The sequence below is a fragment of the Emys orbicularis genome, chromosome 9, assembly GCF_028017835.1.
Source record: "Emys orbicularis isolate rEmyOrb1 chromosome 9, rEmyOrb1.hap1, whole genome shotgun sequence".
NCBI lineage: Eukaryota > Metazoa > Chordata > Testudines > Emydidae > Emys > Emys orbicularis.
Window position 1 is genome coordinate 88915774 of NC_088691.1, and position 72089 is coordinate 88987862.

A 72089-nucleotide genomic window follows, 5' to 3' on the forward strand; every position below is an offset into this window, starting at 1 on the left:
AGAGAAAACATACTTTCTGATTGGTTGTCTGAGAACCAATGGGCAGCTACTTCATTTGTTACCCAAGCCAGAGGGGATATGTCATCCTTTTATGACATCATTCCCATTGATTCACCGTTTGTGTTGGATTTTTAGTCAGTGATATCTGCTATTAGCAAAACTCATCCTGTAACGGCATGAAATAGGCTTTGGTTACATTTTGAAAATTAGATGCCTTAAATTAGGCACCTAAATAACTTATAAGTGGCCTGATTTGAAGAGGAGCTGAGCACCCACAGCTCCTGTTGATTTCACTAGGAGTTTTGAGTGCTCAGCACCTATGGAAATCAGGTCACTTTTAGTTAGTTGCTTAAAAGTGGGTTGAGGGGCTGAAATTCAGGCATCCTAAAGTTTGAAAATATTGGCCAGTTTCTCTGCAGCCCTTAACTTGGTGATGCTTCCCGTCTCTTAGAGAACCCTCATGGCACCCAAGCCCATGGTAAGGGTTCTTTGCCATTCCAGAAACCCAAGTGTTCACCATTTGTCACTCTCAGGTTTGATTAGCCGCTTCTCTTGTTCGTGAGCTATTTTCTGAGACCGGTTTAAAAACAGCATCTGGAGAGAACCCCTCACATCAGGCCAAATCCATTGTGTGATGTTGCACTCTATATGATGTTATGAAAATATGCTAATGAGTTAAATAGAATGGAACTGGAATATGCTTCATGCAAAAGGTCTCTTGTAAGGTATCATTACAAAGCTTATCATCTACTGAGTGTGGTCATCCTATTTGTATAAATGTACCACTCATGTATCTGAAACTAGAAATATGAAATATAACTCTGAGGGCCTATTGTAATTATGCAAAGTGTGGGCCATTAATGGTGGTTTGGAATCTTGATGACTCCCATTAACCAGGACAATCGTCTGCAGATGGCTCTGTTTTACTTGTCAGTCTCCCTGTATACCTGTGTGCTGGCAAGTGGGTCATGTTTTCCCTTTAAAAAGGTGATCAAAGTTTATGTGAACCCCTCCAGGTAGTTAATAATTTCAGAAAGCCTGATTCTAGTATCACTTATACTGTATACATCTGATATTACTCTAAACGAGTCAATGATTTTATAATGGGGTAACTAAAACAAAAAACAAAACAAAAAGAAAAACCAGGCCCATAGGCCTTCATGTGTAATGGATTAAATTTTTCTGTCATGAGTTTGTTCTTTTTTCTGTTTTCACAAAACATGCAATACACATCAACTTCACTATGGGAAAAATGTTCCTAATCTTCAATCTATTGGGGAAATGCCTGAAAAAAACACAGAAATCACCTCCCAGAATCTACACGATTTAGACATTTATGCTCCAATACGCCTGTTGGTCTATAAGGTGCCACAGGACTCTTTGTCGCTTTTTACAGATCCAGACTAACACGGCTACCCCTCTGATACTTGACACCACTTAGACAGTTTCTGATGTAAATTTCTTAATGAAATGATTGAGTTCTATCTTTCTAGGCTTTTATACCATATTATCAATGCAGCTACCTGACCAACTGAATGATCCCTTAAAATTGTAGGACAGTAAAAGAGGAAATTAATTCACAAAAGAAGACCAGGCATTTTAACTGCTTTTATTAGACCATACTGATGCATTTGAAAAGAGCCTTGCAATCAAGTTAATGTCATTTCTCCCAAATCTGAGGTGGCAGTCTCCCCTTTGCTCTGTTCTCACTTAACAGGGACAGGAGCAGGGGCAATCCTTCTCTTGATGGTTCTCCTGCCATTCCTCTTCTTGGAAGGTAAAACCACAGGCTGATTTAAGTGCAGGACTCCGCCCTGAGAGATGGTGACACCTCCCAGCAGTTTCTTGAGCTCTGAGTCGCTGTGAATGGCCAGCTGCAAGTGCCGTGGGGAAATCCGACGCTTCTTGCTGCGTGCAGCGACTTCCCCAGCAATATCCACAATCTCATGAGTCACTTATTGAAGCACCGCGGCCATCTAGACTGGGGCTCCAGCTCCAATACGGTCTGCAAATTGTCCTTTGCGGAGCAATCTGTCTATGCGACTGACAGAGAACTGCAGCCCAGCCCGGGAAGAACGGGTGATTTTGGCCTTAGGGTCTTTTGCGGTTGAGGTCTCACCAGAGTGCTCAGACTCAGACTCAGTCTCAGACATGTTGCAGACTTCTAGTGTTCCAGCAACACTTGGCTTGACTTTCTTGGCTTTCTTTTGTTTTCTCTGCTTGGTTTACCTGAGTCTTTACTCAGGAATTGGCCTGCCTAGCTTTTTTCTTGACTTGCTTGGCTTCAGTGGATGTTTCCTTGCTTGGCTCCACTTGCCTGTGTCTTTCTTTGCTTGGCTTGCCTGACTCTCTTTCCTTCTGTTCCTGGCTCTGTTCACTTGGTTTTCTCTCTCTTATTTTGCCTTCTTTGATTTCTTCCTGGTCTGGCCTGATTATGACTGGCCTGACAAAGTGTGGCTTGGCTATGCCACCTCTTGAAATCACCACAGTAGTATGCTGACCCTGTCTGAGCCTGCAGCCTTTTATAACCTCAGTGCAGACAGAGAAAACATACTTTCTGATTGGTTGTCTGAGAACCAATGGGCAGCTACTTCATTTGTTACCCAAGCCAGAGGGGATATGTCATCCTTTTATGACATCATTCCCATTGATTCACCGTTTGTGTTGGATTTTTAGTCAGTGATATCTGCTATTAGCAAAACTCATCCTGTAACGGCATGAAATAGGCTTTGGTTACATTTTGAAAATTAGATGCCTTAAATTAGGCACCTAAATAACTTATAAGTGGCCTGATTTGAAGAGGAGCTGAGCACCCACAGCTCCTGTTGATTTCACTAGGAGTTTTGAGTGCTCAGCACCTATGGAAATCAGGTCACTTTTAGTTAGTTGCTTAAAAGTGGGTTGAGGGGCTGAAATTCAGGCATCCTAAAGTTTGAAAATATTGGCCAGTTTCTCTGCAGCCCTTAACTTGGTGATGCTTCCCGTCTCTTAGAGAACCCTCATGGCACCCAAGCCCATGGTAAGGGTTCTTTGCCATTCCAGAAACCCAAGTGTTCACCATTTGTCACTCTCAGGTTTGATTAGCCGCTTCTCTTGTTCGTGAGCTATTTTCTGAGACCGGTTTAAAAACAGCATCTGGAGAGAACCCCTCACATCAGGCCAAATCCATTGTGTGATGTTGCACTCTATATGATGTTATGAAAATATGCTAATGAGTTAAATAGAATGGAACTGGAATATGCTTCATGCAAAAGGTCTCTTGTAAGGTATCATTACAAAGCTTATCATCTACTGAGTGTGGTCATCCTATTTGTATAAATGTACCACTCATGTATCTGAAACTAGAAATATGAAATATAACTCTGAGGGCCTATTGTAATTATGCAAAGTGTGGGCCATTAATGGTGGTTTGGAATCTTGATGACTCCCATTAACCAGGACAATCGTCTGCAGATGGCTCTGTTTTACTTGTCAGTCTCCCTGTATACCTGTGTGCTGGCAAGTGGGTCATGTTTTCCCTTTAAAAAGGTGATCAAAGTTTATGTGAACCCCTCCAGGTAGTTAATAATTTCAGAAAGCCTGATTCTAGTATCACTTATACTGTATACATCTGATATTACTCTAAACGAGTCAATGATTTTATAATGGGGTAACTAAAACAAAAAACAAAACAAAAAGAAAAACCAGGCCCATAGGCCTTCATGTGTAATGGATTAAATTTTTCTGTCATGAGTTTGTTCTTTTTTCTGTTTTCACAAAACATGCAATACACATCAACTTCACTATGGGAAAAATGTTCCTAATCTTCAATCTATTGGGGAAATGCCTGAAAAAAACACAGAAATCACCTCCCAGAATCTACACGATTTAGACATTTATGCTCCAATACGCCTGTTGGTCTATAAGGTGCCACAGGACTCTTTGTCGCTTTTTACAGATCCAGACTAACACGGCTACCCCTCTGATACTTGACACCACTTAGACAGTTTCTGATGTAAATTTCTTAATGAAATGATTGAGTTCTATCTTTCTAGGCTTTTATACCATATTATCAATGCAGCTACCTGACCAACTGAATGATCCCTTAAAATTGTAGGACAGTAAAAGAGGAAATTAATTCACAAAAGAAGACCAGGCATTTTAACTGCTTTTATTAGACCATACTGATGCATTTGAAAAGAGCCTTGCAATCAAGTTAATGTCATTTCTCCCAAATCTGAGGTGGCAGTCTCCCCTTTGCTCTGTTCTCACTTAACAGGGACAGGAGCAGGGGCAATCCTTCTCTTGATGGTTCTCCTGCCATTCCTCTTCTTGGAAGGTAAAACCACAGGCTGATTTAAGTGCAGGACTCCGCCCTGAGAGATGGTGACACCTCCCAGCAGTTTCTTGAGCTCTGAGTCGCTGTGAATGGCCAGCTGCAAGTGCCGTGGGGAAATCCGACGCTTCTTGCTGCGTGCAGCGACTTCCCCAGCAATATCCACAATCTCATGAGTCACTTATTGAAGCACCGCGGCCATCTAGACTGGGGCTCCAGCTCCAATACGGTCTGCAAATTGTCCTTTGCGGAGCAATCTGTCTATGCGACTGACAGAGAACTGCAGCCCAGCCCGGGAAGAACGGGTGATTTTGGCCTTAGGGTCTTTTGCGGTTGAGGTCTCACCAGAGTGCTCAGACTCAGACTCAGTCTCAGACATGTTGCAGACTTCTAGTGTTCCAGCAACACTTGGCTTGACTTTCTTGGCTTTCTTTTGTTTTCTCTGCTTGGTTTACCTGAGTCTTTACTCAGGAATTGGCCTGCCTAGCTTTTTTCTTGACTTGCTTGGCTTCAGTGGATGTTTCCTTGCTTGGCTCCACTTGCCTGTGTCTTTCTTTGCTTGGCTTGCCTGACTCTCTTTCCTTCTGTTCCTGGCTCTGTTCACTTGGTTTTCTCTCTCTTATTTTGCCTTCTTTGATTTCTTCCTGGTCTGGCCTGATTATGACTGGCCTGACAAAGTGTGGCTTGGCTATGCCACCTCTTGAAATCACCACAGTAGTATGCTGACCCTGTCTGAGCCTGCAGCCTTTTATAACCTCAGTGCAGACAGAGAAAACATACTTTCTGATTGGTTGTCTGAGAACCAATGGGCAGCTACTTCATTTGTTACCCAAGCCAGAGGGGATATGTCATCCTTTTATGACATCATTCCCATTGATTCACCGTTTGTGTTGGATTTTTAGTCAGTGATATCTGCTATTAGCAAAACTCATCCTGTAACGGCATGAAATAGGCTTTGGTTACATTTTGAAAATTAGATGCCTTAAATTAGGCACCTAAATAACTTATAAGTGGCCTGATTTGAAGAGGAGCTGAGCACCCACAGCTCCTGTTGATTTCACTAGGAGTTTTGAGTGCTCAGCACCTATGGAAATCAGGTCACTTTTAGTTAGTTGCTTAAAAGTGGGTTGAGGGGCTGAAATTCAGGCATCCTAAAGTTTGAAAATATTGGCCAGTTTCTCTGCAGCCCTTAACTTGGTGATGCTTCCCGTCTCTTAGAGAACCCTCATGGCACCCAAGCCCATGGTAAGGGTTCTTTGCCATTCCAGAAACCCAAGTGTTCACCATTTGTCACTCTCAGGTTTGATTAGCCGCTTCTCTTGTTCGTGAGCTATTTTCTGAGACCGGTTTAAAAACAGCATCTGGAGAGAACCCCTCACATCAGGCCAAATCCATTGTGTGATGTTGCACTCTATATGATGTTATGAAAATATGCTAATGAGTTAAATAGAATGGAACTGGAATATGCTTCATGCAAAAGGTCTCTTGTAAGGTATCATTACAAAGCTTATCATCTACTGAGTGTGGTCATCCTATTTGTATAAATGTACCACTCATGTATCTGAAACTAGAAATATGAAATATAACTCTGAGGGCCTATTGTAATTATGCAAAGTGTGGGCCATTAATGGTGGTTTGGAATCTTGATGACTCCCATTAACCAGGACAATCGTCTGCAGATGGCTCTGTTTTACTTGTCAGTCTCCCTGTATACCTGTGTGCTGGCAAGTGGGTCATGTTTTCCCTTTAAAAAGGTGATCAAAGTTTATGTGAACCCCTCCAGGTAGTTAATAATTTCAGAAAGCCTGATTCTAGTATCACTTATACTGTATACATCTGATATTACTCTAAACGAGTCAATGATTTTATAATGGGGTAACTAAAACAAAAAACAAAACAAAAAGAAAAACCAGGCCCATAGGCCTTCATGTGTAATGGATTAAATTTTTCTGTCATGAGTTTGTTCTTTTTTCTGTTTTCACAAAACATGCAATACACATCAACTTCACTATGGGAAAAATGTTCCTAATCTTCAATCTATTGGGGAAATGCCTGAAAAAAACACAGAAATCACCTCCCAGAATCTACACGATTTAGACATTTATGCTCCAATACGCCTGTTGGTCTATAAGGTGCCACAGGACTCTTTGTCGCTTTTTACAGATCCAGACTAACACGGCTACCCCTCTGATACTTGACACCACTTAGACAGTTTCTGATGTAAATTTCTTAATGAAATGATTGAGTTCTATCTTTCTAGGCTTTTATACCATATTATCAATGCAGCTACCTGACCAACTGAATGATCCCTTAAAATTGTAGGACAGTAAAAGAGGAAATTAATTCACAAAAGAAGACCAGGCATTTTAACTGCTTTTATTAGACCATACTGATGCATTTGAAAAGAGCCTTGCAATCAAGTTAATGTCATTTCTCCCAAATCTGAGGTGGCAGTCTCCCCTTTGCTCTGTTCTCACTTAACAGGGACAGGAGCAGGGGCAATCCTTCTCTTGATGGTTCTCCTGCCATTCCTCTTCTTGGAAGGTAAAACCACAGGCTGATTTAAGTGCAGGACTCCGCCCTGAGAGATGGTGACACCTCCCAGCAGTTTCTTGAGCTCTGAGTCGCTGTGAATGGCCAGCTGCAAGTGCCGTGGGGAAATCCGACGCTTCTTGCTGCGTGCAGCGACTTCCCCAGCAATATCCACAATCTCATGAGTCACTTATTGAAGCACCGCGGCCATCTAGACTGGGGCTCCAGCTCCAATACGGTCTGCAAATTGTCCTTTGCGGAGCAATCTGTCTATGCGACTGACAGAGAACTGCAGCCCAGCCCGGGAAGAACGGGTGATTTTGGCCTTAGGGTCTTTTGCGGTTGAGGTCTCACCAGAGTGCTCAGACTCAGACTCAGTCTCAGACATGTTGCAGACTTCTAGTGTTCCAGCAACACTTGGCTTGACTTTCTTGGCTTTCTTTTGTTTTCTCTGCTTGGTTTACCTGAGTCTTTACTCAGGAATTGGCCTGCCTAGCTTTTTTCTTGACTTGCTTGGCTTCAGTGGATGTTTCCTTGCTTGGCTCCACTTGCCTGTGTCTTTCTTTGCTTGGCTTGCCTGACTCTCTTTCCTTCTGTTCCTGGCTCTGTTCACTTGGTTTTCTCTCTCTTATTTTGCCTTCTTTGATTTCTTCCTGGTCTGGCCTGATTATGACTGGCCTGACAAAGTGTGGCTTGGCTATGCCACCTCTTGAAATCACCACAGTAGTATGCTGACCCTGTCTGAGCCTGCAGCCTTTTATAACCTCAGTGCAGACAGAGAAAACATACTTTCTGATTGGTTGTCTGAGAACCAATGGGCAGCTACTTCATTTGTTACCCAAGCCAGAGGGGATATGTCATCCTTTTATGACATCATTCCCATTGATTCACCGTTTGTGTTGGATTTTTAGTCAGTGATATCTGCTATTAGCAAAACTCATCCTGTAACGGCATGAAATAGGCTTTGGTTACATTTTGAAAATTAGATGCCTTAAATTAGGCACCTAAATAACTTATAAGTGGCCTGATTTGAAGAGGAGCTGAGCACCCACAGCTCCTGTTGATTTCACTAGGAGTTTTGAGTGCTCAGCACCTATGGAAATCAGGTCACTTTTAGTTAGTTGCTTAAAAGTGGGTTGAGGGGCTGAAATTCAGGCATCCTAAAGTTTGAAAATATTGGCCAGTTTCTCTGCAGCCCTTAACTTGGTGATGCTTCCCGTCTCTTAGAGAACCCTCATGGCACCCAAGCCCATGGTAAGGGTTCTTTGCCATTCCAGAAACCCAAGTGTTCACCATTTGTCACTCTCAGGTTTGATTAGCCGCTTCTCTTGTTCGTGAGCTATTTTCTGAGACCGGTTTAAAAACAGCATCTGGAGAGAACCCCTCACATCAGGCCAAATCCATTGTGTGATGTTGCACTCTATATGATGTTATGAAAATATGCTAATGAGTTAAATAGAATGGAACTGGAATATGCTTCATGCAAAAGGTCTCTTGTAAGGTATCATTACAAAGCTTATCATCTACTGAGTGTGGTCATCCTATTTGTATAAATGTACCACTCATGTATCTGAAACTAGAAATATGAAATATAACTCTGAGGGCCTATTGTAATTATGCAAAGTGTGGGCCATTAATGGTGGTTTGGAATCTTGATGACTCCCATTAACCAGGACAATCGTCTGCAGATGGCTCTGTTTTACTTGTCAGTCTCCCTGTATACCTGTGTGCTGGCAAGTGGGTCATGTTTTCCCTTTAAAAAGGTGATCAAAGTTTATGTGAACCCCTCCAGGTAGTTAATAATTTCAGAAAGCCTGATTCTAGTATCACTTATACTGTATACATCTGATATTACTCTAAACGAGTCAATGATTTTATAATGGGGTAACTAAAACAAAAAACAAAACAAAAAGAAAAACCAGGCCCATAGGCCTTCATGTGTAATGGATTAAATTTTTCTGTCATGAGTTTGTTCTTTTTTCTGTTTTCACAAAACATGCAATACACATCAACTTCACTATGGGAAAAATGTTCCTAATCTTCAATCTATTGGGGAAATGCCTGAAAAAAACACAGAAATCACCTCCCAGAATCTACACGATTTAGACATTTATGCTCCAATACGCCTGTTGGTCTATAAGGTGCCACAGGACTCTTTGTCGCTTTTTACAGATCCAGACTAACACGGCTACCCCTCTGATACTTGACACCACTTAGACAGTTTCTGATGTAAATTTCTTAATGAAATGATTGAGTTCTATCTTTCTAGGCTTTTATACCATATTATCAATGCAGCTACCTGACCAACTGAATGATCCCTTAAAATTGTAGGACAGTAAAAGAGGAAATTAATTCACAAAAGAAGACCAGGCATTTTAACTGCTTTTATTAGACCATACTGATGCATTTGAAAAGAGCCTTGCAATCAAGTTAATGTCATTTCTCCCAAATCTGAGGTGGCAGTCTCCCCTTTGCTCTGTTCTCACTTAACAGGGACAGGAGCAGGGGCAATCCTTCTCTTGATGGTTCTCCTGCCATTCCTCTTCTTGGAAGGTAAAACCACAGGCTGATTTAAGTGCAGGACTCCGCCCTGAGAGATGGTGACACCTCCCAGCAGTTTCTTGAGCTCTGAGTCGCTGTGAATGGCCAGCTGCAAGTGCCGTGGGGAAATCCGACGCTTCTTGCTGCGTGCAGCGACTTCCCCAGCAATATCCACAATCTCATGAGTCACTTATTGAAGCACCGCGGCCATCTAGACTGGGGCTCCAGCTCCAATACGGTCTGCAAATTGTCCTTTGCGGAGCAATCTGTCTATGCGACTGACAGAGAACTGCAGCCCAGCCCGGGAAGAACGGGTGATTTTGGCCTTAGGGTCTTTTGCGGTTGAGGTCTCACCAGAGTGCTCAGACTCAGACTCAGTCTCAGACATGTTGCAGACTTCTAGTGTTCCAGCAACACTTGGCTTGACTTTCTTGGCTTTCTTTTGTTTTCTCTGCTTGGTTTACCTGAGTCTTTACTCAGGAATTGGCCTGCCTAGCTTTTTTCTTGACTTGCTTGGCTTCAGTGGATGTTTCCTTGCTTGGCTCCACTTGCCTGTGTCTTTCTTTGCTTGGCTTGCCTGACTCTCTTTCCTTCTGTTCCTGGCTCTGTTCACTTGGTTTTCTCTCTCTTATTTTGCCTTCTTTGATTTCTTCCTGGTCTGGCCTGATTATGACTGGCCTGACAAAGTGTGGCTTGGCTATGCCACCTCTTGAAATCACCACAGTAGTATGCTGACCCTGTCTGAGCCTGCAGCCTTTTATAACCTCAGTGCAGACAGAGAAAACATACTTTCTGATTGGTTGTCTGAGAACCAATGGGCAGCTACTTCATTTGTTACCCAAGCCAGAGGGGATATGTCATCCTTTTATGACATCATTCCCATTGATTCACCGTTTGTGTTGGATTTTTAGTCAGTGATATCTGCTATTAGCAAAACTCATCCTGTAACGGCATGAAATAGGCTTTGGTTACATTTTGAAAATTAGATGCCTTAAATTAGGCACCTAAATAACTTATAAGTGGCCTGATTTGAAGAGGAGCTGAGCACCCACAGCTCCTGTTGATTTCACTAGGAGTTTTGAGTGCTCAGCACCTATGGAAATCAGGTCACTTTTAGTTAGTTGCTTAAAAGTGGGTTGAGGGGCTGAAATTCAGGCATCCTAAAGTTTGAAAATATTGGCCAGTTTCTCTGCAGCCCTTAACTTGGTGATGCTTCCCGTCTCTTAGAGAACCCTCATGGCACCCAAGCCCATGGTAAGGGTTCTTTGCCATTCCAGAAACCCAAGTGTTCACCATTTGTCACTCTCAGGTTTGATTAGCCGCTTCTCTTGTTCGTGAGCTATTTTCTGAGACCGGTTTAAAAACAGCATCTGGAGAGAACCCCTCACATCAGGCCAAATCCATTGTGTGATGTTGCACTCTATATGATGTTATGAAAATATGCTAATGAGTTAAATAGAATGGAACTGGAATATGCTTCATGCAAAAGGTCTCTTGTAAGGTATCATTACAAAGCTTATCATCTACTGAGTGTGGTCATCCTATTTGTATAAATGTACCACTCATGTATCTGAAACTAGAAATATGAAATATAACTCTGAGGGCCTATTGTAATTATGCAAAGTGTGGGCCATTAATAGTGGTTTGGAATCTTGATGACTCCCATTAACCAGGACAATCGTCTGCAGATGGCTCTGTTTTACTTGTCAGTCTCCCTGTATACCTGTGTGCTGGCAAGTGGGTCATGTTTTCCCTTTAAAAAGGTGATCAAAGTTTATGTGAACCCCTCCAGGTAGTTAATAATTTCAGAAAGCCTGATTCTAGTATCACTTATACTGTATACATCTGATATTACTCTAAACGAGTCAATGATTTTATAATGGGGTAACTAAAACAAAAAACAAAACAAAAAGAAAAACCAGGCCCATAGGCCTTCATGTGTAATGGATTAAATTTTTCTGTCATGAGTTTGTTCTTTTTTCTGTTTTCACAAAACATGCAATACACATCAACTTCACTATGGGAAAAATGTTCCTAATCTTCAATCTATTGGGGAAATGCCTGAAAAAAACACAGAAATCACCTCCCAGAATCTACACGATTTAGACATTTATGCTCCAATACGCCTGTTGGTCTATAAGGTGCCACAGGACTCTTTGTCGCTTTTTACAGATCCAGACTAACACGGCTACCCCTCTGATACTTGACACCACTTAGACAATTTCTGATGTAAATTTCTTAATGAAATGATTGAGTTCTATCTTTCTAGGCTTTTATACCATATTATCAATGCAGCTACCTGACCAACTGAATGATCCCTTAAAATTGTAGGACAGTAAAAGAGGAAATTAATTCACAAAAGAAGACCAGGCATTTTAACTGCTTTTATTAGACCATACTGATGCATTTGAAAAGAGCCTTGCAATCAAGTTAATGTCATTTCTCCCAAATCTGAGGTGGCAGTCTCCCCTTTGCTCTGTTCTCACTTAACAGGGACAGGAGCAGGGGCAATCCTTCTCTTGATGGTTCTCCTGCCATTCCTCTTCTTGGAAGGTAAAACCACAGGCTGATTTAAGTGCAGGACTCCGCCCTGAGAGATGGTGACACCTCCCAGCAGTTTCTTGAGCTCTGAGTCGCTGTGAATGGCCAGCTGCAAGTGCCGTGGGGAAATCCGACGCTTCTTGCTGCGTGCAGCGACTTCCCCAGCAATATCCACAATCTCATGAGTCACTTATTGAAGCACCGCGGCCATCTAGACTGGGGCTCCAGCTCCAATACGGTCTGCAAATTGTCCTTTGCGGAGCAATCTGTCTATGCGACTGACAGAGAACTGCAGCCCAGCCCGGGAAGAACGGGTGATTTTGGCCTTAGGGTCTTTTGCGGTTGAGGTCTCACCAGAGTGCTCAGACTCAGACTCAGTCTCAGACATGTTGCAGACTTCTAGTGTTCCAGCAACACTTGGCTTGACTTTCTTGGCTTTCTTTTGTTTTCTCTGCTTGGTTTACCTGAGTCTTTACTCAGGAATTGGCCTGCCTAGCTTTTTTCTTGACTTGCTTGGCTTCAGTGGATGTTTCCTTGCTTGGCTCCACTTGCCTGTGTCTTTCTTTGCTTGGCTTGCCTGACTCTCTTTCCTTCTGTTCCTGGCTCTGTTCACTTGGTTTTCTCTCTCTTATTTTGCCTTCTTTGATTTCTTCCTGGTCTGGCCTGATTATGACTGGCCTGACAAAGTGTGGCTTGGCTATGCCACCTCTTGAAATCACCACAGTAGTATGCTGACCCTGTCTGAGCCTGCAGCCTTTTATAACCTCAGTGCAGACAGAGAAAACATACTTTCTGATTGGTTGTCTGAGAACCAATGGGCAGCTACTTCATTTGTTACCCAAGCCAGAGGGGATATGTCATCCTTTTATGACATCATTCCCATTGATTCACCGTTTGTGTTGGATTTTTAGTCAGTGATATCTGCTATTAGCAAAACTCATCCTGTAACGGCATGAAATAGGCTTTGGTTACATTTTGAAAATTAGATGCCTTAAATTAGGCACCTAAATAACTTATAAGTGGCCTGATTTGAAGAGGAGCTGAGCACCCACAGCTCCTGTTGATTTCACTAGGAGTTTTGAGTGCTCAGCACCTATGGAAATCAGGTCACTTTTAGTTAGTTGCTTAAAAGTGGGTTGAGGGGCTGAAATTCAGGCATCCTAAAGTTTGAAAATATTGGCCAGTTTCTCTGCAGCCCTTAACTTGGTGATGCTTCCCGTCTCTTAGAGAACCCTCATGGCACCCAAGCCCATGGTAAGGGTTCTTTGCCATTCCAGAAACCCAAGTGTTCACCATTTGTCACTCTCAGGTTTGATTAGCCGCTTCTCTTGTTCGTGAGCTATTTTCTGAGACCGGTTTAAAAACAGCATCTGGAGAGAACCCCTCACATCAGGCCAAATCCATTGTGTGATGTTGCACTCTATATGATGTTATGAAAATATGCTAATGAGTTAAATAGAATGGAACTGGAATATGCTTCATGCAAAAGGTCTCTTGTAAGGTATCATTACAAAGCTTATCATCTACTGAGTGTGGTCATCCTATTTGTATAAATGTACCACTCATGTATCTGAAACTAGAAATATGAAATATAACTCTGAGGGCCTATTGTAATTATGCAAAGTGTGGGCCATTAATGGTGGTTTGGAATCTTGATGACTCCCATTAACCAGGACAATCGTCTGCAGATGGCTCTGTTTTACTTGTCAGTCTCCCTGTATACCTGTGTGCTGGCAAGTGGGTCATGTTTTCCCTTTAAAAAGGTGATCAAAGTTTATGTGAACCCCTCCAGGTAGTTAATAATTTCAGAAAGCCTGATTCTAGTATCACTTATACTGTATACATCTGATATTACTCTAAACGAGTCAATGATTTTATAATGGGGTAACTAAAACAAAAAACAAAACAAAAAGAAAAACCAGGCCCATAGGCCTTCATGTGTAATGGATTAAATTTTTCTGTCATGAGTTTGTTCTTTTTTCTGTTTTCACAAAACATGCAATACACATCAACTTCACTATGGGAAAAATGTTCCTAATCTTCAATCTATTGGGGGAAATGCCTGAAAAAAACACAGAAATCACCTCCCAGAATCTACACGATTTAGACATTTATGCTCCAATACGCCTGTTGGTCTATAAGGTGCCACAGGACTCTTTGTCGCTTTTTACAGATCCAGACTAACACGGCTACCCCTCTGATACTTGACACCACTTAGACAATTTCTGATGTAAATTTCTTAATGAAATGATTGAGTTCTATCTTTCTAGGCTTTTATACCATATTATCAATGCAGCTACCTGACCAACTGAATGATCCCTTAAAATTGTAGGACAGTAAAAGAGGAAATTAATTCACAAAAGAAGACCAGGCATTTTAACTGCTTTTATTAGACCATACTGATGCATTTGAAAAGAGCCTTGCAATCAAGTTAATGTCATTTCTCCCAAATCTGAGGTGGCAGTCTCCCCTTTGCTCTGTTCTCACTTAACAGGGACAGGAGCAGGGGCAATCCTTCTCTTGATGGTTCTCCTGCCATTCCTCTTCTTGGAAGGTAAAACCACAGGCTGATTTAAGTGCAGGACTCCGCCCTGAGAGATGGTGACACCTCCCAGCAGTTTCTTGAGCTCTGAGTCGCTGTGAATGGCCAGCTGCAAGTGCCGTGGGGAAATCCGACGCTTCTTGCTGCGTGCAGCGACTTCCCCAGCAATATCCACAATCTCATGAGTCACTTATTGAAGCACCGCGGCCATCTAGACTGGGGCTCCAGCTCCAATACGGTCTGCAAATTGTCCTTTGCGGAGCAATCTGTCTATGCGACTGACAGAGAACTGCAGCCCAGCCCGGGAAGAACGGGTGATTTTGGCCTTAGGGTCTTTTGCGGTTGAGGTCTCACCAGAGTGCTCAGACTCAGACTCAGTCTCAGACATGTTGCAGACTTCTAGTGTTCCAGCAACACTTGGCTTGACTTTCTTGGCTTTCTTTTGTTTTCTCTGCTTGGTTTACCTGAGTCTTTACTCAGGAATTGGCCTGCCTAGCTTTTTTCTTGACTTGCTTGGCTTCAGTGGATGTTTCCTTGCTTGGCTCCACTTGCCTGTGTCTTTCTTTGCTTGGCTTGCCTGACTCTCTTTCCTTCTGTTCCTGGCTCTGTTCACTTGGTTTTCTCTCTCTTATTTTGCCTTCTTTGATTTCTTCCTGGTCTGGCCTGATTATGACTGGCCTGACAAAGTGTGGCTTGGCTATGCCACCTCTTGAAATCACCACAGTAGTATGCTGACCCTGTCTGAGCCTGCAGCCTTTTATAACCTCAGTGCAGACAGAGAAAACATACTTTCTGATTGGTTGTCTGAGAACCAATGGGCAGCTACTTCATTTGTTACCCAAGCCAGAGGGGATATGTCATCCTTTTATGACATCATTCCCATTGATTCACCGTTTGTGTTGGATTTTTAGTCAGTGATATCTGCTATTAGCAAAACTCATCCTGTAACGGCATGAAATAGGCTTTGGTTACATTTTGAAAATTAGATGCCTTAAATTAGGCACCTAAATAACTTATAAGTGGCCTGATTTGAAGAGGAGCTGAGCACCCACAGCTCCTGTTGATTTCACTAGGAGTTTTGAGTGCTCAGCACCTATGGAAATCAGGTCACTTTTAGTTAGTTGCTTAAAAGTGGGTTGAGGGGCTGAAATTCAGGCATCCTAAAGTTTGAAAATATTGGCCAGTTTCTCTGCAGCCCTTAACTTGGTGATGCTTCCCGTCTCTTAGAGAACCCTCATGGCACCCAAGCCCATGGTAAGGGTTCTTTGCCATTCCAGAAACCCAAGTGTTCACCATTTGTCACTCTCAGGTTTGATTAGCCGCTTCTCTTGTTCGTGAGCTATTTTCTGAGACCGGTTTAAAAACAGCATCTGGAGAGAACCCCTCACATCAGGCCAAATCCATTGTGTGATGTTGCACTCTATATGATGTTATGAAAATATGCTAATGAGTTAAATAGAATGGAACTGGAATATGCTTCATGCAAAAGGTCTCTTGTAAGGTATCATTACAAAGCTTATCATCTACTGAGTGTGGTCATCCTATTTGTATAAATGTACCACTCATGTATCTGAAACTAGAAATATGAAATATAACTCTGAGGGCCTATTGTAATTATGCAAAGTGTGGGCCATTAATGGTGGTTTGGAATCTTGATGACTCCCATTAACCAGGACAATCGTCTGCAGATGGCTCTGTTTTACTTGTCAGTCTCCCTGTATACCTGTGTGCTGGCAAGTGGGTCATGTTTTCCCTTTAAAAAGGTGATCAAAGTTTATGTGAACCCCTCCAGGTAGTTAATAATTTCAGAAAGCCTGATTCTAGTATCACTTATACTGTATACATCTGATATTACTCTAAACGAGTCAATGATTTTATAATGGGGTAACTAAAACAAAAAACAAAACAAAAAGAAAAACCAGGCCCATAGGCCTTCATGTGTAATGGATTAAATTTTTCTGTCATGAGTTTGTTCTTTTTTCTGTTTTCACAAAACATGCAATACACATCAACTTCACTATGGGAAAAATGTTCCTAATCTTCAATCTATTGGGGAAATGCCTGAAAAAAACACAGAAATCACCTCCCAGAATCTACACGATTTAGACATTTATGCTCCAATACGCCTGTTGGTCTATAAGGTGCCACAGGACTCTTTGTCGCTTTTTACAGATCCAGACTAACACGGCTACCCCTCTGATACTTGACACCACTTAGACAGTTTCTGATGTAAATTTCTTAATGAAATGATTGAGTTCTATCTTTCTAGGCTTTTATACCATATTATCAATGCAGCTACCTGACCAACTGAATGATCCCTTAAAATTGTAGGACAGTAAAAGAGGAAATTAATTCACAAAAGAAGACCAGGCATTTTAACTGCTTTTATTAGACCATACTGATGCATTTGAAAAGAGCCTTGCAATCAAGTTAATGTCATTTCTCCCAAATCTGAGGTGGCAGTCTCCCCTTTGCTCTGTTCTCACTTAACAGGGACAGGAGCAGGGGCAATCCTTCTCTTGATGGTTCTCCTGCCATTCCTCTTCTTGGAAGGTAAAACCACAGGCTGATTTAAGTGCAGGACTCCGCCCTGAGAGATGGTGACACCTCCCAGCAGTTTCTTGAGCTCTGAGTCGCTGTGAATGGCCAGCTGCAAGTGCCGTGGGGAAATCCGACGCTTCTTGCTGCGTGCAGCGACTTCCCCAGCAATATCCACAATCTCATGAGTCACTTATTGAAGCACCGCGGCCATCTAGACTGGGGCTCCAGCTCCAATACGGTCTGCAAATTGTCCTTTGCGGAGCAATCTGTCTATGCGACTGACAGAGAACTGCAGCCCAGCCCGGGAAGAACGGGTGATTTTGGCCTTAGGGTCTTTTGCGGTTGAGGTCTCACCAGAGTGCTCAGACTCAGACTCAGTCTCAGACATGTTGCAGACTTCTAGTGTTCCAGCAACACTTGGCTTGACTTTCTTGGCTTTCTTTTGTTTTCTCTGCTTGGTTTACCTGAGTCTTTACTCAGGAATTGGCCTGCCTAGCTTTTTTCTTGACTTGCTTGGCTTCAGTGGATGTTTCCTTGCTTGGCTCCACTTGCCTGTGTCTTTCTTTGCTTGGCTTGCCTGACTCTCTTTCCTTCTGTTCCTGGCTCTGTTCACTTGGTTTTCTCTCTCTTATTTTGCCTTCTTTGATTTCTTCCTGGTCTGGCCTGATTATGACTGGCCTGACAAAGTGTGGCTTGGCTATGCCACCTCTTGAAATCACCACAGTAGTATGCTGACCCTGTCTGAGCCTGCAGCCTTTTATAACCTCAGTGCAGACAGAGAAAACATACTTTCTGATTGGTTGTCTGAGAACCAATGGGCAGCTACTTCATTTGTTACCCAAGCCAGAGGGGATATGTCATCCTTTTATGACATCATTCCCATTGATTCACCGTTTGTGTTGGATTTTTAGTCAGTGATATCTGCTATTAGCAAAACTCATCCTGTAACGGCATGAAATAGGCTTTGGTTACATTTTGAAAATTAGATGCCTTAAATTAGGCACCTAAATAACTTATAAGTGGCCTGATTTGAAGAGGAGCTGAGCACCCACAGCTCCTGTTGATTTCACTAGGAGTTTTGAGTGCTCAGCACCTATGGAAATCAGGTCACTTTTAGTTAGTTGCTTAAAAGTGGGTTGAGGGGCTGAAATTCAGGCATCCTAAAGTTTGAAAATATTGGCCAGTTTCTCTGCAGCCCTTAACTTGGTGATGCTTCCCGTCTCTTAGAGAACCCTCATGGCACCCAAGCCCATGGTAAGGGTTCTTTGCCATTCCAGAAACCCAAGTGTTCACCATTTGTCACTCTCAGGTTTGATTAGCCGCTTCTCTTGTTCGTGAGCTATTTTCTGAGACCGGTTTAAAAACAGCATCTGGAGAGAACCCCTCACATCAGGCCAAATCCATTGTGTGATGTTGCACTCTATATGATGTTATGAAAATATGCTAATGAGTTAAATAGAATGGAACTGGAATATGCTTCATGCAAAAGGTCTCTTGTAAGGTATCATTACAAAGCTTATCATCTACTGAGTGTGGTCATCCTATTTGTATAAATGTACCACTCATGTATCTGAAACTAGAAATATGAAATATAACTCTGAGGGCCTATTGTAATTATGCAAAGTGTGGGCCATTAATGGTGGTTTGGAATCTTGATGACTCCCATTAACCAGGACAATCGTCTGCAGATGGCTCTGTTTTACTTGTCAGTCTCCCTGTATACCTGTGTGCTGGCAAGTGGGTCATGTTTTCCCTTTAAAAAGGTGATCAAAGTTTATGTGAACCCCTCCAGGTAGTTAATAATTTCAGAAAGCCTGATTCTAGTATCACTTATACTGTATACATCTGATATTACTCTAAACGAGTCAATGATTTTATAATGGGGTAACTAAAACAAAAAACAAAACAAAAAGAAAAACCAGGCCCATAGGCCTTCATGTGTAATGGATTAAATTTTTCTGTCATGAGTTTGTTCTTTTTTCTGTTTTCACAAAACATGCAATACACATCAACTTCACTATGGGAAAAATGTTCCTAATCTTCAATCTATTGGGGGAAATGCCTGAAAAAAACACAGAAATCACCTCCCAGAATCTACACGATTTAGACATTTATGCTCCAATACGCCTGTTGGTCTATAAGGTGCCACAGGACTCTTTGTCGCTTTTTACAGATCCAGACTAACACGGCTACCCCTCTGATACTTGACACCACTTAGACAATTTCTGATGTAAATTTCTTAATGAAATGATTGAGTTCTATCTTTCTAGGCTTTTATACCATATTATCAATGCAGCTACCTGACCAACTGAATGATCCCTTAAAATTGTAGGACAGTAAAAGAGGAAATTAATTCACAAAAGAAGACCAGGCATTTTAACTGCTTTTATTAGACCATACTGATGCATTTGAAAAGAGCCTTGCAATCAAGTTAATGTCATTTCTCCCAAATCTGAGGTGGCAGTCTCCCCTTTGCTCTGTTCTCACTTAACAGGGACAGGAGCAGGGGCAATCCTTCTCTTGATGGTTCTCCTGCCATTCCTCTTCTTGGAAGGTAAAACCACAGGCTGATTTAAGTGCAGGACTCCGCCCTGAGAGATGGTGACACCTCCCAGCAGTTTCTTGAGCTCTGAGTCGCTGTGAATGGCCAGCTGCAAGTGCCGTGGGGAAATCCGACGCTTCTTGCTGCGTGCAGCGACTTCCCCAGCAATATCCACAATCTCATGAGTCACTTATTGAAGCACCGCGGCCATCTAGACTGGGGCTCCAGCTCCAATACGGTCTGCAAATTGTCCTTTGCGGAGCAATCTGTCTATGCGACTGACAGAGAACTGCAGCCCAGCCCGGGAAGAACGGGTGATTTTGGCCTTAGGGTCTTTTGCGGTTGAGGTCTCACCAGAGTGCTCAGACTCAGACTCAGTCTCAGACATGTTGCAGACTTCTAGTGTTCCAGCAACACTTGGCTTGACTTTCTTGGCTTTCTTTTGTTTTCTCTGCTTGGTTTACCTGAGTCTTTACTCAGGAATTGGCCTGCCTAGCTTTTTTCTTGACTTGCTTGGCTTCAGTGGATGTTTCCTTGCTTGGCTCCACTTGCCTGTGTCTTTCTTTGCTTGGCTTGCCTGACTCTCTTTCCTTCTGTTCCTGGCTCTGTTCACTTGGTTTTCTCTCTCTTATTTTGCCTTCTTTGATTTCTTCCTGGTCTGGCCTGATTATGACTGGCCTGACAAAGTGTGGCTTGGCTATGCCACCTCTTGAAATCACCACAGTAGTATGCTGACCCTGTCTGAGCCTGCAGCCTTTTATAACCTCAGTGCAGACAGAGAAAACATACTTTCTGATTGGTTGTCTGAGAACCAATGGGCAGCTACTTCATTTGTTACCCAAGCCAGAGGGGATATGTCATCCTTTTATGACATCATTCCCATTGATTCACCGTTTGTGTTGGATTTTTAGTCAGTGATATCTGCTATTAGCAAAACTCATCCTGTAACGGCATGAAATAGGCTTTGGTTACATTTTGAAAATTAGATGCCTTAAATTAGGCACCTAAATAACTTATAAGTGGCCTGATTTGAAGAGGAGCTGAGCACCCACAGCTCCTGTTGATTTCACTAGGAGTTTTGAGTGCTCAGCACCTATGGAAATCAGGTCACTTTTAGTTAGTTGCTTAAAAGTGGGTTGAGGGGCTGAAATTCAGGCATCCTAAAGTTTGAAAATATTGGCCAGTTTCTCTGCAGCCCTTAACTTGGTGATGCTTCCCGTCTCTTAGAGAACCCTCATGGCACCCAAGCCCATGGTAAGGGTTCTTTGCCATTCCAGAAACCCAAGTGTTCACCATTTGTCACTCTCAGGTTTGATTAGCCGCTTCTCTTGTTCGTGAGCTATTTTCTGAGACCGGTTTAAAAACAGCATCTGGAGAGAACCCCTCACATCAGGCCAAATCCATTGTGTGATGTTGCACTCTATATGATGTTATGAAAATATGCTAATGAGTTAAATAGAATGGAACTGGAATATGCTTCATGCAAAAGGTCTCTTGTAAGGTATCATTACAAAGCTTATCATCTACTGAGTGTGGTCATCCTATTTGTATAAATGTACCACTCATGTATCTGAAACTAGAAATATGAAATATAACTCTGAGGGCCTATTGTAATTATGCAAAGTGTGGGCCATTAATGGTGGTTTGGAATCTTGATGACTCCCATTAACCAGGACAATCGTCTGCAGATGGCTCTGTTTTACTTGTCAGTCTCCCTGTATACCTGTGTGCTGGCAAGTGGGTCATGTTTTCCCTTTAAAAAGGTGATCAAAGTTTATGTGAACCCCTCCAGGTAGTTAATAATTTCAGAAAGCCTGATTCTAGTATCACTTATACTGTATACATCTGATATTACTCTAAACGAGTCAATGATTTTATAATGGGGTAACTAAAACAAAAAACAAAACAAAAAGAAAAACCAGGCCCATAGGCCTTCATGTGTAATGGATTAAATTTTTCTGTCATGAGTTTGTTCTTTTTTCTGTTTTCACAAAACATGCAATACACATCAACTTCACTATGGGAAAAATGTTCCTAATCTTCAATCTATTGGGGAAATGCCTGAAAAAAACACAGAAATCACCTCCCAGAATCTACACGATTTAGACATTTATGCTCCAATACGCCTGTTGGTCTATAAGGTGCCACAGGACTCTTTGTCGCTTTTTACAGATCCAGACTAACACGGCTACCCCTCTGATACTTGACACCACTTAGACAGTTTCTGATGTAAATTTCTTAATGAAATGATTGAGTTCTATCTTTCTAGGCTTTTATACCATATTATCAATGCAGCTACCTGACCAACTGAATGATCCCTTAAAATTGTAGGACAGTAAAAGAGGAAATTAATTCACAAAAGAAGACCAGGCATTTTAACTGCTTTTATTAGACCATACTGATGCATTTGAAAAGAGCCTTGCAATCAAGTTAATGTCATTTCTCCCAAATCTGAGGTGGCAGTCTCCCCTTTGCTCTGTTCTCACTTAACAGGGACAGGAGCAGGGGCAATCCTTCTCTTGATGGTTCTCCTGCCATTCCTCTTCTTGGAAGGTAAAACCACAGGCTGATTTAAGTGCAGGACTCCGCCCTGAGAGATGGTGACACCTCCCAGCAGTTTCTTGAGCTCTGAGTCGCTGTGAATGGCCAGCTGCAAGTGCCGTGGGGAAATCCGACGCTTCTTGCTGCGTGCAGCGACTTCCCCAGCAATATCCACAATCTCATGAGTCACTTATTGAAGCACCGCGGCCATCTAGACTGGGGCTCCAGCTCCAATACGGTCTGCAAATTGTCCTTTGCGGAGCAATCTGTCTATGCGACTGACAGAGAACTGCAGCCCAGCCCGGGAAGAACGGGTGATTTTGGCCTTAGGGTCTTTTGCGGTTGAGGTCTCACCAGAGTGCTCAGACTCAGACTCAGTCTCAGACATGTTGCAGACTTCTAGTGTTCCAGCAACACTTGGCTTGACTTTCTTGGCTTTCTTTTGTTTTCTCTGCTTGGTTTACCTGAGTCTTTACTCAGGAATTGGCCTGCCTAGCTTTTTTCTTGACTTGCTTGGCTTCAGTGGATGTTTCCTTGCTTGGCTCCACTTGCCTGTGTCTTTCTTTGCTTGGCTTGCCTGACTCTCTTTCCTTCTGTTCCTGGCTCTGTTCACTTGGTTTTCTCTCTCTTATTTTGCCTTCTTTGATTTCTTCCTGGTCTGGCCTGATTATGACTGGCCTGACAAAGTGTGGCTTGGCTATGCCACCTCTTGAAATCACCACAGTAGTATGCTGACCCTGTCTGAGCCTGCAGCCTTTTATAACCTCAGTGCAGACAGAGAAAACATACTTTCTGATTGGTTGTCTGAGAACCAATGGGCAGCTACTTCATTTGTTACCCAAGCCAGAGGGGATATGTCATCCTTTTATGACATCATTCCCATTGATTCACCGTTTGTGTTGGATTTTTAGTCAGTGATATCTGCTATTAGCAAAACTCATCCTGTAACGGCATGAAATAGGCTTTGGTTACATTTTGAAAATTAGATGCCTTAAATTAGGCACCTAAATAACTTATAAGTGGCCTGATTTGAAGAGGAGCTGAGCACCCACAGCTCCTGTTGATTTCACTAGGAGTTTTGAGTGCTCAGCACCTATGGAAATCAGGTCACTTTTAGTTAGTTGCTTAAAAGTGGGTTGAGGGGCTGAAATTCAGGCATCCTAAAGTTTGAAAATATTGGCCAGTTTCTCTGCAGCCCTTAACTTGGTGATGCTTCCCGTCTCTTAGAGAACCCTCATGGCACCCAAGCCCATGGTAAGGGTTCTTTGCCATTCCAGAAACCCAAGTGTTCACCATTTGTCACTCTCAGGTTTGATTAGCCGCTTCTCTTGTTCGTGAGCTATTTTCTGAGACCGGTTTAAAAACAGCATCTGGAGAGAACCCCTCACATCAGGCCAAATCCATTGTGTGATGTTGCACTCTATATGATGTTATGAAAATATGCTAATGAGTTAAATAGAATGGAACTGGAATATGCTTCATGCAAAAGGTCTCTTGTAAGGTATCATTACAAAGCTTATCATCTACTGAGTGTGGTCATCCTATTTGTATAAATGTACCACTCATGTATCTGAAACTAGAAATATGAAATATAACTCTGAGGGCCTATTGTAATTATGCAAAGTGTGGGCCATTAATGGTGGTTTGGAATCTTGATGACTCCCATTAACCAGGACAATCGTCTGCAGATGGCTCTGTTTTACTTGTCAGTCTCCCTGTATACCTGTGTGCTGGCAAGTGGGTCATGTTTTCCCTTTAAAAAGGTGATCAAAGTTTATGTGAACCCCTCCAGGTAGTTAATAATTTCAGAAAGCCTGATTCTAGTATCACTTATACTGTATACATCTGATATTACTCTAAACGAGTCAATGATTTTATAATGGGGTAACTAAAACAAAAAACAAAACAAAAAGAAAAACCAGGCCCATAGGCCTTCATGTGTAATGGATTAAATTTTTCTGTCATGAGTTTGTTCTTTTTTCTGTTTTCACAAAACATGCAATACACATCAACTTCACTATGGGAAAAATGTTCCTAATCTTCAATCTATTGGGGAAATGCCTGAAAAAAACACAGAAATCACCTCCCAGAATCTACACGATTTAGACATTTATGCTCCAATACGCCTGTTGGTCTATAAGGTGCCACAGGACTCTTTGTCGCTTTTTACAGATCCAGACTAACACGGCTACCCCTCTGATACTTGACACCACTTAGACAGTTTCTGATGTAAATTTCTTAATGAAATGATTGAGTTCTATCTTTCTAGGCTTTTATACCATATTATCAATGCAGCTACCTGACCAACTGAATGATCCCTTAAAATTGTAGGACAGTAAAAGAGGAAATTAATTCACAAAAGAAGACCAGGCATTTTAACTGCTTTTATTAGACCATACTGATGCATTTGAAAAGAGCCTTGCAATCAAGTTAATGTCATTTCTCCCAAATCTGAGGTGGCAGTCTCCCCTTTGCTCTGTTCTCACTTAACAGGGACAGGAGCAGGGGCAATCCTTCTCTTGATGGTTCTCCTGCCATTCCTCTTCTTGGAAGGTAAAACCACAGGCTGATTTAAGTGCAGGACTCCGCCCTGAGAGATGGTGACACCTCCCAGCAGTTTCTTGAGCTCTGAGTCGCTGTGAATGGCCAGCTGCAAGTGCCGTGGGGAAATCCGACGCTTCTTGCTGCGTGCAGCGACTTCCCCAGCAATATCCACAATCTCATGAGTCACTTATTGAAGCACCGCGGCCATCTAGACTGGGGCTCCAGCTCCAATACGGTCTGCAAATTGTCCTTTGCGGAGCAATCTGTCTATGCGACTGACAGAGAACTGCAGCCCAGCCCGGGAAGAACGGGTGATTTTGGCCTTAGGGTCTTTTGCGGTTGAGGTCTCACCAGAGTGCTCAGACTCAGACTCAGTCTCAGACATGTTGCAGACTTCTAGTGTTCCAGCAACACTTGGCTTGACTTTCTTGGCTTTCTTTTGTTTTCTCTGCTTGGTTTACCTGAGTCTTTACTCAGGAATTGGCCTGCCTAGCTTTTTTCTTGACTTGCTTGGCTTCAGTGGATGTTTCCTTGCTTGGCTCCACTTGCCTGTGTCTTTCTTTGCTTGGCTTGCCTGACTCTCTTTCCTTCTGTTCCTGGCTCTGTTCACTTGGTTTTCTCTCTCTTATTTTGCCTTCTTTGATTTCTTCCTGGTCTGGCCTGATTATGACTGGCCTGACAAAGTGTGGCTTGGCTATGCCACCTCTTGAAATCACCACAGTAGTATGCTGACCCTGTCTGAGCCTGCAGCCTTTTATAACCTCAGTGCAGACAGAGAAAACATACTTTCTGATTGGTTGTCTGAGAACCAATGGGCAGCTACTTCATTTGTTACCCAAGCCAGAGGGGATATGTCATCCTTTTATGACATCATTCCCATTGATTCACCGTTTGTGTTGGATTTTTAGTCAGTGATATCTGCTATTAGCAAAACTCATCCTGTAACGGCATGAAATAGGCTTTGGTTACATTTTGAAAATTAGATGCCTTAAATTAGGCACCTAAATAACTTATAAGTGGCCTGATTTGAAGAGGAGCTGAGCACCCACAGCTCCTGTTGATTTCACTAGGAGTTTTGAGTGCTCAGCACCTATGGAAATCAGGTCACTTTTAGTTAGTTGCTTAAAAGTGGGTTGAGGGGCTGAAATTCAGGCATCCTAAAGTTTGAAAATATTGGCCAGTTTCTCTGCAGCCCTTAACTTGGTGATGCTTCCCGTCTCTTAGAGAACCCTCATGGCACCCAAGCCCATGGTAAGGGTTCTTTGCCATTCCAGAAACCCAAGTGTTCACCATTTGTCACTCTCAGGTTTGATTAGCCGCTTCTCTTGTTCGTGAGCTATTTTCTGAGACCGGTTTAAAAACAGCATCTGGAGAGAACCCCTCACATCAGGCCAAATCCATTGTGTGATGTTGCACTCTATATGATGTTATGAAAATATGCTAATGAGTTAAATAGAATGGAACTGGAATATGCTTCATGCAAAAGGTCTCTTGTAAGGTATCATTACAAAGCTTATCATCTACTGAGTGTGGTCATCCTATTTGTATAAATGTACCACTCATGTATCTGAAACTAGAAATATGAAATATAACTCTGAGGGCCTATTGTAATTATGCAAAGTGTGGGCCATTAATGGTGGTTTGGAATCTTGATGACTCCCATTAACCAGGACAATCGTCTGCAGATGGCTCTGTTTTACTTGTCAGTCTCCCTGTATACCTGTGTGCTGGCAAGTGGGTCATGTTTTCCCTTTAAAAAGGTGATCAAAGTTTATGTGAACCCCTCCAGGTAGTTAATAATTTCAGAAAGCCTGATTCTAGTATCACTTATACTGTATACATCTGATATTACTCTAAACGAGTCAATGATTTTATAATGGGGTAACTAAAACAAAAAACAAAACAAAAAGAAAAACCAGGCCCATAGGCCTTCATGTGTAATGGATTAAATTTTTCTGTCATGAGTTTGTTCTTTTTTCTGTTTTCACAAAACATGCAATACACATCAACTTCACTATGGGAAAAATGTTCCTAATCTTCAATCTATTGGGGAAATGCCTGAAAAAAACACAGAAATCACCTCCCAGAATCTACACGATTTAGACATTTATGCTCCAATACGCCTGTTGGTCTATAAGGTGCCACAGGACTCTTTGTCGCTTTTTACAGATCCAGACTAACACGGCTACCCCTCTGATACTTGACACCACTTAGACAGTTTCTGATGTAAATTTCTTAATGAAATGATTGAGTTCTATCTTTCTAGGCTTTTATACCATATTATCAATGCAGCTACCTGACCAACTGAATGATCCCTTAAAATTGTAGGACAGTAAAAGAGGAAATTAATTCACAAAAGAAGACCAGGCATTTTAACTGCTTTTATTAGACCATACTGATGCATTTGAAAAGAGCCTTGCAATCAAGTTAATGTCATTTCTCCCAAATCTGAGGTGGCAGTCTCCCCTTTGCTCTGTTCTCACTTAACAGGGACAGGAGCAGGGGCAATCCTTCTCTTGATGGTTCTCCTGCCATTCCTCTTCTTGGAAGGTAAAACCACAGGCTGATTTAAGTGCAGGACTCCGCCCTGAGAGATGGTGACACCTCCCAGCAGTTTCTTGAGCTCTGAGTCGCTGTGAATGGCCAGCTGCAAGTGCCGTGGGGAAATCCGACGCTTCTTGCTGCGTGCAGCGACTTCCCCAGCAATATCCACAATCTCATGAGTCACTTATTGAAGCACCGCGGCCATCTAGACTGGGGCTCCAGCTCCAATACGGTCTGCAAATTGTCCTTTGCGGAGCAATCTGTCTATGCGACTGACAGAGAACTGCAGCCCAGCCCGGGAAGAACGGGTGATTTTGGCCTTAGGGTCTTTTGCGGTTGAGGTCTCACCAGAGTGCTCAGACTCAGACTCAGTCTCAGACATGTTGCAGACTTCTAGTGTTCCAGCAACACTTGGCTTGACTTTCTTGGCTTTCTTTTGTTTTCTCTGCTTGGTTTACCTGAGTCTTTACTCAGGAATTGGCCTGCCTAGCTTTTTTCTTGACTTGCTTGGCTTCAGTGGATGTTTCCTTGCTTGGCTCCACTTGCCTGTGTCTTTCTTTGCTTGGCTTGCCTGACTCTCTTTCCTTCTGTTCCTGGCTCTGTTCACTTGGTTTTCTCTCTCTTATTTTGCCTTCTTTGATTTCTTCCTGGTCTGGCCTGATTATGACTGGCCTGACAAAGTGTGGCTTGGCTATGCCACCTCTTGAAATCACCACAGTAGTATGCTGACCCTGTCTGAGCCTGCAGCCTTTTATAACCTCAGTGCAGACAGAGAAAACATACTTTCTGATTGGTTGTCTGAGAACCAATGGGCAGCTACTTCATTTGTTACCCAAGCCAGAGGGGATATGTCATCCTTTTATGACATCATTCCCATTGATTCACCGTTTGTGTTGGATTTTTAGTCAGTGATATCTGCTATTAGCAAAACTCATCCTGTAACGGCATGAAATAGGCTTTGGTTACATTTTGAAAATTAGATGCCTTAAATTAGGCACCTAAATAACTTATAAGTGGCCTGATTTGAAGAGGAGCTGAGCACCCACAGCTCCTGTTGATTTCACTAGGAGTTTTGAGTGCTCAGCACCTATGGAAATCAGGTCACTTTTAGTTAGTTGCTTAAAAGTGGGTTGAGGGGCTGAAATTCAGGCATCCTAAAGTTTGAAAATATTGGCCAGTTTCTCTGCAGCCCTTAACTTGGTGATGCTTCCCGTCTCTTAGAGAACCCTCATGGCACCCAAGCCCATGGTAAGGGTTCTTTGCCATTCCAGAAACCCAAGTGTTCACCATTTGTCACTCTCAGGTTTGATTAGCCGCTTCTCTTGTTCGTGAGCTATTTTCTGAGACCGGTTTAAAAACAGCATCTGGAGAGAACCCCTCACATCAGGCCAAATCCATTGTGTGATGTTGCACTCTATATGATGTTATGAAAATATGCTAATGAGTTAAATAGAATGGAACTGGAATATGCTTCATGCAAAAGGTCTCTTGTAAGGTATCATTACAAAGCTTATCATCTACTGAGTGTGGTCATCCTATTTGTATAAATGTACCACTCATGTATCTGAAACTAGAAATATGAAATATAACTCTGAGGGCCTATTGTAATTATGCAAAGTGTGGGCCATTAATGGTGGTTTGGAATCTTGATGACTCCCATTAACCAGGACAATCGTCTGCAGATGGCTCTGTTTTACTTGTCAGTCTCCCTGTATACCTGTGTGCTGGCAAGTGGGTCATGTTTTCCCTTTAAAAAGGTGATCAAAGTTTATGTGAACCCCTCCAGGTAGTTAATAATTTCAGAAAGCCTGATTCTAGTATCACTTATACTGTATACATCTGATATTACTCTAAACGAGTCAATGATTTTATAATGGGGTAACTAAAACAAAAAACAAAACAAAAAGAAAAACCAGGCCCATAGGCCTTCATGTGTAATGGATTAAATTTTTCTGTCATGAGTTTGTTCTTTTTTCTGTTTTCACAAAACATGCAATACACATCAACTTCACTATGGGAAAAATGTTCCTAATCTTCAATCTATTGGGGAAATGCCTGAAAAAAACACAGAAATCACCTCCCAGAATCTACACGATTTAGACATTTATGCTCCAATACGCCTGTTGGTCTATAAGGTGCCACAGGACTCTTTGTCGCTTTTTACAGATCCAGACTAACACGGCTACCCCTCTGATACTTGACACCACTTAGACAGTTTCTGATGTAAATTTCTTAATGAAATGATTGAGTTCTATCTTTCTAGGCTTTTATACCATATTATCAATGCAGCTACCTGACCAACTGAATGATCCCTTAAAATTGTAGGACAGTAAAAGAGGAAATTAATTCACAAAAGAAGACCAGGCATTTTAACTGCTTTTATTAGACCATACTGATGCATTTGAAAAGAGCCTTGCAATCAAGTTAATGTCATTTCTCCCAAATCTGAGGTGGCAGTCTCCCCTTTGCTCTGTTCTCACTTAACAGGGACAGGAGCAGGGGCAATCCTTCTCTTGATGGTTCTCCTGCCATTCCTCTTCTTGGAAGGTAAAACCACAGGCTGATTTAAGTGCAGGACTCCGCCCTGAGAGATGGTGACACCTCCCAGCAGTTTCTTGAGCTCTGAGTCGCTGTGAATGGCCAGCTGCAAGTGCCGTGGGGAAATCCGACGCTTCTTGCTGCGTGCAGCGACTTCCCCAGCAATATCCACAATCTCATGAGTCACTTATTGAAGCACCGCGGCCATCTAGACTGGGGCTCCAGCTCCAATACGGTCTGCAAATTGTCCTTTGCAGAGCAATCTGTCTATGCGACTGACAGAGAACTGCAGCCCAGCCCGGGAAGAACGGGTGATTTTGGCCTTAGGGTCTTTTGCGGTTGAGGTCTCACCAGAGTGCTCAGACTCAGACTCAGTCTCAGACATGTTGCAGACTTCTAGTGTTCCAGCAACACTTGGCTTGACTTTCTTGGCTTTCTTTTGTTTTCTCTGCTTGGTTTACCTGAGTCTTTACTCAGGAATTGGCCTGCCTAGCTTTTTTCTTGACTTGCTTGGCTTCAGTGGATGTTTCCTTGCTTGGCTCCACTTGCCTGTGTCTTTCTTTGCTTGGCTTGCCTGACTCTCTTTCCTTCTGTTCCTGGCTCTGTTCACTTGGTTTTCTCTCTCTTATTTTGCCTTCTTTGATTTCTTCCTGGTCTGGCCTGATTATGACTGGCCTGACAAAGTGTGGCTTGGCTATGCCACCTCTTGAAATCACCACAGTAGTATGCTGACCCTGTCTGAGCCTGCAGCCTTTTATAACCTCAGTGCAGACAGAGAAAACATACTTTCTGATTGGTTGTCTGAGAACCAATGGGCAGCTACTTCATTTGTTACCCAAGCCAGAGGGGATATGTCATCCTTTTATGACATCATTCCCATTGATTCACCGTTTGTGTTGGATTTTTAGTCAGTGATATCTGCTATTAGCAAAACTCATCCTGTAACGGCATGAAATAGGCTTTGGTTACATTTTGAAAATTAGATGCCTTAAATTAGGCACCTAAATAACTTATAAGTGGCCTGATTTGAAGAGGAGCTGAGCACCCACAGCTCCTGTTGATTTCACTAGGAGTTTTGAGTGCTCAGCACCTATGGAAATCAGGTCACTTTTAGTTAGTTGCTTAAAAGTGGGTTGAGGGGCTGAAATTCAGGCATCCTAAAGTTTGAAAATATTGGCCAGTTTCTCTGCAGCCCTTAACTTGGTGATGCTTCCCGTCTCTTAGAGAACCCTCATGGCACCCAAGCCCATGGTAAGGGTTCTTTGCCATTCCAGAAACCCAAGTGTTCACCATTTGTCACTCTCAGGTTTGATTAGCCGCTTCTCTTGTTCGTGAGCTATTTTCTGAGACCGGTTTAAAAACAGCATCTGGAGAGAACCCCTCACATCAGGCCAAATCCATTGTGTGATGTTGCACTCTATATGATGTTATGAAAATATGCTAATGAGTTAAATAGAATGGAACTGGAATATGCTTCATGCAAAAGGTCTCTTGTAAGGTATCATTACAAAGCTTATCATCTACTGAGTGTGGTCATCCTATTTGTATAAATGTACCACTCATGTATCTGAAACTAGAAATATGAAATATAACTCTGAGGGCCTATTGTAATTATGCAAAGTGTGGGCCATTAATGGTGGTTTGGAATCTTGATGACTCCCATTAACCAGGACAATCGTCTGCAGATGGCTCTGTTTTACTTGTCAGTCTCCCTGTATACCTGTGTGCTGGCAAGTGGGTCATGTTTTCCCTTTAAAAAGGTGATCAAAGTTTATGTGAACCCCTCCAGGTAGTTAATAATTTCAGAAAGCCTGATTCTAGTATCACTTATACTGTATACATCTGATATTACTCTAAACGAGTCAATGATTTTATAATGGGGTAACTAAAACAAAAAACAAAACAAAAAGAAAAACCAGGCCCATAGGCCTTCATGTGTAATGGATTAAATTTTTCTGTCATGAGTTTGTTCTTTTTTCTGTTTTCACAAAACATGCAATACACATCAACTTCACTATGGGAAAAATGTTCCTAATCTTCAATCTATTGGGGAAATGCCTGAAAAAAACACAGAAATCACCTCCCAGAATCTACACGATTTAGACATTTATGCTCCAATACGCCTGTTGGTCTATAAGGTGCCACAGGACTCTTTGTCGCTTTTTACAGATCCAGACTAACACGGCTACCCCTCTGATACTTGACACCACTTAGACAGTTTCTGATGTAAATTTCTTAATGAAATGATTGAGTTCTATCTTTCTAGGCTTTTATACCATATTATCAATGCAGCTACCTGACCAACTGAATGATCCCTTAAAATTGTAGGACAGTAAAAGAGGAAATTAATTCACAAAAGAAGACCAGGCATTTTAACTGCTTTTATTAGACCATACTGATGCATTTGAAAAGAGCCTTGCAATCAAGTTAATGTCATTTCTCCCAAATCTGAGGTGGCAGTCTCCCCTTTGCTCTGTTCTCACTTAACAGGGACAGGAGCAGGGGCAATCCTTCTCTTGATGGTTCTCCTGCCATTCCTCTTCTTGGAAGGTAAAACCACAGGCTGATTTAAGTGCAGGACTCCGCCCTGAGAGATGGTGACACCTCCCAGCAGTTTCTTGAGCTCTGAGTCGCTGTGAATGGCCAGCTGCAAGTGCCGTGGGGAAATCCGACGCTTCTTGCTGCGTGCAGCGACTTCCCCAGCAATATCCACAATCTCATGAGTCACTTATTGAAGCACCGCGGCCATCTAGACTGGGGCTCCAGCTCCAATACGGTCTGCAAATTGTCCTTTGCGGAGCAATCTGTCTATGCGACTGACAGAGAACTGCAGCCCAGCCCGGGAAGAACGGGTGATTTTGGCCTTAGGGTCTTTTGCGGTTGAGGTCTCACCAGAGTGCTCAGACTCAGACTCAGTCTCAGACATGTTGCAGACTTCTAGTGTTCCAGCAACACTTGGCTTGACTTTCTTGGCTTTCTTTTGTTTTCTCTGCTTGGTTTACCTGAGTCTTTACTCAGGAATTGGCCTGCCTAGCTTTTTTCTTGACTTGCTTGGCTTCAGTGGATGTTTCCTTGCTTGGCTCCACTTGCCTGTGTCTTTCTTTGCTTGGCTTGCCTGACTCTCTTTCCTTCTGTTCCTGGCTCTGTTCACTTGGTTTTCTCTCTCTTATTTTGCCTTCTTTGATTTCTTCCTGGTCTGGCCTGATTATGACTGGCCTGACAAAGTGTGGCTTGGCTATGCCACCTCTTGAAATCACCACAGTAGTATGCTGACCCTGTCTGAGCCTGCAGCCTTTTATAACCTCAGTGCAGACAGAGAAAACATACTTTCTGATTGGTTGTCTGAGAACCAATGGGCAGCTACTTCATTTGTTACCCAAGCCAGAGGGGATATGTCATCCTTTTATGACATCATTCCCATTGATTCACCGTTTGTGTTGGATTTTTAGTCAGTGATATCTGCTATTAGCAAAACTCATCCTGTAACGGCATGAAATAGGCTTTGGTTACATTTTGAAAATTAGATGCCTTAAATTAGGCACCTAAATAACTTATAAGTGGCCTGATTTGAAGAGGAGCTGAGCACCCACAGCTCCTGTTGATTTCACTAGGAGTTTTGAGTGCTCAGCACCTATGGAAATCAGGTCACTTTTAGTTAGTTGCTTAAAAGTGGGTTGAGGGGCTGAAATTCAGGCATCCTAAAGTTTGAAAATATTGGCCAGTTTCTCTGCAGCCCTTAACTTGGTGATGCTTCCCGTCTCTTAGAGAACCCTCATGGCACCCAAGCCCATGGTAAGGGTTCTTTGCCATTCCAGAAACCCAAGTGTTCACCATTTGTCACTCTCAGGTTTGATTAGCCGCTTCTCTTGTTCGTGAGCTATTTTCTGAGACCGGTTTAAAAACAGCATCTGGAGAGAACCCCTCACATCAGGCCAAATCCATTGTGTGATGTTGCACTCTATATGATGTTATGAAAATATGCTAATGAGTTAAATAGAATGGAACTGGAATATGCTTCATGCAAAAGGTCTCTTGTAAGGTATCATTACAAAGCTTATCATCTACTGAGTGTGGTCATCCTATTTGTATAAATGTACCACTCATGTATCTGAAACTAGAAATATGAAATATAACTCTGAGGGCCTATTGTAATTATGCAAAGTGTGGGCCATTAATGGTGGTTTGGAATCTTGATGACTCCCATTAACCAGGACAATCGTCTGCAGATGGCTCTGTTTTACTTGTCAGTCTCCCTGTATACCTGTGTGCTGGCAAGTGGGTCATGTTTTCCCTTTAAAAAGGTGATCAAAGTTTATGTGAACCCCTCCAGGTAGTTAATAATTTCAGAAAGCCTGATTCTAGTATCACTTATACTGTATACATCTGATATTACTCTAAACGAGTCAATGATTTTATAATGGGGTAACTAAAACAAAAAACAAAACAAAAAGAAAAACCAGGCCCATAGGCCTTCATGTGTAATGGATTAAATTTTTCTGTCATGAGTTTGTTCTTTTTTCTGTTTTCACAAAACATGCAATACACATCAACTTCACTATGGGAAAAATGTTCCTAATCTTCAATCTATTGGGGAAATGCCTGAAAAAAACACAGAAATCACCTCCCCACACGGTTCACTCTACTTCCCTGTAAACCAACCACCCCACCCTCTCCTCCCCCCTTTGAGCACCGCTTGCAGAGGCAATAAAGTCATTGTTACTTCACATTCATGCATTCTTTATTAATTCATCACACAACTAGGGGGATAATTGCCAAGGTAGCCCGGGATGGGTGGGGGAGGAGGGAAGGAAAAGGACACACTGCAGTTTAAAACTTTAACTCTTATTGAAGGCCAGCCTTCTGATGCTCGGGCAATCATCTGGGGTGGAGTGACTGGGTGGCCGGAGGCCCCCCCACCGTGTTCTTGGGCGTCTAGGTGAGGAGGCTATGGAACTTGGGCGTCTAGGGAGGAGGGCTGTTGGTTACACAGGGGCTGTAGCAGCGGTCTCTGCTCCTGCTGCCTTTCCTGCAGCTCAACCATACGCTGGAGCATATCAGTTTGATGCTCCAGCAGCCGGAACATATCAGTTTGATGCTCCAGCAGCCGGAGCATCGACCCTTGCCTTCTGTCTGCAAGCTGACGCCACCTATCATCTTTAGCCCGCCACTTGCTCTGTTCATCCCGCAATTCAGCCCGCCACCTCTCCTCTCGTTCATCCTGTGCTTTTCTGTAGTCTGACATTGACTGCCTCCACACATTCTGTTGTGCTCTTTCAGCATGGGAGGACATCTGGAGCTCCGTGAACATATCATCCCAAGTCCGCTGTTTTCTCCTTCTAAGCTTCACTAGCCTCTGTGAAGGAGAAACATTTGCAGCTGGTGGTGGAGAAGGGAGAGGTGGTTAAAAAAGACACATTTTAGAGAACAATGGGTACACTCTTTCACGTTAAATTTTGCTGTTCACATTACACAGCACATGTGCTTTCATTACAAGGTCGCATTTTTCCTCTTATATTGAGGGCCTGCCGGTTTGGTGTGAGAGATCACTCACGCAGTGCCAGGCAACAGATTTCGGCTTGCAAGCAGCCATGGTAAGCCACAGTCTTTTGGCTTTTTTAACCTTCTTAACATGTGGGAATGGTTTCAAACAGTAGCGCCCTCATTTCCCATACCAAGCACCCGTTGGGTTGGCCATTTAAAATGGGTTTGCAATGTAAAAGGAGGGGCTGTGGTTTCCGGGTTAACATGCAGCACAAACCCAACTAACCCCCCTTCCCCCCACACCCAATTATCGGGGATGATCACTTCACCCCTCCCCCCCCCCACTGCGTGGCTAACAGCGGGGAACATTTCTGTTCAGCAGAGCAGGAAGGGGCACCTCTGAATGTCCCCTTAATAAAATCGCCCCATTTCAACCAGGTGACCGTGAATGATATCACTCTCCTGAGGATAACAAAGAGCGATAAGGAATGGATGTTGTCTGCATGCCAGCAAACACTGGGACCATACGCTGCCATGCTTTGTTATGCAATGATTCCAGACTACGTGCTACTGGCCTGGCGTGGTAAAGTGTCCTACCATGGCGGACGGGATAAGGCAGCCCTCCCCAGAAACCTTTTGCAAAGGCTTTGGGAGTACATGAAGGAGAGCTTTCTGGAGATGTCCTTGGAGGATTTCCGCTCCATCTCCATACACGTTAACAGACTTTTCCAGTAGCTGTACTGGCCGCGATTGCCAGGGCAAATTAATCATTAAACACGCTTGCTTTTAAACCATGTGTAATATTTACAAAGGTACACTCACCAGAGGTCCCCTGTGTGTCCTCAGGGTCTGGGAGCACGCCTTGGGTTGAGTTCGGGGGTTACTGGTTCCAGGTCCAGGGTGATAAACATATCCTGGCTATTGGGGAAACCGGTTTCTCCGCTTCCTTGCTGCTGTGAGCTATCTACATTATCTTCATCCTCATCTTCCTCGTACCCCGGACCCGCTTCCCTGTGTGTTTCTCCAGTGAGGGAGTCATAGCACACGGTTGGGGCAGTGGTGGCTGCACCCCCTAGCATGGCATGCAGCTCCGCGTAGAAGCGGCATGTTTGCGGCTCTGCCCCGGACCTTCCGTTTGCCTCTCTGGCTTTGTGGTAGGCTTGCCTTAGCTCCTTAATTTTCACGCGGCACTGCTGTGCGTCCCTGTTATGGCCTCTGTCCTTCATGGCCTTGGAGACCTTTTCTAATATTTTGCCATTTCGTTTACTGCTACGGAGTTCAGCTAGCACTGATTCATCTCCCCATATGGCGATCAGATCCCGTACCTCCCGTTCGGTCCATGATGGAGCTCTTTTGCGATCCTGGGACTCCATCACGGTTACCTGTGCTGATGAGCTCTGCGTGGTCACCTGTGCTCTCCACGCTGAGCAAACAGGAAATTAAATTCAAACGTTCGCGGGGTTTTTCCTGTCTACCTGGTCAGTGCATCTGAGTTGAGAGTGCTGTCCAGAGCGGTCACAATGAAGCACTGTGGGATAGCTCCTGGAGGCCAATAACGTCGAATTCCGTCCACACTACCCCAATTCCGACCCGCTAAGGCCGATTTTATCGCTAATCCCCTCGTCGGAGGTGGAGTAAAGAAACCGGTTTAAAGGGCCCTTTAAGTCGAAAGAAAGGGCTTCGTCGTGTGAACGTGTCCAGGCTTAATTCGATTTAACGCTGCTAAAGTCGACCTAAACTCATAGTGTAGACCAGGCCTAATACATGCCAGAAGGATCCACTATGATCTCCAGGCCCGTTTCTGCAGTACTCCTTCCTAGGCAGTCATTTCCCATTGTGTATGTGTGCAACTGACTGTTCCTTCCTAAGTGGAGTACTTTGCATTTGTCCTTACTGAATTTCATCCTGTTTACTTCGGACCATTTCTCCAGTTTGTTCAAATAATATTGAATTTTAATCCTATCCTCCAAAGCACTTGCAACCCCACCCAGCTTGCTATCATCCGCAAACTTTATAAGTGTACTCTGTATGCCATCATCTAAATCATTGGTGAAGACATTGAACATAATAGTATCCAGAACTGATCCCTGCGGGACCCCACTTGATATGCCCTTCCATCTTGGCTATGAACCACTGATTCCTCTCTGGGAATGTTTTTTTCCCCACCAATTATACACCCACCTTATAGTAGCTCCATCTAGATTGTATTTCCTTAGTTTGTTTATGAGAAGGTCATGCAAGACAGTAACAAAAGCCTTACTAAAGCCAATATATACCACATCTACTGCTTCTATGGGCTGCATTATATGACTCAAGATAGTGCCTGGGAACAGTGGGAAGTCACAACCCTTAAAGTAGTCTTTCTAGATCTGGTTTTACTTATTTGGACCAACTACACTTATACCCTAGCACGAGGAATGATTTCTCTCCTCAAAGCTCTGGGTAAATTGGTAAATGCAATCTCACAGTTTTGAAACAGATTAGAGGAATCAGACTCAACATCTGGAGAACCTGAAGCCCTAAATTTCGAGCACTGAATCAGAGTTCATTGTTCACTTCAGGCTTGGAGTATTACCTGGTCCTCTTCCAAAAGAGGAGGTCAGAAACGTCTTAGAGAGTGGAATATTGCCCATAATAATGCAACAGAAGAAACTCTAGAGTCATAAATGTTAGCACCAGCCCTACAGGCAAGTTTGCTAATACCATCCATCCATCATTTCCATGTGGCATTAGTAAGCTGAGCAATGCAGATGTTAAGTTAACAGAAAACTTCAGTAACAATCAGTGGTTAATATAAGCAAAGCTGCTCTGCCACCTGGTGAATATTTGTGTATGCAAGAGTCTTTTTTGCTGTATTTATCAATATACAAGAATAATTCAAGTACTCTCAGCAGCTTTTCTAGATGCTTATACTTAGATATTTGAATAGTTGCAATCAGTTATGAGTGACTCCTTTTCTAGCACTAAAGGGAACTAGTTTTGGGGTTTTTTTTGTCAATAGATAAGTAATGTACTCACTTTTTTTAGCAGTACATGTTTTAATTTCTGAGGAAGAGTGATGAAATATTTGTGGGGCTGGGCAAATAATTTAACATGGGTAATGTATTTGATTAATTTCACCTCATTTTCAATTCATGAATTGAAGTTATGATTGTTTCAATTTACTCATTTAAAAAAAAAACACCAAACAAGTAATGCTTGGTCCATAACTTGTTTTAGAACAATCTATTGCAAGTATTTTATATTCAAAATTTGAAATTCAAGCTATTTTGATTGGACACACAAGTCATAGGATATGTTACTGTCCCCTGACTGAATGAACATAATCCCTTAAGATCAGCATGAATACTTTCAATTATAAATCTGAAATTTCCTTTCTGCAAATATTCTGCAATAAAAGCTTAAGTGGTTGTTCTGGCACAAATTCCTGCCAGTAAAACTTGGTCATTGGCATATTCATGACAGTTGAACATAAAAGGTCCCAAATCCAATCCAAGAAAATTAGTTTAAAAATTGAAGTGAATATTCCTGGGAAAAAATGTTTGCCATGTTTGCTTAATACTGAATATGCATCTGTCCATTCCATATTGAAACAGGTTACTCCCCCCGCCCTCCTATCCTCCTAATGCGAAGGAATCAAGAACTAAATTAACCAAATGATAGGTTTCAGAGGTACCATAGCTCTTCTCTGGCCTAGATATAAAAATTACATAAGAAATTATTGTTCACAGTGGTGTTGTAGCTGTGTTTATCCCAGGAAAATAGAGAGACAAGGTGGGAGAGGTAATATCTTTTATTGGACCACCTTCTGTTGAAAGAGACAAGCTTTCAAACTACACTGAGTTCTTCAAGTCTGGGAAAGGTACTCAGTGTTACAGCTAAATACAAGGTGGAACAGATTGTTTAGCATAAATAGTTACTACATATTCCAACCACCAGATAGCAATCAAGCCAGCTGACAAGGTGGGTGCCATCTGTGACGTTCCCCTCTGGTGTTGTCTGGACCAGTGATCTGCTAGGTCACTCCAGTCCTTGACTCTAGGGGCCAGCCTTACCCTGCTCTGCTGTGAGAACCCCCACTCCTGGGCGGTTCACGAGCAGCCTCTGCATGTAATCTGCTCTTTAGATTGTGCAACCGAATGACACTAGCCAACATCTCTGGTCCCAGACACCACCCTAGGAACCTCCATCTTGCAGTGCTCAGTTATGCCCGCTGGACACTGCAAACTTATATGAGTTCGTCAATTTAACAAAGGAATTGATATATACAAGGCTTCTTATCCCAACGGGAGTCTCTGACATACTTCAAACCAAACGTACTACTTCAGGTAGAATAAACAAACAGATTTATTAACTACAAAGATAAATGTTAAGTGATTATAAGTCAAAGCATAACAAGTCAGATTTGGTCAAATGTAATAAAAGCAAAACACATTCTAAGCTGATCTTAACACTTTCAATGCCCTTACAAACTTAGATGCTTCTCACCAGAGGCTGGCTGCTCTTCAGCCAGCTCTCCCCTTTGATCAGTGCTTCAGTCGCTTGGTGTGGTGTCTGTAGATGTAGGTGGAAGAGAGAGGAAGAGCATGGCAAATGTCTCTCCCTTTTATCATGTCCTTTCTTCCCTCTTGGCTTTGCCCCCACACCTCTTCAGAGTCAGGTGAGCATTACCACATCACAGTTCCAAACTGACCAGAGAAGGGGGGTGGCTCCCTCCAGAGTCTAAAAGATTCTTTTGCTGCTGCCTAGGCCAGTGTCCTTTGTTCCTGTGAGGCTGGGCTGGGTTTGTCCCATACCTGCCCTGATGAGGTGTGAACTGCCTCTCTGCTCTTGGGGAGTTTTTGCTTGGGCTTATTTTAAGCCATGAGAATACAATTTCAGCCTCATAACTAAAAACATGGAATTATAACCTATAACATTACTGTAACAACAATGATCAGTGCATCATGAGCCTTCAGAAGACACCCAACATGACAAACTTTGCACTGGATACCACACAATCATTTTACAAGGATGAACATGGGGGTGTTGGGTGTTTCCCCGACGTACAGAGCGTCACACCATCATAGTTCTCAACTATGATGATTACGTCAATGAGGTCAATCAAATCTTCACACCACCTATTATAAAGAACTCAAAGGCTACCACACACCACTATTTACCCAGGAATTCAAGGATCTCATCAAAGCCTTCCCCAAACAACAGCCCCAAGAGAAACTCTACACCCTCATCTCCCATGAACGCACCCCAGGGACCTTCTCCATGCTTCCCAAGACACACAAACAAGAGAACTGAGTCAGACACAGCATATCTGGCCATGGCACTCTTACTGAAAGAATATCAGGACTCACAGAAACCATCCTCAAACCACTCACCACAAAGGGCCAGCTTCCTCCACAAACTCCACAACATTACAGCCTCCATCAGAACACCATCCTTGCCACCATAGATATCACCTCCCTGTACATCAACATCCCTCACAATGACATCACCACCTCCTGACTGAAATAGGGACATCAGAGATGCACCCCAAACACCTGGGCCAAACTCATCCATAACAAAAATGATTAGGGTATGGAACAGCTTCCGCATGAGGAGAGATTAATAAGATTGGGACTTTTTAGCTTGGAAAAGAGATCACTAACGGGGGATATGATAGAAGTCCATACAATCCTGGCTGGTGTGGAGAAAGTAAATAATGAAGTGTTATTTACTCCTTCTCATAACACAAGAACTAGGGGTCACCAAAGGAAATTAATAGGCAGCAGGTTTAAAACAAACAAAAGGAAGTATTTATTCACATAATGCACAGTCAACCTGTGGAACTCCTTACCAGAGGATGTTGTGAAGGCCAAGGCTATAACAGGGTTCAAAAAAGAACTGGATAAATTCATGGAGGATAGGTCCATCAATGGCTATTAGCCAGGATGGGCAGGGATGGTGTCCCTAGCCTCTGTTTGCCAGAAGCTGGGAATGGGTGACAGGGGATGGGTCACTTGATGATATCCTGTTCTGTTCATTCCCTCTGGGGCATCTGGCATTGGCCATTGTCAGAAGACAAGATACTGGGCTAGATGGACCTTTGGTCTGACCCAGTATGGCTGTTCTTATGTTCAAACCATAGGAACAGCCATGGGTACTAGGATGGCTCCCCAGTATGCAAACTTCTTCATGAGCCACCTTGAGGAAGCATTTCTGGACAAATGCACCACAAAACCAATGATATACCGAAGATACAACAATGATATTTTCATCCTCTGGACAGAGAGACAACCTAAACTCCCTCTAAGATTTCCACAACATCTTCAACTACCACCACCTATCCATCAAGCTCTGTCTAGAGCACTCCCACCCCAGCATCAACTTCCTAGACACAACAATCAGTTTCAACAATGGAACCCTACAGATACCTATCTACAAGAAGCCCATGGTTCACCACACTTACCTTCACAGATCCAGCAGCCAATCGAAACACAGCAAGAAATCTTATTTACAGCCTGCCATTCAGATATCACAGACTATGCTCCAAGGAGAAAGTCCGGTATACATACCTTAACACACTTAAAAACACCTTCACCAGTCAATGACACTCCACCAGAGAAGTAGATGACATCGTGGAATGAGACACCCAAATTCCCTGAGAAAACCTGTTTCAATACAGGAAAAAACTCTGACTACACACCCCTACTTGTCACCTACCACCCAACACTGGAACCCAGATGGGGTATCATTAAATAATTACAAATGATATTTGATGGGCACCTCATCCTGAAAGCAATCTTTCTCAAACCCCCTCTTCTGGTCTCCAAACACCACCCCCAACTTGGCTTCAAATGATGAGCTTCGCAAACTACCCACAGACCGGGACCCACCAATTCAAAGGAGCACTAAATCCTATTATAACAGATGCAAAACCTGCAAACATAGCTCAGCTGCTATGAAGATCAACACACCTTTCAAGAGTCCTGGGTCCTACACTTGCCTATCACAACATGTGGTGTTTCTCATCCAGCACACTAAATAACCCAACTCCTCTGTGGATGTAACTAGACAGACTATATCTCCTCTGATGCAGAGTGACATACCCCTAGTCCTTTTGGGGCCTGATCCAAAGGCCACTGAGTCAGTGAGAGTCTGTTAACATGGATGGGCACTGAATCAATCCCCTGGCAGTAGCAGAGTGTATTTTTATTAGGCTAGAATACTAATCTGAAAGGACATCTTCCCCATTGAGTTTATGAATAAGTGTTTAAAGTGGTAAGATATAAAAATGAAAAGCACTACCTGGTTGGCACCTCTGCAACTGGTATCAGAGCTCAGCTCTGATACCATAAATTCTGTGAGAACATTATGCTTATTTGTAGTTTAGAATCATTATGGTCAACTAGTATCCATCATGGGGAGATTACTCCTACAAAAACAATTGCAATTTATGGAAATCCATATCACAAATCAATCATGAGAGCATCGGGAACTGTGATTTACACACAGAACAGAGTGTGTTCACACAGCAAATGTATTGCACAGCAGTTAAACAGATGCACTGTATACTTATTTCAAAAGGGTACTTACCGACATCCAAAGTGTGCAAAACTATCAAAATCAGCGATGATTCCTTTTTAGTGCTTTTCCAACATTAGATATCAAAATACTTCAGTTTTTAATTTATTTATCCTCAAATTCCTGTGAGCTAGAGAATTATCATCCCCATTTTACAGATGGGGCGCTGAGGCACAGAGAGGCTAAATGACTTGTTTAAGGTCGCATAGGATGTCTGTGGAGGATCAGGGAATTGAAACATTTCTTTTGCAAAATGGTAAAGACAAAGTGTTAAAGACACGAATGCAATCAAATATACTGTGCACCAGGGAAAGCACCTCACCTTTATCACAAACACACTCTGAATAGAGAGACACTTGGTCATTTCCCTGCAAACAAATCTGTGCATCTGGAAAAAAATATGCCATCAGACAGATGCAGAGGAGGTCTGTGCAACAACTATGGTTGATGATTCCCTTTCATAACAAGACGACATGTTCATTACAGATAGATCATTATCGTAGTAGAAAGCTGAATCCTCCAAAGATGTAAAGTACTGTTAATTATGTCTTACGGTTGCTTACAGAAAGTTCTTCAGCTTATACCAGTTCCACATCACACACCATCTGATGAATCTACTGTTCTAAACTATAAGATTATGCATGCTCTTTTACCAGGAAGGTATCCAGTCACCTTTATTATATCAGAAACAGAAAATGCAAATGAATGTTGTATACTCTTTTAGTATCAATTACATCTTTTATATACTAGTGAATGGTGAATCTCAAGTTCTGTCACAGTAATGAATTGTTTTGTGATTGAAAATGTGAAATCCTTGGGAGCCCATTTGAAAATCTGATATTGATGGAGATTTGCCAAGTTCTAAAGCACAGTAATTCAGACAGCTGCAAACTATTTTAAGATGTTCACCATCTGGGCACAGTTCTGCAGCCTTACTCTCACTGGGGTGAAATTCATCTCTGAAAAGGGGTCCGGTGCAAGACCTATGCACCACTTATTTTGAGGTCTTAGAGAAAAATAAGTGACTCATAGGCCTCGTGCTGGCCCTCTGCACAAGGATGAATTTCACCCCAGATAAGTACAAGATTTAGAATCATGCTTTTAGTTAGTGTTGATATTAGAGACTAGCCTAAAAGTATCTGAATGATGAATATGACAGTTGAAGTATAATAGGCACAAAACCCTTGTTTGCATAACATTTGGGATTTGTACAAAGAATTCCTCATGTGCCATGCTGAAAATTCTCTCTTGCATTCTGGCACATAGATTTACATGCCCAAGTTCCAGATTGTATTTTTATTTAGATACAAGTGCAACTGGCATTAAGTGTGGGGAATAAATGAAAGTGCCAGTTAAATATTACATTTGTTTAATTGTATGGTGTAATTTTTGTTTTTTAAACATGAAAATCTTTATCCAGGAGTGGTATGTGCCTAATGTAAAGAGATAGTTGAAAATTTTCTGACAGAACAATTTTCCTTCAGAAAATGCTGATTTGACAGAATAGTACTGTTCTGTGGCAACATGTTGAATCCTCTGAAACTTTTGATGGAAACCAGACAATCTGAGGTTAGCTTGCCAGCTGTCTGGAGTTTAACAAAAATCAATTTCAATTCTTCCAATACAATTTTTTGAATTTCCTTTTTGCATAAAACAGGAATTTCTGTTTTAGGATTAGCTGTATTAATGAACATGTATATGGGGCTACGTTTTCAAAAGTGACCATCTCCTATAATTGAGGCCAGATTTTCAATTTTGAGCACCTAAATGAAGTGGCTAGATTTTGAACCGAGCTCAGCATCTAGCAGCTGCTACACCGTAAGTATCATTACAGCCAGGATGTTTATAACTAATAATAAATAAAATGTTGCATTTCTATAGGCCCTTCCACCTGAGGATCTAGAATGCTCTGTAAATATTAATGCTAAGCTCCATTTACAATTTCATCCAGAAATTCTGTTGCTGAGACAGGAATAAGCAATTCCAGGAGTTTGTTAGCAGACTCAGTTCCTCAGAGAAGCGTTATCAGCACACCCATAATGTATTCCATGATTTTGCAGCCATGGACTTTGCTGCTGAATCCTCCCTTTGCTATATAATTGTGTTCCAGAATCTGAAGTGCGAGCAACTGCCTTATTTATACAGAACACATTCTCCCGCCAGCCATTGCTCCTCCTCATGCTGAGGGGGAGGGGCAACTTCCCCCTCACAGCTTATTCCCGTGGTGAGTTTGCATGTGAGTTCACAGGGCAAAATGCTCAGTCAATCTTTCTCACCACAGCTCACCTGCTTTTCTCCGAGATTGCAGTGTCAGTGTGGTATATACAAGCTATATATAGCTGCTGCGGTTTTATTTTCAATGCACTGAAGTTTTAAATATCTATGAATCTGCCATCTACAAAGCTAGAAGCCATTTTTGGACACAATGGGCATGCTACAGAAGAGACACTGTATTCTTTCTTTTGAAAGAAAACAATACATTACCAATCTGAAATAAAGGTCATTCAGATGCTTTCTGGAGGGAAAACTCACCAAAAACCCAGTGACAAACATGAGATTGTAAATCCAACAAAGAGCACAGAGTAAAGAACTCACTGTATTTGCCTCTTAGGGTTTTGGTAGAAAATTGCATGGAGGACAAATTTTCAGGAAGAAATCAAGATCCAGTGACATTCCTGGTACAAGTAAAAGGAAAATAATGAATGTGATGTCCAGAGTTACATGAAAAAGGTTCAGAAATAGAAAAGGGCATCAACATTGAAGCTGATGACTATGTAATTACTGTACAGAAGAAAATATGCTTGAATTTTTCACCTGCCTGAGAAAGTTTTCTACTGTCTGCAATTTTGGTGACTTTGTCAGAGACCTTTAGAGGTGGTTTTTGTTCTGAGAATTAAGCCCGAATTAAGAAAATCTGCTGAATGCTGTTTGTATAAAGAAACTGACGTCCTGGAAGGAGCTGTGAATAGAGTGTTAGTGTTTGAGTCTGCACAGAAATTCAGACTACTTGCTTTATGCCTCATCTGCTGTAAATAAGGCAACTTGATTCATCACACAAAAATCTTGCCTCCTGCAAACTGTGTTTGCACAGAATGCATGAATCCTCCTCTTGGACCAGCAACCACCTTCCAATTCCTTCCCACCCCTTTTCTTCTTATTCATTCCCTTTCCTGCTCCATTTCTACATTTTTTTGCATTGCCACTACCATCTTCCTTATACTAATCCTACCAATAAGTTCAAAGATGACAACTACACTAACTGCTACCCAATTTCATTTTATTTAGAAACGTTTTGCTGATAGGCTCAAAATTCATTTTCCTTGAATAATATGCCAGTCTCACAAATGTTAGCAAAAGGCAAACATGAAAGTGGGGCCACGTGGCATCGGAGTTCAGTTTCTGAGTCACCAAAATGTCTGAGTAGTTTTTCCTGCTAGCTGAGCTCATAAATTTGAAGAGATTTGCTCACTGGAATTCACAACACTTCAACGTAACTCACACCAACCCTCCTTCCGTCAGCAATGACATATGGATCCACTAGATGTGTTTACAACCCCATTACCAAACTTTTAGTTCAACTTTGATGTGACCTGCATCTTACTGCTATACGGAGGGCTTTTTACCCTGAAGAGAGAGTTTATATATTTCATTTAGAAATGAACAAAATACACTCAAAAACTGACTCCGTCCCCCACCCCTGATAGCTAAAGGGATTTCTGACAGGATTGCTACCAGTGACAAAGGTGGTATATTAACATTTCAGACCATGCTTTGATTTATATTTACTTTAATCCACCTTATTTTGATCTATGTTTGAAGAGAGAAATGGGATCCAAATTTTTTCAAAAAAGGTAGAATTTATTTACCATCTCCTAACTCAGACTTCTTTTTGAAGATTTACCAGTATGCCATTAAGAACCATCCTTTTTATTTGCTCTGAGAAACAGACATGGCTTACTTTAGGGGAATTATAATTGCTCAAAAAGTAGCCAAAGGGGAAACAATATATATTCAGGTGGAGTCAGTGCTTGAATAAAATTAATGCAAACAGTAGAGGTAATTTTGGTACTGATTCTGAATAAAACTGAATGAAATGAAATCTTCTTGTCACTTTAACCTACATGAGATCAATATTAATTTGAATATTGCTCACTTTTCCACTTCACAGTGAATAATATTCAAATTAAAAGTAAAAACCAGAAAGATTTCTTTTGAGTGTTTCACTCAGAGTTACATAGAACTTGTGTTCCCTTTTATCAGAAATTGTGCAAGATAGTAGTGATCCTCAAAATATTCCAGAAATATTGAGATAAATGTTCAACATGGCTCACAATTTAAAATACAACTGAAAAAGGGAGAACACATCAGCAAAAGGAAAGTTACATGCCCCTGTGAGGTTGATGACTTAGGGCCTGATCCTGTTCCTATTGAAGACAATAGAAAGATTCACATTGATTTCAATGGGAATGAAGTCAAGTCTTTAGAGCCAAATCCTGCAGTACTTACCCAGAATTTCAACTCATGAGAGTTTTGTCTAAGTATGTATTATTATAGTGTAACCTAAGTACCCTATTGTGCTAGGCATTTTATAAATCGCATAGTAAGAGAAAATCCCTGCCCCTAAGAATTTTACCTTCTCCATGGTGGTATGAAATGACTTGCCCAAGTTCACAGAAGGCTAGAAGTCAGGTCTCCTGAGTCTTAGTCCATTGAGTGATCCATTAGACGACATTGCTTTCAATAAAGGCTATAGGTTATGGACATTAAAACTAGGAGGAAAAAAGACTCAGGCTTGCCAAATTATTATATCTAGAAGGTACTGAGAAGGACTTTTGGGGAGTTTGTGCCTTTACATTAATTGAAATTAGAATATATTGCTTGGCTTTATCACTGTGACATGCTACAGAGTTCAGTCTCAAGGGCAGCAACATTTGCATATAGTTTTATTTTCACTTTATTTACTTATTGTCACTTAGGCAGTAACAACAACTTCCTCAACATGATAACTTGCCTGGATTTCTGTTGCTCTTTGGGGACTTTACTTTTTACCATACAAATACTATTAGCACTGTTTATTTTTGATAATTAAATATCAAATTTGTATTCTGTTCTCTTATGAGTTAGGTGTCAGGTACAGTAATTGCTAGCCATTTTAATAACCTTTCCATAGGTTGCACTAGGGTGTCTTCCCCTCCTCCCTCCCCCATGCTATTTTGTGTTTTACAAAGTATTTGGCTTTAAAGGATTAATCTCCACAAGAGTCTCTCACCAGCCTTTCCTTATCTTTTTGGTCTAAAGCATCAAGGCACCATTGCTCTCTCATTTCTAATATCTTCTGCTCATCTTTCCCTAAAGACATCTTGGATTATATAACCTCACAGAGGCTTCTCCTTTGATTCTCCATTGAAGCATGTACTTTTTTGTGTGTCTGTCATTTTCACAAGATGAAGCCCTTACAGTCCAGTCCTTTGCAAAGAAACGCTGGTTCTTTCCGACTTTCCTAAAACTTACTAGGTTTTATCTTTTCTTCTACAATGATTATATAATTCAAAAAGAGTTATATAAAGAGCTGTTTCTCATTAGGGAAGTATGAGCTTATTCAGATCAAATCCCTGATTTTCAAGGATGCCAAGGCCCCTTGATACCACTCCAGCAGCATAAAGATACTATTTAAATGAGTTTAAATATTTTACACTAAATATAGGTTTAGGCACCCAGGTTTTAAATTTTTGGCATAAGATTCTATGAGGTCAGAGATTTAAAAAAAATTTAAGGAAAAAGGAAATCTGTTTTCCATCTATGAGCATGGAGACAATTGGGTGAAGTAATATCTTACATTGGATCAACTTCTGTTGGTGAAAGAGAGGAGTTTTTGAGCTTACACTGAACAGCATCTCTGTGTAAGCTCAAAAGTTCATCTCTCTCACCAACATAAGTTGGTCCAATAAAAGTTATTACTTCACCCACTTTATCTTTCTAGTATACCGGGACCAACACAGCTGCAGCAACACTAAATATGAGCATAAACAGAGAATTTTATACTATTGTTTAGGGAGAGTATCGTGTTTTTAGTGTAGCCAGTCCACTATAATTTTTTCTTTCGGGCAAAGGAGAAGCAATTTGTTGGATGTAGGTGCAAAGGGTAATTCTGATCCCTTGGGCAAGCAAAGGCAATATATTTAGGCTGCACAGCTTCCTAAGATATATACAGTACTAAGGAGTTTATACTTCATAACAGAAATGCTGCTATCCAGCGTGAGAGTTAGGGCGAAAACTTTCTGAATTTTGCAATAAAATTGGACACATTCACTGAATATATTTGTGAGGAAGAATGATTACTGAAGTGTTGTTCCCTGTATGGAATCAATTTTAGATTTCAGAATGGATTAAACCAGGAGTTTTCTATAGGAAGTAAGATGAGGCTTTATAGAAATTACTCTGAGACTTAATTAATAGAAAACTATCCTATTTATCAAAGTTTTAAACTATCCTCTAGAATTATAATAGAGGATTGGATCCCTGCTATAGAATTCTAAAGGTTAGTATACACATTTTATGGGAAGGTTACTATTTTATTATTTATTCCTTGAGGGTAAATTTCTCACTTTTAAATGACATTGGTGAATCTAGATGACATTTCATAGAATCATTTATGTAATTAAAAGTTATAAAGTGGAAGTTTGCCAATTTTTGTCACTGATAAGGCAGACCAGATTGATCCATAGAGTTAGTATCAGTGTTTATGGATACAGAATGAAAGAAAAATGAGTTTAAAAAGGGCCACTTTAGAGGTCAAGGACAGATTGCCTGCTAAATTATCCTCTTCGTAGACATTTTACCCCAAAAGAGTTTGTGATGTTTAAAAACAGCACAAGAGCAATTAAAAAGGTGCCTTAAGATTCTTACCTTTGGACATATTCAGTGGTCAGGGCTAAGGCACACAGAGTGACATTGGGCTTAAATCAGGATGTTATTCTACAGGCAGCCAGACTAGATGATCACAATGGTCCCTTCAGGCCTTAAAAATCTATTCAGCAAATCCATGAAAAGTCAGGATGTAAGAAAGACAGGACAGACTCTGCTGTGTACTGTGGCCAATTTGCATTGCACCTTAGGTGTAGTCTGGCCTCAAAGTGGCGGTAACCAGAACAAGGAGCAACACTTCACTGTAAGGGCAATCTGCAGTTGGCATAGAGCCAATGTAGGGGCTTTCTGTATTGCTAGTGAGAAAGGCGTGTCACTAAAAAGAGAGGGCTATTTTGGCACCAGAATACACCCCAACATGGTCTCTGTGCAAGTCAAATGCACTGCATGATCCAAAGTACAGTAACTATCAACACTCGTTGCAATTTAGCATCATATCCATAGTGGATCACACTCTCCATACCACAATGGACAATATCATTAGATACCTCTGAGGGACTGTGAATATTTCTACACAGGGAATGTAAGAGTATGAGGGCTGTAATTTTTTTTTTTTAAGTTAGACTTGAGTGTGATGCCTGGCTCTTGCTAAACACCTTTTCTTTAAGACCCATAGTCTCCATAGATGACATTATCATTTCTCTCTAAACAGAAATAAATGCTGCTGGCACAACTTGCATCACTTCATTAGTAAGCCAGAGAAGGGGACAGTAGGCTCAGATTAAGGCACATTAATGGTCATGTAAATAAGCAGTTCTTTTTATGTATATACATAAGGAAGAGTGCTTTCTTCCTAGATTCATATAAACATAGGCTACAGGAACAAGGGCCAGATGGTAATGACTTTCAGTCACTATCAGTTTTACCCGGATTCAAAAGAGTGGTCTAGATGTGCAAGATTCATCTTCCTCATTCCCAGTCCCCTGTAGCTGCTTTTGAACTTTCAACGAGAACTGCATGCCTTCCACTTAAAGTCTGATGTTTGGCCTCAGCGGTTTTTTGTTCTCTAGTAAGCAACAAGACAAGAGTCCTAATTACCGTATTAAATGATGGCCTGGAAGAGGGTCTACAGCGATATTTCAGAATGAATATTTTGATGGTGTTGTGTGATTCATGGCTTAAGTATTTTCTTTTAAGGGGGAGATATACAGAAAAGAGAAATGGGAAAGGTGGAGTGAATATCATGAGAGAGGTGAATAGCATGGAAAATAGCCCCCCCTGAATCTCCTCCCATGGTACTGCACTTACTCTGCTACTGAGAGTAATAAAAGTGATAAAGCAGAAAGTGTTCAGGTTAATCCATTGTTTCCTATGGGTGATTTATCAGATAATCTATAGACAAAGAATAAATATGCATTAATGAAGCCTCATAAAGATATTATATAAAAGGTTTAATAAAGGCCTGAGGGGTGTATTCTCATTTCTACCCTTGAACAGAATGGTTTTTGTTCTCTATATCCAGATTCAGGAAGTTATGACATCACCAAAAGAACCTACTTTCCTTCACACTTTAGCACATTTTCTTACCCAAATCTTGGGGTATGTCTACACTATGAAATTAGGTCGAATGTATAGAAGTCGATTTTTTAGGAAGCGATTTTATACAGTTGATTGTGTGTGTCCCCTCTAAGCGCATTAAGTTGGCAGAGTGCATCCACAGTACCATGGCTAGCGTAGACTTCCGGAGCGTTGCACTGTGGGTAGCTATCCCACAATTCCCGCAGTCTCCGCCAGCGATTGGAATTCTGGGTTGAGGTCGCACTGCCTGATGGGGCAAAAACATTGTCGCGGGTGGTTTTGGGTACATGTCGTCAGTCACCCTTCCCTCCGTGAAAGCAACAGCAGACAATCGTTTCACGCCTTTTTTCCATGCGGGCACCATATTGCTTTCAGCAGACGGTGCAGTAAGACTGCTAACCGTCGTCATCGAATGACCGCTTCCACTGCCACTCTGCTCTCCTGCTCTGGCTGCAGATGGAGCAATAAGTTGGAAAAACTGGCATTCCAACCACCGCTTCTGCTGCCACTCTGCTCTCCTGTCTCGATCGATAGTGAATTTCTTCATGTTGGCTGTCATGGGCTCCCGCTTCCGCTGCAACTCTGCTCTCCTGCTCTCATGAATACACCTCGCAGGCCCTCTTGTTGTTCTCTATAAATATCTATTCTCATGGCATCTCTCTATAAATATCTATTCCGTCATCCACCGCTTCCGCTGCAACTCTGCTCTCCTGCAGATGCCATACCACGGCAAGCATGGAGCCTGTTCAGATCACCGTGGCAGTTATCACCCTGGTAAACACCTCGCGCATGATCCTGCAGTATATGCAGAACCAGAACCTGCAGAAGCAGGCGAGGAGGTGACGGCAGCGCGGTGAGGAGAGTGATGAGGACATGGACACAGACTTCTCTCAAAGCACGGGCCCTGGCAATGTGGACATCATGGTGATAATGGGGCAGGTTCATGCCGGGGAACGCCGATTCTGGGCCCGGGAAATAAGCACAGACTGGTGAGACTGCATAGTGTTGCAGGTCTGGGATGATTCCCAGTGGCTGCAAAACTTTTACATGCGTAAGGGCACTTTCATGGAACTTTGTGACTTGCTTTCCCTGCCCTGAAGCGCAAGAATACCAAGATGAAAGCAGCCCTCACAGTTCACAAGCGAGTGGCGATAGCCCTCTGGAAGCTTGCAATGCCAGACAGCAACTGGCCAGTCAGGAATCAATTTGGAGTGGGCAAATCTACTGTGGAGGCTGCTGTGATCCAAGTAGCCAATGCAATCACTGAGCTGCTGCTATCAGGGGTAGTGACTCTGGGAAATGCGCAGGTCATAGTGGATGGCTTTGCTGCAATGGGATTCCCTAACTGTGGTGGGGCGATAGACGAAACGCATATCCCTATCTTGGGACCGGAGCACCAAGGGAGCCAGTACATAAACCAAAAGGGGTACTTTTCACTGGTGCTGCAAGCACTGGTGGATCACAAGGGACATTTCACCAACATCAACGTAGGATGGCCGGGAAAGGTACATGACGCTCACATCTTCAGGAACTCTGGTCTGTCTGAATGGCTGCAGCAAGGGACTTACTTTCCAGACCAGAAAATAACCGTCGGGGATGTTGAAATGCCTATAGTTATCCTTAGGGACCCAGCCTATCCCTTAATGCCATGGCTCATGAAGCCATACACAGGCACCCTGGACAGTAGTCAGGGGCTGTTCAACTATAGGCTGAGCAAGTGCAGAATGGTGGTAGAATGTGCATTTGGACGTTTAAAAGCGTGCTGGCACAGTTTACTGACTCGGGAATATAGGTTTCGCTACGGTCTAACCATCATTTTTACTGCTTGCTGTGTGTTCCACAATATCTGTGAGAGTAAGGGGGAGATGTTTATGGCGGGGTGGGAGGTTGAGGCAAATTGCCTGGCCACTGATTACACGCAGCCAGACACCAGAGTGGTTAGAAGAGCACAGCAGGGCGCAGTGCGCATCAGAGAAGCTTTGAAAACTAGTTTCATGACTGGCCAGGCTACGTTGTGAAAGTTCTGTTTGTTTCTCCTTGATGAAAACCCACCCCCTTGGTTCACTCTACTTCCCTGTAAAACAACCGCCCTCTCCTCCCCCCTTCGATCACCGCTTGCAGAGGCAATAAAGTCATTATTGTTTCAAATTCATGAATTCTTTATTAATTCGTCACACAAATAGGGGGATAACTGCCAAGCTAGCCCAGGAGGGGTGGGAGAGGAGGGAAGTACCGGGTGGGGCGGGGGAGAAGGGAAGGACAAGGCCACACTACACTTCACAACTTATTGAATGCCAGCCTTCTGTTGCTTGGGCACTCCTCTGGGGTGGAGTGGTTGGGTGCCCGGAGCTCCCCTCCCCATGTTCTTGGGCATCTGGGTGAGGAGGCTTTGGAACTTGGGGAGGAGGGTGGTTGGTTACACAGGGGCTGAAGCGGTGGTCTGTGCTCCTTCTCCTGCTGCTGGAGCATATCAGTTTGATCCTCCAGTAGCCTCAGCATTGCCTCCTCTCATCACGCTGCCGCCACCTCTCCTCTCGCTCCAGCCATCTGTCCTCGTGTTCATTTTGTGCTTTTCTGGACTCTGACATTGTCTGCCTCCACGCATTTTGCTGGGCTCTTTCAGTGCGGGAGGACTGCATGAGTTCAGAGAACATTTCATCGCGAGTGCGTTTTTTTCACCTTCTTATCTGCGCTAGCCTCTGGGACGGAGATGATGGGGGAGAGTTGAAACATTTGCAGCTGCGGTAGGAAAAAAAAGGGAGAGTAGTATTTAAAAAGACACATTTTAGAGTACAAGGTTGCATTTTGCCTCTTATATTGAGGGCCTGCCGGTTTGGTGTGAGAGATCACACACGCAGGGCCGGGCAACAGAATTTGGTTTGCAGACAGCCATGGTAAGCCACAGTCTTTTGGCTTCTTTAAGTCTTCAGGGCAAATTAATCATTAAACACGTTTGCTCTTAAACCATGTATTATATTTACAAAGGTACACTCACCAGAGGTCCCTTCTCCGCATTCAAGATCCGGGAGCCCGCCTTGGGAGGGTTGGGAGGGTATTGGCTCCAGGGTGATAAACAGTTCCTGGCTGTTGGGAAGAACGGTTTCTCCGCTTGCTTGCTGTGCACTATCTTCAACCTCCTCCTCCTCATCATCATCCTCATCCCCAAAATCCTCATCCCTGTTGCGTGAGACTCCCCCCTTGCAGGAGTCCACGAACAGGGGTGGGGTAGTGGTGGGGGCACCCCCTAGAATTACATGCAGCTCATCATAGAAGTGGCATGTCTGGGGATCTGACATAGAGTGGCCGTTTGCCTCTTTGGTAGGCTTACCTCAGCTCCTTAAGTTTCACATGGCACTGCTGTGGGTCCCTGTTATAGCCTCTGTCCTTCATGCCCTTGGAGATTTTTTCAAATATTTTGGCATTTCGTCTTTTGGAACGGAGTTTGGATAGCACGGATTCATCTCCCCATACAGCGATCAGATCCATTACCTCCCGTTCGGTCCATGCAGGAGCTCTTTTGTGATTCTGGGACTCTATGGTCACCTCTGCTGATGAGATCTGCATGGTCACCTGTGCTGATCAGCTTGCCACGCTGACCAAACAGGAAATGAAATTCAAAAGTTCCCGGGGCTTTTCCTGTGTACCTGGCCAGTGCATCTGAGTATAAAGTGCTGTCCAGAGCGGTCACAATGGAGCACTCTGGAATAGCTCCTGGAGGCCAATACCATCAAATTGTGTCCACATTATGCCAAATTCGACCTGGCAAAGTCAATTTCAGCGCTAATCCCCTCGTCGGGGAGGAGTACAGAAATCGCTTTTAAGCACCCTTTAAGTTGACAAAATGGCTTCGTCGTGTGGACGGGTGTAGGGTTAAATCGATCTCAGGCTGCTAAATTTGACCTAAACTCGTAGTGTATACCAGGGCTTGGAAAGCAGAAACCAAACTATAGGGTTAGTCTACAGAAAAGGTTCCAATAACACTTGGTTCCTCAAAACTAAGATGTTGAGTCTCCCAAGAAATAAACAGAAAGCTCTGCTTGAAAGCCAGTGATATGATATGTCCCCATGTTAATACTTATTGATATTGCAATTTAAAGTGTTTATTTGGTAGAATATTTATTTGCCCTAATTCTTTTGGCATTTAAAAATAATTGCTATTGAAATAGGAAAAAAAAAGGTCACAATAGGGTTGTACCTTTTCATCCCCACCCCCAGCCCCAAGGAAAAGTTCAGGCTGCCTTTACGAAGTTTGGCCAGCTCCTATTTATGTAAAGACATTAGGGAGATTTATACCATGCTATATACACTACTGACATAAAATAAAACTATTATTTATTAGCAAGGACAGTGTACAATACCATTACATTAAAACAACTTTTAGGCACACAAATCATGTGAAATGTATTTGTGAAATCCAATTGAAAATTAGTCATTGACTAATATACATTTCTTTTACAGATGTTAGTCAGTATTCCTATATACTGCAAACCCCAATTTTTCCATTCATAAACTCTGTTTTTAGTGGTAGCAATATCTGTGGTCTCATCAGTACCAGCACCAACACTTGCATTTTTGAAGGACACTGGTATGATTTATCATATAATGCATTTCCTAAAAAAGAATACAGAAATAAGTTAGGCTACCCAAGCCATCTGTATCATCTAAGGTCCACATTTATCCTTACTCAAGGCCAAGTTTGGCTTTTATTCACAAAAAAAGACAATGATAAACATAGGCAATTATGGGCTGTATAATAAGTAGCTAAACTTATACAGAATACACTTCACAATTCATTTTTCTTCTAGGAAACTGTAAAGGATAAGATGTGTTTAATGTAAGGAGGTGAACAAAATACAGTCCTGGCTTTCATTGAACTCAAAGGGAATTGTACCTGCGTACACCTGATTTGAGAATGGCTCATTGTCTTTATGTAGTGAAAAGTTATTAAAGCTCTTTACCCCAGGCTGGTTTACATAAAATGGAAATTGAAATTGCAGGATAGCATGATCTCGCATGTAGCTTCTATTTCAAGTCCCACAGGCAGGTGGTGTTCTCTGCTGACCGTTGAGTGTGCCGTAGTTATGTTGTATACTGTAGGAGTGAAAGAAGTTTGTGTCCAGCTATTAATTCATACTCCAGTTCGGTAGTTCTCTTACCTTTTCACATTCCACTAATAAAATAACAGTCACTCTGTTCTGTGTTTCCTCCCCATTTTGTGAAATACAGTAATGGAAAGTTAGCCAGTTCGTAACCAAAATGCTGCTCATTTACATTATGTAAATATTTATGCTATATACTCATAAAAGAAAGGAAACATGTAACACTTTACCTACTCTCAACACCACAAAGTGATAATTACTAGCACATATGCACTGTAGCACTTCACAGGCCAGTTCCTCAACTGGTACAAGACAACAATTTACACCAGTGATGATCTGACCCTGCAACTTTAAAATGCTGTACAAGCATTAAGGGGCAGATTTTGTACCCCAATACAGGGCAAAGGGGACATAAAATCTACTCTAATCAGGCAGCTGAAGGCTTCCCAGATTCTGACAAAATTCCTGGACAGCATAAAGTGGGTGTGTTGGGGCATATGCTGCATTCAGGCAATTCCTAGCTGGTGTAAAGACTTGTAAGGTGCTATTATTGGCTGTGCAAGTTAGAAGAGACACTGACTGTGTGTGTGTGTATTATATATCTAAGATGGCATACAGTTAGGTTTGTCCCCTCTCCCAAATACAAGTCATGGGCTGAGCACAGCTTGGCCAAACTCAAGGATCAGGGCCTAAGTAATTTTCATGCTATCTAATGAGGAAGTTAATACATGATATTAGTCTAAATGAAGTGATATGCCCAAGGCCATAAAGCAAGTCAATGGTAGTGCTCATATGTTCTTGACCAGTTCTCATAACACTAGACATGCTGTCTCTGAACACACTTTTTACCTATATCTATATGACTTTTTGGCAGTGCATTTAGACATATGAACACATCATGGATTAAAGCCAGGCTTCTCTGTGTTTACAAACACACATTTTGGAAGGTTTCTCCTGATCTTTACATTGCTTCTGTGCACTCTTAAAATTATGTCACTGCAATATTTATTGAAGTCCTTCCCTTAAAATGTGCCAAATGTAATTACAGACAAATACAAATATAGATAAGTAAAAATCTACAGATGTACATTTTAGAGTGAATCATAATGGCTTTCTGGACTGAGTGGTGCACGAGTTAAACTAGAAACACACATTGCTAACATTATTGACTGCACTAGCTCATCCTCGGTTTACATTACAGAAGATACAAAGTGAGTCCTCCCCAGTATGTGTACATAGAGCTGTCAGAATACCTATATCCAAAAGTCACACTGAGCATCCTGAAGCACTTGTATCTTCACCAAAATTACGGTAGTCAAAATATAGCAACACATTACATCGAAAACTGTGAACACGATGAAAGCACTAAAGCAGTGAACTACAGCGTGCGGTTTATGAACCAAATTCTGACTGAAACTGGGAGAACAATGTGCAAAGATTATACAAATTAATCTTAGAAGGTGGGTCATACTGTAGTTTCCTCTATCTTGCACTGCCCTTGAACACTATTTGTAGATTTCAGCTAGTACAAAATACTGGAACATAACAGTCCAAGGAATTTGGCCTATCAGTCAGTGCACCTTCTATTCTGCCTACATGTTACTCAGCAAGCATGATCCAGGATCTTATTTTGGTATGTAAAGAATACATTAGTATTGGATCCGTCTACATAAGGGATCATTTTTTCCTTGACTCCCATCACTAAAATTGATGGGATTAGATCTGTTGACCATCAGCCATTCCCATCTCAAAATGATGGGAGGTGCAATCTTTTGCACTGATAGCATGTGACTCTGAAATGTTTTCTTAGCACTATGGCAGGTTCCAACTCTCCTTGAAGACACCGGGAGTCTTTCCTTTGGTGTAAAGGGCTTAATCCCTCTCTGACCAAAGCTAAAGTTTACCAATTCTGACCAAGGTTCAGGATATTATTGTTCCCTTTTTAGCTGATAACTTGGAGATTAGGTACTATTGTGGAGTAGAGTGCATTACGAATTGCAAGTCTTCCCCCCACCCACTACAAATCTTCTAGACAATTCAGATGCTTTATTTACAGCTAGGACCTGTTTGCCAATCAAAATGACTGGTTTTAGATTATTTCTGTCTAGCATACAACTTAATATTAATTCATTACTGTTACTATTTCTAATTATGGCTCAAACAGTGGCTCACAGTGTACCCAGAATGTCTGCTCATGCCTCCCCCGGCATAAAAGTTTGAATAAGTCTAAGGCAGTGTTTCTATTCAATTAAAAAAAAAAAAGTTAAATGTAAAACATTTTTAAAATAACTCCAACATTGTGGCAATATCCTAGTTAATGAAACCCGAATGTGAAACTGACCATTCTTTTTTCAGCATTGTAGCTATGTTGGTCTCAGGACATAAACAAGATAGGAAAAGTTATTTCTTTCATTGTCCCTTCCACAAACAGAAGTTGGTCCAGTAAGAGGTATTACCTCACTTACCTTGTTTCTCTCATTCTATTTACATTGATCAAACTGAAAGAAATGCAAAAAATAGATTGTAAAAAAGAAGCATACTAATATAAATTGTGAAGATATGAGATTTAAAAGACTTTCAATTTTAATAATCTAAAAATCACTTATGCTAGAAATGGTATCAAATATATTTTAACATGACAATGTGTCTTTAAAGTAGAAAGCTTATAAATAGTGAAGTTTGAGAAAGCAGAAGTGACAGATTTGGGACTAGATGGAGTCTTTAGATTGCTATGCTCCATTTTAATCTGGTTTTAGATCTGGATATAGTACAGATGCTACATTTGCCTCATTTATCAAGGTTCTTCTCTGTGGAATGGACAGGACCCATGACTGCACATACACAAAGGTGAGTGTAGTGTGACGCAGTCAAAATGTGCACAATTTAGGTACTGTCCCATGCAAATAGCCATTTAGACATCCAAATACTAATTTGTAAAGGGAATTTCTGCAGTTATATACTCAATCACCGGTACAGCATATACATGATTTGGAGTACTCATTCATGAAAAATCTTTGCCCAGGTGGCCCTATAGATTGTAAACATAAAACTTGGGTGCCAAAACTTAAGCAATTAAATCTATACCAAGCCATCTCAATAAGTGGCCTGATTTTCAGAGGTGCTGAACAATACTACTCCTACTGAAGTCAAGGTAAACCGTAGATGCAGCTATTGGTGTCCAAATTGTTAAAAAAAGTTTGAAATACAACAGTGTTTTGATATAATTGTGAGCTGGTCTTTTGGCTGTTAACATTAATACAGGTTATTTCAACGTATATTTATGGATGCACAGAATGGAGGAATACAGAGTATTAATACAATAATCTTTTACTTCTGCAAACCTTCATTCCAGTGTCATGTATATTGCGGAAGAGCAGTTGTAAAATAATGTAGTAATTTCAGCACAGTCTTCTCAGGTCAAGATTGTAGTATATTAGCACAATTATAGAAGGGGACCTGGCAGTGTTCTGTAGTACCTTCTTTTAGCCCTGAAAGTACGGTAGTACTTTTCTCATGTGGATACTGCACAAATACTGAGGGTCACAAATGTAGTCTTCCAAGAATATTGGTACTAGAAATTAGTTTGAACCAAAGAGGTTGGTCTGGTTCTGGATCTAATTTTATCCAAGATGTGGGGTGTTTAGATCAGAGGGTCTAGCCTAGCCCACCTACAGAAAAAGCAGAGTCACCAAGTTCATCTGGATCAGCCTCCAGATCCCCAATTTCAATTGTTTTGATCCAGGAGTTTAGTTTTACTTTTGGACTCATCCCAAACTGCTTCATTTGTAGTGCTCATATGCTGGAGGTGGGTGGCTCCAAGCAGCAGTGTCCAGCCAGCCCCTGGGATTCAGGTGACATTACAATAATGACATTGTATTACTGAATTTACCCCCTAGGAAGATTTTTTTAATATGAATTTAGCAGAGTTTTGAAGAGAAAAGTGTGTCAGAATAAAGTGAATTCATGCCTAGGAGGCACAAAATGTGCTATTTGTTGCTATACTCCATCACAGCTTAATCATGTGTATTTATAACAATCTGAAAGTGATATTTAGACTTTTATTTGTACATGTTGTTTAGAGATTTGTTAGTTTTTTCCCTCCGTAGTAAGATATACCAACAAATACAGCAACATTTTTTAAAGCACTTGTAACAAGTGGGATTGTATTTTGAACCTGTGGAAGTAGGATCCTCAGGGGTTTTTGGTAAAGATCAAGCAGATCATTAGAAGCCCCTGTGAAATATTTTAGATTGATTTTTTCACTTTCTGAAGCAGAAACTTACATTTATATCTTCAATAGTTTGACAGTTACACCTGCAACAATTTTCAGATATGAAATTGAGCTACAGATTAATGTTGTAACAAAGGGAAGCATTCTCTACATTCTTAAAGCACTTTAGTGCTTCCCAAACTTTTGCCACTGTGATATATACACCAGTGTTACTGTATCTGCTGTTTGGACAGAGTCTGACATATGGCTTTGTTCATGAGGAACAATATAGATATCAGTATCTATCATTGTCTCCCATCCTTTTGTACATGTAAATACTTGAACTAAGTACATGTGCGATTATCTTCACACTTACCCCAGCTTACCTCAACTGGGAGTTGCTTCTGATTTACATGGGTGTAAATAAGAAGAATCAGACCTGCTATAGTATTATGTAGACTGAAGCTGCAATATTCTGTCGTATGCAAGTGTGTCACGATTCCCATACACAATGCGAGCCATTGTTTCTCACTTAGCTTTTTATTTGTAGATGACATTTAAAATTGAAAGTAACAGGAGCATGCTGTGTCTGCACCATGGTTTAAATGTGAAACAGATGTTGAAGAGTAAGGGACAACACTACTTGATACACTACCTAGTTATTCAGCATGGAGGCTGTAAGCATCAAGTAGGTCTTCTGTACACATCTTGTAACAAAACTATAGGCACTTGAGGAATAAAAGACTTTGCATTGAGTAACAGCCTAGAGACAGACAGTCAAACTGTTCAAATGCTTTGGACAGCCAAACTATAATGTGGGTAAGGTCTAGAATGATAGGTCTCTGAAGTATCTTAACTCCAGTCCCCTCACTCTCTATTCACTATCATGCGTTTGATGTAGAAAAAGTTAATCCTGATTTGGACCTGGAGAAAAAGGCACCAAGGAGCAGTGAATACATGAAAGTGTGCCCTCAGAGGTAGCTATAGGTCACCTACATTTTACCTGTGCATCCCATCACATGCACCCCTACAAGCAGCAACATTCTTCAGCCCCAAGCCTTACACATAAGCAATGTAATAATAGAGTGCAGTTGTGCATAATCAGCTGTCCAGAATGCACTGTACACATGGTAGCGTATCAGATGTGGCAATATCCTGGACAAACCTTTTTGAATTAAGTTAAACATCTTTGGAGTTTGTTTTACTAAAAATGCAAGTGTTTATGCATTATTGTGGGATTGTAAAGAACTTCTTTAGGAGGAGATGGGATTAATGCAATCTCTGAGAAGTGTTAATAAACTTCAAAGAACCATTTGAGATAACAAGTTTGAAGTGGCTTTCCTAGGAAGTACTGGGGAGGTTTTTTAAAACTATACCCTGGGGACTGAAACCCATTATCTACGGATTACCTGCTCCTGAAGACTCCAGATCACCCCCACCCTCCCGCCCCAAACTGTATATAGGATGAACTAAACTTTCCATAAGTGTTCTAGTTCTGAGCTGAAGCTGTTATGAACTTGTGACCACAGGAAAAACTCCTGTGTAGGGTTTGAAGGACTAAGCACTAACCTTGTTGGAATTGGGGGATGACCTCTGGTAAACTTATTAGCATGCATGTAGGTTGTTTTATTGTTTTGAATATGTTTTCTATGTAATGCTTTTACCTTAAGAATAAAATGTTCTTGCTTAGAAATAGCTATGTGGTCATTTATGACTGGGGCAATTATACTGTTACTAGTCTCTGAAAAGAAAGCAAAGCACAGACACTGGCGTTGAGGCAGTTTACCTTGCAGCGGAATAGCACAGTTTAGGCAGGGAACTGTTCCTCCTGGAAGTACCTCAGGGAGAAGTACAAGGTGTAGTTGCCCTGAACTGTGATTTCCTGAACTGGCAGTATGTCAGTTATCAGTGTCTTTTAATTTACACTGAGTAGGAAATCATACTCACTGATTCATGAAACTCACTAAGAAACTGATAGCAATTTATGCCTGTTTTCGCACTCAAGACAATTAATCCTATGAGGTCACAGTTCCACTTCTGAACTGATTGGTGCTGTGCGTCTGGGCATTTGCCACATGGCCAAGAGATTTCCCCCTTTCCCCTCCCCCCGCCCCGTTAAATTGAATGGCTACCAGGAAGAAGACTCCTAGTGGCAAAAATGATAGAAAAGGTTTTCTTCATTTTCAGTTTCTCTAGCAAATTAAAAATATCTGAGCAGTATCCTTGTCCCTGGTTATTGTGAGCAGTATGGGTTTCTCCTCCTCAAATATTGTGTTAGTTCTTTCAGCACCACAGACAAAATGACAGAGCCATGAAACCCTTTTCTTGACCTCTATTTTACAACCTATGTCTCATGTGTCACTCCTTTTATGGATGAAAACAAAGACTCTTAGTTAGCCCTGGAACGATTTAAGCATCATATTGCAAAGCATCTCTATTAGTATGTATTTCTAAGTGGAGATGAACTCAGGAGGAGTCATCCAACCTGATTCAGGTTTAGGATAGCATTTAGGATTAAGGCTGAAAGATAAAAAGGCTGGCGCTCTGAGACAAGAGCAGTTCTTGTGACATTTGCAACATTTTGTACCACGTTTCAACTGGACTGGGAGGGGGAAGCAAAAAAGGCACTTTTCAGTTTGGTATACATCGCAGAACCAAATGCAGGGTAGGAGGAGACCTGGAGATTAGACTCTAAACAAACTTCTCCCACCTGAAATTTGGGTGAGGCAGAGTGAAATCTGAGGTTCTTTTTGGGGGCATTTCTCCATTTTAAGGGCAACTTTTAAAAGACTCATTGTCTTCCTTAAAGATATAACACTTAATTATGAAATGCCTAAGGGACTCATTCAAAGTTAGTTCAACCCCCACATAGCACACAGGGATTTCCCCCCCCCCCCCACACACACACACACCTTTTAATAAAAGGCTGATTGCTTCCGTATGACATGGAGAATACAGGTAGATCAACAGTTATCAGTGTGGGTCTAATCAGGAGAGTTCAGCACCTTCGTGTATTACCGACTGATGTCAAAGGGAGCTTAGGCAATCAGAATCTTGTAGAAGGTATTGGATCAGCGGCCTTTACTGAGCAACTCAAAGCTTGCTGTATATCTTTGGGTTTCATATGCTTGGAGAGAAAAAAACCTTATTTGCCAATTTATTTAAGTAGACACCAATGTTTTGTGTGTGTATGTATATATATATATCTATATAGATAGATATATATGACGCAGGGTGGACTAGGCCCAGAGGCCCCCTGGAGACCTCAGGGTCCTGCCACAGCCTATCCCAGAGAGGAGTGGAAGAAGAGAAGTCTGCCAAGTCCTAGAATAGTTGCAGGGAAGCAGCCAATGAGAGAGGCCACAGGGAAGCAGCCTATCAGGGCCCAGCAGAGACATCTAAAAGAAACTAAGGGTACATCTACACTACCCGCCGGATCGGCTGGTAGTGATCGATCTATCGGTGATCGATTTATCGCATCTAGTGTAGACGCGATAAAATCAATCCCCGATCGCTCTGCCGTCAACTCCGGAACTCCACAGCAGCGAGAGGCGGAAGCAGAGTCGACGGGGGAGCGGCAGCGGTCGACTCGCTGCCGTCCCCATGGCCAGGTAAATCAACCTAAGATATGCGGACTTCAGCTATGCTATTCGCGTAGTGACCTCCCCCCCCAGTGTAGACCTAGCCTAAGAAACAGCTCCGTGCTAGCTGCTAGGACTATGTAAGGACTGAGCCCAGGGAGGGCCCCAGGGAGGAAGCCCTAGAGGTACAGCCCCATACCAGGGCCAGGATGCCAAGAATGAGGCTGGGGAGAGCTAGAGAGACACCAACTGAGGAATACTGAGAGAGGCCCCTGGTGGACTACATAACCTGGAAGGTATTTGTTCTGATTCACATACAGTGTGAGAGACTTGGCTGGAGGGCCGAGTCACTGAAAAACTGTCTGAGAAACTACTGTCAGTGGTCACCAGATCTGAAAGACTGCAGACAACCCCAACCAGAAGGGGGCACTCAAGAGGTATATGACAAGCCATTACAATATATAAAAATAAACCGACAAAACTACAAGTAGGTCATTTAAAGCAAACCTGATTTCCTGCAGCACTAACGGGGAAGCAGCACAATCATTCTTTCATTTATTACTTAAAAGGGAGTCTGTTCTTGTGTCACTTTCTTCATTGGGCCCCAAAGATTACTGATTACAGCACAAGTTCAAGATGCATATTGTTCCTAGCAGAGTTCCATCACGGGTATTTGTAAACTTCTTCCTCTAATCTAGAATGTTCTGGGGAAGAGTGTCTTCAATGGTGGTGCCTCAGAGCAACCCCAAGACATTCATAGTCAATTACTGGAATCTCTTTTAATCTATCTTCCACCTGTTTTATTTTCCCTCTATTTTTCTCCCCCTTTATTTTCCAGTCACTCTACCTCAGTGGCTGCCATTGAAGTACATAATTAGGTTAAAATAAGGGATAGCATAGCTCTTCTTCCTCTCTTTAAAGCACAGAGGCACTCCCCTCCTCTTCCTGGCTGGAGCCAGCAGTGCTCCCAGCCACAGCTACAGTTCCTCCTTAACTGGTGTGGTAAGAACTTCATTTCCCATTTCAGTCTACTTTGCCCATTGCATTTAACTTCTAATAGACAAGGCAAAGTGAGTGGCTGGATACATCTGACACAGGATATTGGTACCCAATGTCCCACTCAGCATACTAGCAAATATTGTCTTGAAATGTAAGAGTTCTGCATGTGTTTTCTTCAGTATACTAATCCCTAACTTTCTTCCTCCATGTTCTAGGCTTAGGGAATTAACAGTATCATCACTAGACCAGCAATGTTACATATGATACATATTTTCACAAGTTAGAAAGCCATACAAGTTTTCATGACCGTGTTGTCACCATAACTCCTTAAATAAATAAACTAAATCCTAACCTGGATCCAACAGGACATTAGGTAAAAATGGTAGAAGGGATGAATATGAAGAGTGAATATTGCATTATTTTAAATTTGGCAGAAACTCACTGAGATGCAACATCTCGTTTTTAGCAGAATCACAAGAAAGTAGTGCATACATTATCAAAAAATAAAACAAATCTCAGTGCAATGGACTCTCAATTCAACATGCCAGTTTAGCATAAAATCCATGAATATTCAGTGACTTCATATTGTTTTCAAATTAATATTTGATATGAAGAACAGCCAAATAGACAACTTGTCAGTGTTAATAAAAATTAGAAGGTTGAAATGAAAGGAAACAATGCACAACAAATTTTAACTGCTGGATGTATTTATTTCCTTTAATTATCCACTGAAATCTTAATGTACAGCAAGCCAGTTTAAGTCTTCAAGGCAAATTTGATTTATCATAAAATAAGTAGAAACTTCTCTGGCTCTATTAGAGATGTTTGATATGGGTCCTACACCCACTGAAATAAATAGCAAAACTTGCATTGACACCATGTAAACATAGGGCACTAGGTAAAATAGGATAATGAAAGTTGCAGATATGAAAAAGCTTTGAGTTCAGGACATACTAATTTCTCATGGAAGTGAATGGCAGTGTTCCCATCAATTTCAGTGAATTTAAGAGCAAGCTTTTAGGTACTGAATGTAGTTTTACCTGAACAATGGCTGTGCAATCAAGCACAACCTTTTTAAGAGTTTAAATGCCACAATAACTGTTCCTATTTGGCTGACAGATTCTTTTAAATTCTATTTGGAAATAAATGTTTACTCCTTTTTAGAGAGCAACTCTAACCCCCAGTTCTTACTAGGAGACTAGTGTAGCCACTAGAATATTTCTAATAATGCCTTCAAGATTCCCTTAGTTACATATATCTAAACCCTTCAGAACATAAGTTTCCTCTTAAGAGCTGGTCTCTTGTATCATCAGTGCATTACTTTTCCTATTTCCAATCAAATTTTAATGAAGATATTATTATCATTGTAGAATTGAATCCCCATCATACTGTTGGTGCATATGCTGTAAGTGGATTACACAATCAGATGCTGTAGCAATCATTTTTGTCAGTGTCAGGATGAAAATAATGGCTATTGCAACAAACTGTTGACTTCTATGGGAGCTACTTTCTCAACACTTCCTGCCTCCTTTTATGCAAGATTAGCAGTGCAAGATGCCTTCTTTGCCCCTCTCCCTCACTGAATTTGTGAAAAGGCCTGCCACAATCCAAGTCCTTGTTCCCGCCAGAGTGATGGTTATCTAGCTCCACTGTCTGGATTAGATCCCTAAAAGACAACAGGGGATTGATCACACTTCTTCCGTCCATTCCCCTATAGCCTCTTCCACACCCCTGCTGTTTAAACATTGACTGCTATTTAAACATTCAGTGGCCAGATAGAAGAAAACTTGAATCTGTTAGTGTATCAGCTCACATGAGCTTTTCCCACAGCTTGCAAATTGTGCAAACAGAAGCGAAAGTCTACAAGTTCTACACTTCAAGTTTGTAGCATTTTCAGAATTTATATTAGTATAAAGTAATCCTCTGCTAAGAGGTTATTCTCAAAGCGTCTTTACAGTACATGAATGTATTTCAGATGTTTCTCAGTGCACAAGCCAGTTCTTCATTGGTGATGCAGTGTGAAAAAACAAGAAGACTTAAAGGGTTTGAATCCCTAGTTAGAGCTTCAGCTTGTTTGCTTCAGTAGAGCAACATCAGCTGAGGATCAGCCCCCATTATGATATGAAATAGACCATTCTTTGCATTGGACTCCCTAGGGCCCCAAGTCTGTCAATACTTGATTAGGCCCACTGAATTTAAAGGGATTATTCCTGTGCAATAAATTTTCATGTACTTAAGAGTTTAAGACTAGTTGGGTGTGTAAAGTTGCTCATATGCATGAATGTGTGTAGGATTGAGGCTTAAGTTTGTAGAAATGAAGTCATGCTAGATATAGCAGGAATCTCTCTAATGCTCCTTGTGTACTCAAAGACATACTTTCCAGAATAACCCATCCTTGTTTAAAAAGAATCAGTGGAAAGTTTAATTGACTACATAAAAGAGTAATTAGTGTGAACAATATTCCTGGGTCATAGCTATTCCACAGGGAAAATAGAAAGCATGTCCCTCCCCAAATATAGATGCCTCCCGCTCCCCCCTCCCCCCCGCACACACACACACAGCTCAATGAATAGACATAATTGAAACTGTAGTGTTAGAACTTCTAGAAGAGGTAAGCACAATACTTAGAAACCAAATTGAAAATCCTACTTTCCAAGAAACTAAAAGCAAAAATAAGAGTAGACAATACTAGGAGGGGAAATTCTCTGAAACATTAGCTCAAGAGTCACATTTCATATCCAGGGATTCAGTCAGCCAACACTGTCCTATTGACTTTGCTTCCCCCAAAGTTTGGATGATTATTCTAAATTGAGCCTTTAATATTTTTTACCCTTCCTCTTGAGCCAAGGATTATTCTTTTTCCTACCTTCCCCTTTTATAAATAGCCTATCCTTGCCTTTCATTACAATTGCATCTACCTGATTTCTTTCCCCCTGCCTTTCAAATCCAGTTCCCTGACCCACCCACCCCCACCTCCATTCATCACCATCAGCCCAGTATGACCCAGAAATATTTTTGCAATCTGAAGCCAGAGTTGTGGAGAATTATATTATATGTGGGAAAGTTTGAAATTCTGGGAACATTATTCAAAGAACAAAAATGTAAGAAGTTTGAAGTTGCCAATTGGAAAAGAGGGAACAGCAAGAAAGCAGGCTGTAGAAAATGTACTGTCTAGGACTTGGTCTGAAATTGAAATCCATATGAGCACAGAGTGTTTTGCATCTTAATGAGATACTTAATATTATCTAGTACTTGGCTGACTTTGTGACTAGACCAAATGGAGAAAGAAAAGAAAAACAGAACAGAACAGTTTGCAGAGCTAGAAGATATTGTACCTGTAGTAGGATAATAGTCTTTTTTTCTTCACAACCATCAAAAATAGCCAGAGTCCTGGGAACAGCGGATAATAGAAACCCTTCTTCAGGGTAAAGAGCTAGTCTTTGGCCCTGTCTTGTAGCCCTTTGGCACACAGAACACCTGTTGACCTCACTGGGAATTCTACTGCTTAGCGACACCAGGATCCTGGACCTTTATGTTCTATATGTCAAGCTGGTGTTTGACTTCAATCTTGGATTGTCTATTCCTCTTGCTGACTTTATTCTGCATCCAGGCCATTCCTACATTGTTATTTCTGTGTGTTTGGAAAGCATTGTCAGGATACAGGGATATTTAAATCAACATCTCTCTGTATTTAGCACATTTTAACGCTTGATACAGTGGATGTTTTGCTCCTAATAGCCTGGTTTGATGGTCTCACTCTCTGGTTTCTAACCAGCTTACCCACTTGCAATTTTCTTGACATACACTGCTGCAATCATCCAGAATTTACCTATCCAGCCTATCTTATCAATCAATGTATTTATTACACACCTATAATAGAATCTCTAGGTTCATCTCTCCTATTCCCCAGGTGTCAGATCCCTGCCTACTGAATACTAAGCTTCTTCAGCAAAATATATTCTTACACCTAGGTTACTTCTATATAAGGGTGTAGAAAGGTGGACTCACCACTGGTATGCCCCTAGTGGTTGGGCAGGCTCTTCTCTTCCAGCACCCCTGCTAATGATCACTCCCGTCCAGCTATGGTCTTCCTCTTCTCATGACTCAGCCCTCGGCCAGCTGATGTTTAGTTGCACCCATTCAAGGGTAACGAAGTCCAATCACATTCTTACATGTGATTTCTCAGCCCTGTGGTCCTTACATCCTTTTCTCAGGCCTTTAAATTGTCCTTATCCTCTTATGTCAGGGCTTCAAGCCACCTTAGAATCACAGAATATCAGGGTTGGAAGGGACCTCAGGAGGTCATCTAGTCCAGCCCCCGGCTCAAAGCAGGACCAATCCCCAATTAAATCATTCCAGCCAGGGCTTTGTCAAGCCTGACCTTAAAAACCTCTAAGGAAGGAGATTCCACCACCTCCCTAGGTAACCCATTCCAGTGCTTCACCACTCTCCTAGTGAAAAAGTTTTTCCTAATATCCAACCTAAACCTCCCCCACTGCAACTTGAGACCATTACTCCTTGTTCTGTCATCTGGTACCACTGAGAACAGTCTAGATCCATCCTCTTTGGAACCCCCTTTCAGGTAGTTGAAAGTAGCTATCAAATCCCCCCTCATTCTTCTCTTCTGCAGACTAAACAATCCCAGTTCCCTCAGCCTCTCCTCATAAGTCATGTGCTCCATCTGCCTAATCATTTTTGTTGCCCTCCACTGGACTCTTTCCAATTTTTCCACATCCTTCTTGTAGTGTGGGGCCCAAAACTGGACACAGTACTCCAGATGAGGCCTCACCAATGTCGAATAGAGGGGAATGATTATGTCCCTTGATCTGCTGGCAATGTCCCTACTTATACAGCCCAAAATGCCGTTAGCCTTCTTGACAACAAGGGCACACTGTTGACTCATATCCAGCTTCTCGTCCACTGTAACCCCTAGGTCCTTTTCTGCAGAACTGCTGCCTAGTCATTTGGTCCCTAGTCTGTAGCAGTGCATGGGATTCTTCCATCCTAAATGCAGGACTCTGCACTTGTCCTTGTTGAACTTCATCAGATTTCTTTTGGCCCAATCCTCTAATTTGTCTAGGTCCCTCTGTATCCTATCCCTACCCTCCAGCATATCTACCACTCCTCCGAGTTTAGTGTCATCTGCAAACTTGCTGAGGGTGCAGTCCATGCCATCCTCCAGATTATTAATGAAGATATTGAACAAAACCAGCCCGAGGACCAACCCTTGGGGCACGCTGCTTGATACTGGCTGCCAACTAGACATGGAGCCATTGATCACTACCCGTTGAGCCCGACAATCTAGCCAGCTTATAGTCCATTCATCCAGCCCATACTTCTTTAACTTGCTGGCAAGAATACAGTTGGAGACCATATCAAAAGCTTTACTAAAGTCAAGGAATAACACATCCACTGCTTTCCCCTCATCCACAGAGCCAGTTATCTTGTCATAGAAGGCAATTAGGTTAGTCAGGCATGACTTGCCCTTGGTGAATCCATGCTGACTGTTCCTGATCACTTTCCTCTCCTCTAAGTGCTTCAGAATTGATTCCTTGAGGACCTGCTCCATGATTTTTCCAGGGACTGAGGTGAGGTTGACTGGCCTGTTGTTCCCCAGATCCTCCTTCTTCCCTTTTTTAAAGATGGGCACTACATTAGCCTTTTTCCAGTCATCCGGGACCTCTCCCGATCACCATGAGTTTTCAAAGATAATGGCCAATGGCTCTGCAATCACATCCGCCAACTCCATTAGCACCCTCGGATGCAGCGCATCCGGCCCCATGGACTTGGCTCGTCCAGCTTTTCTAAATAGTCCTGAACCACTTATTTCTCCACAGAGGGCTGGTCACCTCCTCCCCATGCTGTGCTGCCCAGTGCAGTAGTCTGGGAGCTGACCTTGTTCATGAAGACAGAGGCAAAAAAAGCATTGAGTACATTAGCTTTTTCCACATCCTCTCTCACTAGGTTGCCTCCCTCATTCAGTAAGGGGCCCACACTTTCCTTGACTTTCTTCTTGTTGCTAACATACCTGAAGAAACCCTTTTCGTTATTCTTAACATTCCTTGCTAGCTTCAACTCCAAGTGTGATTTGGCCTTCCTGATTTCACTCCTGCATGCCTGAGCAATATTTGTATACTCCTCCCTGGTTATTTGTCCAATCTTCCACTTCTTGTAAGCTTCTTTTTTGTGTTTAAGATCAGCAAGGATTTCACTGTTAAGCCAACCTGGTCACCTGCCATATTTACTATTCTTTCTACACATCGGGATGGTTTGTTCCTGCAACCTCAACAAGGATTCTTTAAAATACAGGCAGCTCTCCTGGACTCCTTTCCCCCTCATGTTATTCTCCCAGGGGATCCTGCCCATCAGTTCCCTGAGGGAGTCAAAGTCTGCTTCTAGTGGCTGGCAGGGAAACCCAGGCCCACCTTCTACACTGGGTTCCAGTCCAGTGAACCTAGGACAAGTAGCCATGGTCTGTTCCATCAGATAGCTTGCTGCAGTCTCCCTGGACTCCTTCCTACCAGTATTCTTCCTTCAGGCTTTTTCTCCAGCCCCTTCTTGTGCTCTTTGTAATGAGCATCTCCCAGAGCTCTGGTTCTTATCCTTTTGTCAGGGTCAGACATGGAAGAGTTCTCGAATCCTGTATCTTCCAGGTATCAACACCCTGGGGATTCCTCAGTTCCCCTCAGTTTTCTCTAATATTATAAGAGTGATTGCAGCCTCTCTGCAATCCCTTTCTGCTCCATGCTTCCTCTCAGTAGCACCATGCTGCTGGGTTTCATCTTCAGTTAGGCCTGGCTCACCCTCCATGTAAAACCAGCTGGGTAACTGACCTCTCAGGCCTTCATTAAATTTCACCAACTGTGAGAACTAAATACCCGATCAGAAGTGGACTCCAAGTATATTTTCTCTGGACCATGTCCATGCAAGCACCAGGAAAAACTCCAAGCCATCCATACAGACTGTTCCATCAATGCCCTCCCCTGGTGCATATTA